The sequence below is a fragment of the Melanerpes formicivorus genome, unplaced genomic scaffold (genome assembly GCF_026170545.1).
Source record: "Melanerpes formicivorus ecotype bairdi unplaced genomic scaffold, bMelFor1.0.p_v2 SCAF_631, whole genome shotgun sequence".
Classification (NCBI taxonomy): Eukaryota; Metazoa; Chordata; class Aves; order Piciformes; family Picidae; genus Melanerpes; species Melanerpes formicivorus.
In genome coordinates, this window is record NW_027142983.1 from 24,711 (window position 1) to 93,384 (window position 68,674).

A 68,674-nucleotide genomic window follows, 5' to 3' on the forward strand; every position below is an offset into this window, starting at 1 on the left:
GCAGTGAGGCTGGGGAGACACTGGCACAGGCTGCCCAGGGAGGCTGTGGCTGTCCTCTCCCTGGAGGTGTTGAAGGCCAGGCTGGGTGAGGCCTTGAGCAGCCTGGGCTGGAGGGAGGTGTCCCTGCCCATGGCAGGGGGTTGGGGCTGGCTGATCTTGAAGGTCCCTTCCAAGCCAACCCCTTCTGTGTATCTCTGTGTGCTCCCCCAGTGGCAGGCTGTGTTGGAGCTGCAGCACGCAGGCAGCTCAGCCAGCAGGCTGATCCCACATGAAAGGTGCTGCAAGTCAAACCAGAAAATACAGTTAGCCTTGCCAGGAAGCAGAGAGGCAAGAGGCAAACCAGCCCAGCTGGCTGGGAACCGGTCAGGTAGCGCTGCTCGCCCCGGCGCGGCTGGGCTGGCAGCGAGGCGGCAGGCAGCGGCAGGGCAGCCCTGCCAAGCTCCTTCTGCAGCCCTCCCTCTGCATGCCCAAAAGTCACTCTCAGAGGCCCTGGCTACGGGCAAGAAGGAGGCTGAGGTGTGACCCCTCGGGGCCAGCCCCAGCACAACTGCCTGCAGCTCCTGCAGCCATGGAGAGCTGAGGAGCCTCCACCTGAGGGCAGCCACTGCTGGAGGTGGTGCTGCAGGCTGAGAGGAGGTGGAAGAGTGAGCCTGGCTTGGAGAGGTGAGGAGAGTATCACAGTATCACAGTATCACAGTATAACTAAGGTTGGAAGAGACCTCAAGGATCATCAAGTCCAAACTGTCACCACAGACCCCATGACCAGACCATGGCACCAAGTGCCACGTCCAATCCCCTCTTGAACACCTCCAGGGAAAACCTGTAAACCTGATGTAAACCTGAGTAAACCTGATGACTGAAGGAGCTGGGTCCAGCATTGTGTCCAGTTTGGGCACCTCAGTACCAGAGAGATGTGGAGGGGCTGGAGCCAGGGCAGAGCAGGGCAAGGAAGCTGGGAAGGGCCTGGAGAATAAATCTGATGAGGAGCAACTGAAGGAGCTGGGGATGGTTAGTGTGAAACAGAGGAGGCTGAGGGGAGACCTCCTGGCTGTCTACAGCTACCTGAAAGGAGGTTGTGGAGAGGCTGCTGCTGGTCTCTGCTCACAGGCAATTAGTGCCAGAACAAGAGGGAACAGCCTCAAGCTGCCACTGGGGAGGTTTAGACTGGACAGCAGGAAACATTTTTCCCAGCAAGAGTGGTCAGGGGTTGGAATGTGCTGCCCAGGGAGGTGGTGGAGTCCCCAAGCCTGGAGGTGTTTCAAGGTGGTTTGGATGTGGTGCTTGGGGCTGTGGTTTAGGGGTGACCCTTGCAGAACAGGGTTCTGGGTTGGACTTGGTGATCCTGAGGGGCTTTTCCAACCTGACTGTTTGGTTCTGTGATGCTGTGATTCTGTGCTGAGGAACAGCAGGAATCCTCTCCATGCTGGACAAGGACTGAGTGCCACAGACAGACCCTGTCCTGCAGGAGGGTTGGTGCAGATGGCACTCCAGGGCCTGTCCAAGCACCCCTGGCCCAGAAGACTTCTTCCCATTTTGGTGGCTGATGGCTTGGCTTTAGCTGCTTGCTGCTTCAGCAGCTCTGAGCTGCCTCCTGCAGTGGCAGCTGGAGCCACTCAGCCTGCATCAGAGACAGCTCAAAGGTCTGGAGAGCTGAGAGGTCTCCCTAGAAATGGATCTACTGCTCCCCACCCCTGCCTGTGCACAAGCTAAGGGTCATCAGGCAGAGCCAGGGGAGGCCAGGCACAGGCCAAATGCAGGTGTGGTTCAGCCTGTGGAGGTTGATGGAGCCAGGGAACTGCTTGTAAAGCTGTGACTGCAGGAGGGTTCCATGGATCCAAGGAGACACCACGGAAGGGCTTTGCCAAAGAGATCTGTTGAGATTTGCCAAAGCAGCCAACCACAGCAGGAAATCTGCATGCCACAGGAAGCTGGAGCCTGAGAAAGTAACTGGGCTCAAACTGTTCCTCCTTGGCCTAATCTCAGTCCTAATCTTGACCTGATCTTCCCTAGTCACTTATGTCCACAGTTTCTGTGGAGCTTCTCCTGAGGGCTGGGTGTCAGCCCCTGCAGCAGCCAGGGAACCTTCCTCTCCTCCCTCAAGGGGGCCCTCAGAAAGAGGAAATGGTTGTGGGGCATGGCAAAGGAGGAGAGAAGACCAAACCCAAGCCACTTAAACTGGAGACTCCAGCTTGGGGTTGAGAGACTTGAAGGTGTCCAGAGAAGGGCAACAAGGCTGGGGAGGGGTCTGGAGCACAGCCCTGTGAGGAGAGGCTGAGGGAGCTGGGGTTGCTTAGCCTGGAGAAGAGGAGGCTCAGGGGAGACCTCATTGCTCTCTGCAACTCCCTGAAGGGAGGTTGTAGCCAGGTGGGGGTTGGTCTCTTCTCCCAGGCAGCCAGCACCAGAACAAGAGGACACAGTCTCAAGCTGTGCCAGGGGAAGTTCAGGCTGGAGGTGAGGAGAAAGTTCTTCACTGAGAGAGTCATTAGCCATTGGGATGTGCTGCCCAGGGAGGTGGTGGAGTCCCCATCCCTGGAGGTGTTCAAGAGGGGATTGGATGTGGCACTTGGTGCCATGGTCTAGTCATGAGGTCTGTGGTGCCAGGTTGGACTTGATGATCTTTGAGGTCTCTTCCAACCTTGGTGATTCTGTGATGCTGTGATAATCCCTACAGTACCCAGCACCCTCAAAAGCTTTGTCTGGAGGTGTGGTGGGAGAGGGATGGAAAGAGGCTAGAGAGCCAGTGGGACAGCCCTGCTGAGATCCCTTCTGCCTCTGGAGGTGGCCAAAGAGGTAGAGGAGAGGTTCCCATCATGAGGTGGGAAGGGGCACATGAAATAAACCCCCAACACACATAGATTCCTGGCATGGTTTGGCTTGGAAGGGACCTTGAAGATCATGGTCCTCCAAGTGGCAGGTTGGACTTGATGATCTTTGAGGTCTCTTCCAACCTTGGTGACACTGTGATAGTGTGAAGTGGGGAAGGGATAAATAGGTGAGAAAAGCTGCCAAAACCTCAGCAAGAGGCTCTGGAGGAGCTGGGTCACTGCTGGTTTGGTTTGAACCAGTGTGGCCTTCAGGAGAGAAGACTCACCCCACACCTTCCCCCAGCAAAAAAGAGAACTTTTCTCTGCCTTCTCTCAACTAAACACTTGGCAAGGTGGTGTGACCAACAGATCCACCCAACCTTCACCTTCACTGAGGGGATCCAAGGGCTGGGACACCTCTCCTGTGAGGACAGGCTGGGAGAATTGTTCAGCCTGGAGAAGGCTCAGAGAGACCTCGGGGCAGCCTTGCAGTGCCTGAGGGGGCTCCAGGAGAGCTGGGGAGGGACTTTGGACAAGGGCTGGGAGGGACAGGACGAGGGGTGATGGCTTCCAACTGGAAGAAGCTGGATTTAGATTGGACATCAGGAAGAAATTCACCCTCAGGAGGGTGGTGAGATGCTGGAACAGGTTGTCTGGGTGTGGAGGGTCCAAAGCTGGAAGTGCCCAAGGCCAGGCTGGATGAGGCCTTGAGCAGCCTGGGCTGGTGGGAGGTGTTCCTGCCCGTGGCAGGGGTTGGAGCTGGATGATCTTGGAGGTCTCTCCCAACCCAAACCATTCTGTGACTCCTGTGTCCTCCTGGGGAGGTGGATGAGCAAGGACCCCAGGACAGTTTCTGGGCCAGCAAATGCAACCAGCTCTGCTCAGCCACCCCTGGTGTGCCTGGAAGGTGAAGTGTGCTTCAGAGACAGTTCCAAACCCTGGTCCCTGGGAAGGAGAAGAGCTTCCCAGGGCTCCAAACCATGGCACGGAGCACTGAGCAGCCAAGGTGGAGAAGGGGCAATGGCACAGGAGGGAGAATCATTGACAGGCACAGTGGAGCTGCCAGAGTGCTGAGAAACATCTGCTCTGTGATATCCTGCTGAAAGCTGGCCAGGAGAAGGCCAGCAATCTCACCAGAGCATGGGAGGCTCCTGGCTGGACACCCTGACCCTCAGCTGAGAGCCTGGCCCCAGCTGAAGGCCGTTTGGCCAAGCAGCGCTCAGGTGCCCACCGTGGGGTCCCAGCCCAGCAGCCAAGCACAGCCTGGAGAGCTCGTCTGGGGCTGTGGTTGCTGGAGGGTAAAGCAGGAGCAGAATGGACAGAGCTGCTGGCTGCTGGCCACCACAGCTCGGAGGAGGTTCAGACAGGAGGTGTTCCAGGCTGGGCTCACTAACCACAGGCATTCCAACACTCATCAGTTCAGAGGGAAAGCAGCCAGGAGAGGCTTTCCTGCCTCAGCTTCACCCACTTCTCATTCTCCAGAGCCCTTGGGAGAGGCGAGAGACCATCCCCTGAGCTGTGCCTCTGCAGGGACACAGGACAGCCAGCACCATGGGGTCCTCCTGGAAGACCCTGGTGGTGCTGGTCAGCAGGACACAGGATTTTCACAGCCCCAGGGGCTGTGTGAGCCCTGGGCTCATCACAAGGCTGATCTGGGAGCCCAGTCCCAGGTGTGCACTGAGGCCACATTCCAGAGATGGCTTCTGGGGACAGGAGAAGGGGCTGTGGGAAGCACCAGAAGCATCTGGTCCCAGCATAGTGGCATCAGCTGGGCTGGTTTTGAGGCTGGAAGATCTCAGCCTGCAGGCAGAACCTTGGGCAAATCCTGACCCTCCCTGGTCCAATTTGTCTCCCAGCCAAGGAATACCTCCACAACAGCCCTTTGGTTGCACACAGAGAGTCCACAAGGGCCCACAGACGGTGCCAATGGTGAGGTGTGAGGCAGAGGTCACCATCCAGTGTCTCTCCTTGCACAGCCCTCTGCTCCCAGGCAGGGGCTGCACAGCGCCAGGAGGGATCTTGCAGAAGACTCCTGGATCTGAGCATCAACACCTCCTGCTCCTCCTCTTCCTCACCTGAGACCCGCCAGCAGGTTCTCAGCAGGGATTGTCCTTCAGCAGGCCCTCCCAAGGCTGGTGCCTCAGCAGGTGAGGGGAAGCTGCTCAGACTTGCTGTTTATCCCCAGCAGCTCCCTCCAAGGCGAGGCGATGCCAGGCGATAGGAAAGCGCTGAGCGAGCAGGGGCAGGGCACGGGGCGGGCAAGGCTGTGCCCTGACTCAGCCCTGGGCTCCAGCCCACTGAGTTTCCACCCAGGGGGAGGGCAGGGATGTTCCTCTTGCTCTGGGCTAAGGGCAGGACTTGGCCACGTGGTCCTGTCCTGGAGATGAAGTGAAGTTTGGCAGCCGTGCCAGCGGGGCATCCTTCCCCAACCACTGCCATTATCCTCCAGCCTCACGGGCACGGGGCCAGCAGCAAGCCCCCAGTGCCCCCAGCAGCAAGCCCTCAGTGCCTCCAGCAGCAAGCCCCCAGTGCCTCCAGCACCAAGCCCCCAGTGCCTCCAGCAGCAAGCCATCAGTGCCCCCAGCACCAAGCCATCACTGCCTCCAACAGCAAGCCCCCAGTGCCTCCAGCAGCAAGCCATCAGTGCCTCCAGCAGCAAGCCATCAGTGCCTCCAGCAGCAAGCTCCCAGTGCCTCCAGCAGCAAGCCATCAGTGCCTCCAGCAGCAAGCCCCCAGTGCCTCCAGCACCAAGCCATCAGTGTCTCCAGCAGCAAGCCATCAGTGCCTCCAGCAGCAAGCCCCCAGTGCCTCCAGCACCAAGCCATCACTGCCTCCAGCAGCAAGCCATCAGTGCCTCCAGCAGCAAGCCCCCAGTGCCTCCAGCAGCAAGCCCCCAGTGCCTCCAGCAGCAAGCCCCCAGTGCCTCCAGCACCAAGCCATCAGTGCCTCCAGCACCAAGCCATCACTGCCTCCAACAGCAAGCCATCAGTGCCTCCAGCAGCAAGCCATCAGTGCCTCCAGCAGCAAGCCCCCAGTGCCTCGAGCAGAAAGCTCCCAGTGCCTCCAGCAGCAAGCCATCAGTGCCTCCAGCAGCAAGCCCCCAGTGCCTCCAGCAGCAAGCCCCCAGTGCCCCCAGCAGCAAGCCATCAGTGCCCCCAGCAGCAAGCCATCAGTGCCCCCAGCACCAAGCCATCAGTGCCTCCAGCACCAAGCCATCACTGCCTCCAACAGCAAGCCCCCAGTGTCTCCAGCACCAAGCCATCAGTGCCTCGAGCAGCAAGCCATCAGTGTCTCCAGCAGCAAGCCCCCAGTGTCTCCAGCACCAAGCCATCAGTGCCTCCAGCAGCAAGCCATCAGTGTCTCCAGCAGCAAGCCCCCAGTGCCTCCAGCAGCAAGCCATCAGTGCCTCCAGCAGCAAGCCCCCAGTGCCTCCAGCAGCAAGCCATCAGTGCCTCCAGCAGCAAGCCATCAGTGCCTCCAGCAGTAAGCCATCAGTGCCTCCAGCAGCAAGCCCCCAGTGCCTCCAGCAGCAAGCCATCAGTGCCTCCAGCAGCAAGCCCCCAGTGCCTCCAGCAGCAAGCCCCCAGTGCCCCCAGCAGCAAGCCATCAGTGCCTCCAGCAGCAAGCCATCAGTGTCTCCAGCAGCAAGCCCCCAGTGCCTCCAGCAGCAAGCCATCAGTGCCTCCAGCAGCAAGCCCCCAGTGCCTCCAGCAGCAAGCCATCAGTGCCTCCAGCAGCAAGCCCCCAGTGCCTCCAGCAGCAAGCCCCCAGTGCCCCCAGCAGCAAGCCCCCAGTGCCCCCAGCAGCAAGCCATCAGTGTCTCCAGCAGCAAGCCCCCAGTGCCTCCAGCAGCAAGCCATCAGTGTCTCCAGCAGCAAGCCCCCAGTGCCTCCAGCAGCAAGCTCCCAGTGCCTCCAGCAGCAAGCCCCCAGTGCCTCCAGCAGCAAGCCATCAGTGCCTCCAGCAGCAAGCCATCAGTGTCTCCAGCAGCAAGCCCCCAGTGCCTCCAGCAGCAAGCCATCAGTGCCTCCAGCAGCAAGCCCCCAGTGTCTCCAGCACCAAGCCATCAGTGCCTCCAGCAGCAAGCCATCAGTGTCTCCAGCAGCAAGCCCCCAGTGCCTCCAGCAGCAAGCCATCAGTGTCTCCAGCAGCAAGCCCCCAGTGTCTCCAGCACCAAGCCATCAGTGCCTCCAGCAGCAAGCCATCAGTGTCTCCAGCAGCAAGCCCCCAGTGCCTCCAGCAGCAAGTCATCAGTGCCTCCAGCAGCAAGCCATCAGTGCCTCCAGCAGCAAGCCCCCAGTGCCTCCAGCAGCAAGCCATCAGTGCCTGCAGCAGCAAGCCCCAGTGCCTCCAGCAGCAAGCCATCAGTGCCTCCAGCAGCAAGCCCCCAGTGCCTCCAGCAGCAAGCCCCCAGTGCCTCCAGCAGCAAGCCATCAGTGCCTCCAGCAGCAAGCCCCCAGTGCCTCCAGCAGCAAGCCATCAGTGTCTCCAGCAGCAAGCCCCCAGTGCCTCCAGCAGCAAGCTCCCAGTGCCTCCAGCAGCAAGCCATCACTGCCTCCAGCAGCAAGCCATCAGTGCCTCCAGCAGCAAGCCCCCAGTGCCTCCAGCAGCAAGCCCCCAGTGCCTCCAGCAGCAAGCTCCCAGTGCCTCCAGCAGCAAGCCATCAGTGCCTCCAGCAGCAAGCCCCCAGTGCCTCCAGCAGCAAGCCATCAGTGCCTCCAGCAGCAAGCCATCAGTGCCTCCAGCGGCAAGCCCCCAGTGCCCCCAGCACCAAGCCATCACTACCTCCAACAGCAATCCCCCAGTGCCTCCAGCAGCAAGCCATCAGTGTCTCCAGCAGCAAGCCCCCAGTGCCTCCAGCAGCAAGCTCCCAGTGCCTCCAGCAGAAAGCTCCCAGTGCCTCCAGCAGCAAGCCATCAGTGTCTCCAGCAGCAAGCCCCCAGTGCCTCCAGCAGCAAGCCCCCAGTGCCTCCAGCAGCAAGCCATCACTGCCTCCAGCAGCAAGCCATCACTGCCTCCAGCAGCAAGCCCCCAGTGCCTGCAGCAGCAAGCCCCCAGTGCCTCCAGCACCAAGCCCCCAGTGCCTCCAGCAGCAAGCCCCCAGTGCCTCCAGCACCAAGCCCCCAGTGCCTCCAGCACCAAGCCCCCAGTGCCTCCAGCAGCAAGCCATCAGTGCCTCCAGCACCAAGCCCCCAGTGCCTCCAGCAGCAAGCCCCCAGTGCCTCCAGCAGCAAGCCATCAGTGCCTCCAGCAGCAAGCCATCAGTGCCTCCAGCAGCAAGCCCCCAGTGCCTCCAGCAGCAAGCCCCCAGTGCCTCCAGCAGCAAGCCCCCAGTGCCTCCAGCAGCAAGCCATCAGTGCCTCCAGCAGCAAGCCCCCAGTGCCTCCAGCAGCAAGCCCCCAGTGCCTCCAGCAGCAAGCCCCCAGTGCCTCCAGCAGCAAGCCATCAGTGCCTCCAGCGGCAAGCCCCCAGTGCCCCCAGCACCAAGCCATCACTACCTCCAACAGCAAGCCCCCAGTGCCTCCAGCAGCAAGCCATCAGTGTCTCCAGCAGCAAGCCCCCAGTGTCTCCAGCACCAAGCCATCAGTGCCTCCAGCAGAAAGCTCCCAGTGCCTCCAGCAGCAAGCCATCAGTGTCTCCAGCAGCAAGCCCCCAGTGCCTCCAGCACCAAGCCATCAGTGTCTCCAGCAGCAAGCCCCCAGTGCCTCCAGCAGCAAGCTCCCAGTGCCTCCAGCAGCAAGCCCCCAGTGCCTGCAGCAAGAAGCCATCAGTGCCTCCAGCAGCAAGCCCCCAGTGCCTGCAGCACCAAGCCATCAGTGCCCCCAGCAGCAAGCCATCAGTGCCTGCAGCAGCAAGCCCCCAGTGCCTCCAGCAGCAAGCCCCCAGTGCCTCCAGCAGCAAGCCCCCAGTGCCTCCAGTAGCAAGCCCCCAGTGCCTCCAGCAGCAAGCCCCCAGTGCCTCCAGCAGCAAGCCATCAGTGCCTGCAGCAGCAAGCCCCAGTGCCTCCAGCAGCAAGCCCCCAGTGCCTCCAGCAGCAAGCCCCCAGTGCCTCCAGCAGCAAGCCATCACTGCCTCCAGCAGCAAGCCATCAGTGCCTCCAGCAGCAAGCCCCCAGTGCCTCCAGCAGCAAGCCATCACTGCCTCCAGCAGCAAGCCCCCAGTGCCTCCAGCAGCAAGCCCCAGTGCCTCCAGCAGCAAGCCATCACTGCCTCCAGCAGCAAGCCATCAGTGCCTCCAGCAGCAAGCCCCCAGTGCCTCCAGCAGCAAGCCCCCAGTGCCTCCAGCAGCAAGCCATCAGTGTCTCCAGCAGCAAGCCCCCAGTGCCTCCAGCACCAAGCCATCAGTGCCTCCAGCAGCAAGCCCCCAGTGCCTCCAGCAGCAAGCCCCCAGTGCCACTCCACACCAGGATGCAGCTAAGCCCCAGTGAAAAACCCACAGATGTGTGTTTGCCTTCAATGCCTTTCAGGTTTCTACCTTAGCCCTGCAGGAGACCAAGCTTCCCCAGGCAGCAGGGGCCAGGTGTGCAGGTGGTGTAAAGAGACATCCCCTGGGCAGCCTCTGGGGCTGTGCTGCTTCACACCTGCTCACCCTATGGCCCCTAGCCCCATAACTCTCACAGGCAGAAGAGCTCAGCCCCCAGCTCAGCAGCTTAAAAGCATCTGAGGGACTTCAGGGGAAGGAAAGAGCCGATGGCTGAGAGTCATCCCAGCAGGCACAAGTGCTGTCTAACTGTCCTCCTGCCAAGCAGGCACCAGAAGGTGCAGGCTGCCAATGGGGGAGAACTTGCAGCCATGGGATGAGAGGCTGGGCTGCTGGGTGTGGAGCTGGAGTAGCACAGCATCCCAGAATGCCAGCAGGATGGGGGCTGGAAGGGACCTCTGGAGATCACCCAGTCCAACCCCCCTGCTGCAGCAGGGCACCCACAGCAGCTTGCCCAGCAGCACAGTGCCCAGCTGGGCTTGGAAGCTCTCCACACCAGGAGACTCCACAACCTCTCTGGGCAGCCTGCTCCAGGCCTCCAGCACCCTCACACCAAACAACTTTCTCCTCCTGCTCAGGTGGAACCTCCTGGCTTCCAGTCTGTGCCCACTGCCCCTTGTGCTGTCCCTGGGCACCACTCAGCAGAGTCTGGCCCCAGCCTCTTGCCCCCCACAGCTCCTTTAGCTCTTGCTCAGCACTGGATACCTAACACAGGGATGTCTGGCTGCATTCCAGATCTCCCCAAGCTGCAGAGGATGTGTGGGTGAGGGACAGATGTGTGGCAGAAGCCAGGCCTTTGCACATCAGATTTAGAGCCCAGAGGAGCCTGAGCAGGAGCAGAGAGACAAAACTCTTGTGGCTGCTCAGCAGGAAGAACAAATCTCTGTTAAATACCCAGGAGCAGGCTGGAGTCAAGGGGGAGCTTGGAGAGCAGGAGCTGGAGGTGAGTAACACCACGAGGTCCCTGCTGTTAACCTAAACCCAAATGTTATAAATCCAGGGAATTTGGAGCAGAGCTTTAAGCCCCAGGGAATGCCAGGCATGCCAGGAATGCAGCCAGCAGGCACCCAACACCTGCAGCAAGAGCAGGGCTCCCAAAGTGGGCTGCATCCAACCCAGCATCCCCTGCCACTGCCCAGCACAGACAGCACCTCCAGCAGTGCAGGGGGAAGGGCTGAGAGGCAAAAGGATCATGAATCACAGTCATGGAATGGGTTGGGTTGGAAGATCATCCAGCTCCAACCCCCTGCCATGGGCAGGGACACCTCCCACCAGCACAGCTTGCTCAAGGCCTCATCCAGCCTGGTCCTGAACACCTCCAGGGAGGAGGCAGCCACAGCCTCCCTGGGCAGCCTGTGCCAGTGTCTCACCACCCTCACTGCAAAGAATTTCTTCCTCCTTTCCACTCTCAATCTCCTTTCCCCCAGCTCAAAGCCATTGTCCCTCATCCTATCACTCCCAGCCCTTGTCCAAAGTCTCTTCCCAGCTCTCCTGGAGCCCTTCAGGTCCTGGAAGGCTGCTCTGAGGTCTCCCTGGAGCCTTCTCTTCTCCAGGCTAAACAGCCCCAATTCTAAGGTCCCTTCCAACCCAAACCATTCTATGATGCTATGATGTGCCTTCAGCCTGGCCAGATTCATGCCCTTTCCTCACACACCTTGCATCCAGGGATGCTGCCAGGCACTGGGACAAGAGTCCAGGCCCCAGGGACTTGGGACAAGCAGAGGGGTTGTGGTTAGTGCATGCCAGGTTTCTTTGCAGGACTTGTGCTGGTTCCTGGGGGCTACCCCAAGGCTCATTGGCACAAGATGTGACACCAAGCCTCTCAGAACAGCAGCTCCCAGCCTGCATCATGACCACAAAGGGGCCTGGCTCAAGGACCCCTCCCTGCTTTTAGCTGTCACCACTGGTTTCATCCAGCCCATGCTCCCAGGGGAGCACCCCCTGAAGCCCCTGGGTTTGTAGCTGATCCCTTGTGACAGTTTGCTCCCTGGCTGCACAAACATCAACCCCCCCAGTGCTGGAAGCCCCATGCTGGCTCCAGGGCTGGGTGTGCAGAGAATCAGGGAATCACAGAATGGTTTTGCTTGAAAGAGAACTTCCTGAGCACCAAGTCCCAGCATCACACCAGCACTGACAAGTTAACCACCAGCCCATGGCCCCCAGCACCACATCTAACAGCTCTGAAACCCCTCCAGGGATGGAGGCTCCACCACTGCCCTGGGCAGCCTGGGCCAGGCCCTGACAACCCTCAAGGGGAAGGAATTGTTCCTCATGTCCCACCTGAACCTGCCCTGGTGCAATCTGAGGCTGTTTCCTCTTGCCCTATCCCTTGTTACCTGGGGGAAGAGCCCAAGCCCCACCTCGCTGCAACCTCCCTTCAGGGAGCTGCAGAGAGCAATGAGGTCTCCTCAGCCTCTTCTTCTCCAGGCTGAACCCCCCCAGCTCCCTCAGCTGCTCCTCAGAGGAGCTGCTCCCCAGCCCCCTCCCAGAAGGGTTAAGTCAGCAGAGCTGCAGTTAATCGGATTGGAATCCAGTTTAATTGCAGGTTGCCTGTGACCCTTGATGCCTGCTCTTACAAAGTGATGGAAAATGACAAATATTTATCCCTGCTCCAGCAGCAGCCTTCACCACCCTGTCAGCAGGCTTCCCCAGCCTGCCTTTGGGAGGGAAGAGTTTGAGCAGATACTATATAAGGGTAAAAGCTGGTTTGGGCAGCTGTCAGCTTCTGCATTCACAGCATTCCTGGGAGCAGAGCCTGGGGGAGGAGGTGTGAGACACTGAGGTGGGTCATGGGGACCCCCAGGTACTTCTGTTTCTGCTGCCCCCACTGCCAGGGACATGCCCAGGCCAGGGAGCATGGCACAGCAGGCACCTCTGGTGTGGAATGGAGACAGGGGCAGACGGTGCAGCCCAGAGCTGGGAGCTGTGCATCAGCCCCGGGCTAGGTGTGGGACAGCCTGCAGGTGTCCTGCAGCCAGGGAAGCTTTTCTTCTTGTGGCATGGAGGTGTGCAGCAGGGAGGTGTGGTGAGAGGACAAGAGGGGAGGGACTGAAGCTCGAGGAGGGCAGATTTCCACTGGAGATAAGGAAGACATTCTTTCCAGTGAGGGTGGGGAGACACTGCTACAGGTTGCCCTGTGAGGGGGGAGCTGCCCCATGGCTGGAAGCAGTGCAGGTCCGGCTGTGTGGGGCTGTGAGCAACCTGCTCTGGTTGCAGATGTCCCTGCTGGCTGCAGGGGTTGGAGTGGGTGAGCTTTGGAGGGCCCTTCCCACCCGGAGCAGCCTGGGGGTCTGTGCTTTTGGGGGGCTGTGCTTTTGGGGGGCTGGTCTGTGCTCTGGAGCTCCACCATCACCAGCACATCCCAGCTGCTGTGGTGCTGAGCCTGGGAGGTACCAGGCAGGGCAGCAGGTGGGACCTCACACTTCTGCCATTCCTCACCTCTCCTGAAGACTCAGGTGGCTGAGGGGCCATGCCCAGCAGCTCTGCAAACACTGGCACTGCTTGCTGGGACACGATGGGGACAGGCTGAGCTGCTGTGAGTGAGGTCAGCTGCTCAGGCTTGGAGACACCAGTGCCACACAGGCAGGAGCTCCTCACACAGACCTGCCATAGGGGGCTGGTGGAAGCCTCCTCTTCTGCAGCCCTTTTAGCTGTCTCCATTGGAAAACCTGGGCTGGGAACACGAAGCTGTGAAACCAGCAGGCAAAAGCTGCAGCAGGACCCACCTGGCCACAGGCAGTCTGTGGCTGCCCCAGGCTCTGCAGGGAAGGGTTGGTCCCCTTCAGGGCACAGAAATACCCAGGGGGATTTGAAGCCTCTGTCTCCTGGGATCTCTAAGGCTGGAAAAGATCTGTGAGCTCATCCAGGCCAGTTGCAAACCCAGCACCACCATGGCCATTGCACCATGGCCCAAAGTGCCATGGCCACGGGTGCCTTCAACCCCTCCAGGGACAGTGACTCTACCACCTCCCTGGGCAGCCTCTTCCAGGCCTTGAGAACCCTTTTCATGAAGAAATTGTTCCTCATGTCCAGGCTAAACCTCCCTTGGAGCAACTTGAGGCCATTTCCTCTCCTCCTACCACTTGTCACTTGGGAGCAGAGCCCAACCCCCACCTCAGTGCAGCCTCCTCTCAGGGAGCTGCAGGGAGCAGTGAGGTCTCCCCTCAGCCCCCTCTGCTCCAGACTAAAGAGGCCTTCACCAGCTGCCTTCAAGCCTGTGCACATTTGAGTGTTAGAAGCAAATAAATGGCATTCACCTCCCTGGCTCCAAGGGGTCCCTTGGTGAGGGAGAGCTCAGCAGCCCCTCTGGATCACCTGGCTACCATGAGCTGCAAGACTGGCTTTGCCTCCCAGCCCTCCTGCAGCATCCTAACTCCCACCAAGTGCTGCCTTTCTTCCCTCTGCAGTGCTTGGGGGCTGGAGGGCTGCCAGCATCCTCCTTAAACATTACCAGAAGGGGCTGGCAGGACTCCAGCCCTAACTCATTGCAAGTCCCAGGCTGGGGGGGAGGCTTTGGCCTCTTTTGGGACCCTGACAGAAAAGCTAAATTGAAATGGGAGGAGGGAGAGGAAAGAGCCCTGTGGAAAACAAAATTCCTGCAAGGCTGTGGATATTAAACCTCCCACCACCCCCACTGGCTGCAGGTCCTGGTGCTAAGCCACAGCCCCATCCCCTCAGCCTGGCTGAGAGCAGTTCCATTCCTGCATGGCCCCACTGAGCACAGGCTCGTGGAGGCATTTGCACTGGCAAAGACCTTCAAGAGCATCCAGCCCAACCCTGAGCCCAGCACTGCCACCAGACCCTGACACCACATCTGCACAGCTTTGCAACCCCCTGAAGCCCCTGGGTTTGTAGCTGATCCCTTGTGACAGTTTGCTCCCTGGCTGCACAAACATCAACCCCCCCAGTGCTGGAAGCCCCATGCTGGCTCCAGGGCTGGGTGTGCAGAGAATCAGGGAATCACAGAATGGTTTTGCTTGAAAGAGATCTTCCTGAGCACCAAGTCCCAGCATCACACCAGCACTGACAAGTTAACCACCAGCCCATGGCCCCCAGCACCACATCTAACAGCTCTGAAACCCCTCCAGGGATGGGGACTCCACCACTGCCCTGGGCAGCCTGGGTCAGGCCTTGACAACCCTTTAGGGAAAGAAATTGTTCCTTATGTCCAGCCTGAGCCTCCCCTGGTGCAACTTGAGGCTGTTTCCTCTTGTCCCATCACTTCTCACTTCCTAGAAGAGACTGACCCACACCTTGCTTTGACCTCCTTACAGGGAGCTGTAGAGAGGCAGAAGGTCTCCCCTCAGCCTCCTCTCCTCCAGGCTCAACACCCCCAGCTCCCTCAGCTGCTCCTCCCCAGCCCTGTTCTCCAGACCCTTCCCCACATCCATTTCCCTTCTCTGGCCCTGCTCCAGCCCCTCAATGCCCTTCTTGGGGTGAGGAACCCAACCTCATCAGACTTCCTAGGGCCACAGCAAGCCTGATCTGGAATGCCCCCAGGGACAGGGCCTCCACCACCTCCTTGGGCAACCTGTGCCAGTGTCTCCCCACCCCCCTCACTGTGCAGAGCTTCCTCCTGATGTCCAACCCAACTCTGCCCTGCTCCCAGTTTCAAACCATTGCCTCTCATCCTAGCCCCACAGCCCCTTCTTAAGAGGCCTTCCCCAGCTCTCCTGCAGCCCCTTCAGGTGCTGGAAGGCTGCTCTGAGGTCTCCCTGGAGCCTTCTCTTCTCCAGGCTGAACAGCCCCAACTCTCTCAGCCTGTCTCCTCCCTGCAGGTGAGGTCTCAACAGAGCAGGGGGGCAGGATCCCCTCTCTCCAGCTCTGGCAATGGGCACTGGCAGCCCAGAAGGCCAATGGCAGCACAGCTGCCATTGGCCTTCTGGGCTGCCAGTGCCCATTGCTGGCTCCTGTCCAGCTTCTCCCCCACCAGCACCCCCCAAACCCTTCTCTGCAGGGCTGCTCTCAGTGCTGGGAGCTGAGCTCCCTGGTGCTGATGTGCTGTGTGGGCTGTGCCATGGCTGAACTGCTCTCCCCCCTCTGCTCATCCTCACACACACCCTCCCCCAGGGGGAGTTCCCTGGCACCCAGCAGAGATCAATGCCTGTCCCTGCCTCCCTCCAGCCCAGGGCAGGGGTTGGCACAGGAGTGGCAAAGCTGATAGCTGGGTATTGGCTGCCTAATTAAGCTAACAGGCTGCAGCCCATCATGACATTGGATTGACTTAAACGGAATCAGATTGTGGCTGTGGGCTAACAGCTCCGGCTGGGGCTGGGGATGCCCTGCACAGAGCTCAGCCCTGGAGCTGGCATGCTGGGGGAGGTGACAGGAGGCTCAGTGACTGTGTCACACTATCACAGTCTCACAGTATCACCAAGGTTGGAAGAGACCTCAAGGATCATAGAGTCCAACCTGGCACCACAGACCTCATGACTAGACCATGGCACCAAGTGCCACATCCAATCCCCTCTGGAACACCTCCAGGGATGGGGACTCCACCACCTCCCTGGGCAGCACATCCCAATGGCTATCAACTCTCTCTGGGAAGAACTTTCTCCTCACCTCCAGCCTAAACCTCCCCTGGCACAGCTCCAGACTGTGTCCTCCTGTTCTGGTGCTGGGTGCCTGGCAGAAGAGACCAACCCCCACCTGGCTACAACCTCCCTGCAGGGAGTTGGAGACATCAATGAAGTCTCCCCTGAGCCTCCTCTTCTCCAGGCTAAACAACCCCAGCTCCCTCAGCCTCTCCTCACAGGGCTGTGCTCCAGACCCCTCCCCAGCCTCATTGCCCTTCTCTGGACACCTTCCAGCAGCTCAACATCTTTCCTAAACTGAGGAGCCCAGAACTGGACACAGGACTCAAGGTGTGGCCTAACCAGTGCTGAGCACAGGGCACAATGACCTCCCTGCTCCTGCTGGCCACACTGTTCCTGATGCAGGCCAGGATGCCATTGGCCCTCTTGGCCGCCTGGGCACACTGCTGGCTCATGTTCAGGCAGCTGTCGATCAGCACCCCCAGGTCCCTCTCTGTTTGGCAGCTCTCAGCCACTCTGACCCCAGCCTGTAGCTCTGCATGGGGTTGCTGTGGCCAAAGTGCAGCCCCTGGCACTTGGACTTGTTGAATGCCATCCTGTTGGCCTCTGCCCGTCTGTCCAGTCAGTCGAGGTCCCTCTGCAGAGCCCTTCTGCCCTCTAACTGACCAACATCTGCTCCCAGCTTGGTGTCATCTGCAAACTTGCTGATGACTGACTCTACCCCTTCATCCAGATCATCAGTGAAGATGTTAAAGAGGACAGGGCCCAGCACTGATCCCTGGGGGACACCACTGGTGCCTGGCTGCCAGCTGGCTGTGGCACCATTCACCACCACTCTCTGGGCTCAGCCTCCAGCCAGTTCCTAACCCAGCTCAGAGAGCTGCTGTCCAAGCCAGGGGCTGACAGCTTGGCCAGCAGTTTGCTGTGGGGGACAGTGTCAAGGGCCTTGCTGAAGTCCAGGCAGACCACATCCACAGCCTGCCCCACATCCACCAGGCAGTCCCCTGGGCATGGAAGGAGATCAGGTTGGAGAGGCAGGACCTGCCCTTCCAGAATCCATGCTGGCTGGACCTGAGCCCTTGGCCATCCTTCAGGTGCAGTTATTGCCCCCAGGATAATCTGCTCCATCACTTTCTCTGGCACTGAGGTCAGGCTGACCCTCCCAGGAATTATTTCTCTCCCAGCCCCTGTGCACTGGGCTCAGCTGCTGGGCTGCTAGAGAAGAAGTTTTCTCCAGCTGGCCCTTAAGCAGCAGCAGGAGGCTGGTGTCCTGGCTGCCCCCTCCCTGGAGGTGTTCAAGGCCAGGCTGGATGAGGCCTGGAGCAGCCTGGGCTGGTGGGAGGTGTCCCTGCCCATGGCAGGGGGTTGGAGCTGGCTGATCTCGAAGGTCCCTTCCAGCCCAGACCACTCTGACTCTCTGAAGCTGTGTGTAAGCCACCAGCTGTGGCACCACAGGTCTGCAGCAGCCCAGGATCCTCCCTAGACTAAAGGCAATTCAGAAGGTAGGAAAGGTGCTGGACCAAGGCTTGGTCAAGACTTGAGTGCACACAATCACAGAAACATTCAAGCCCCTCAGGGTCAGCAAGTCCAACCAGAACCCTACTCTGCAAGGGTCACCCCTAAACCACAGCCCCAAGCACCACATCCAAACCACCTTGAAACACCTCCAGGCTTGGGGACTCCACCGCCTCCCTGGGCAGCACATTCCAACCCCTGACCACTCTTGATGGGAACAAGTGTTTCCTACTGCCCCCTGCCCAGAGGTGTTCCAGGCCAGGCTGGATGAGGCCTGGAGCAGCCTGGGCTGGTGGGAGGTGTCCCTGCCCATGGCAGGGGGTTGGAGCTGGATGATCTCGAAGGTCCCTTCCAGCCCAAACCATTCCATGAGTCTGTGAGGCCTGCCCCTGCTGCTTGCAAGCCATGGAGGCTTGCAATGATCAGTTGGATCCTTTCAATGTCCTGTGGCAGAACTCTGTGTGATAACTGAGACCAGGAGGAGGCCACCCTCTCCCCTGCACACAGGGGAGCTGGACCAGCACATGCATCTGCCATGCCTGGGAGGCCAAGAGGTGAAGTATTAGCATGAATGGAAAAGGTGAGATGCAGCAGAAGACATTTCCCACTGCCACTGGGTCTGTCACAGCCTCTGCTGGTCCTGGGGGGTCAGGGTGCCTGGGACATGCTCCCCTGAGCTGTCCTGAGCCAGGGAGTGACCTGGGTGTGCCCAAGACAGGCAGCAAGTCCAGCCCAGACCATACCTCCTGTTCCACAGCATAAGCTGCATTTTGTACCCTGAGAGGAGCACTCAGCCAGCCAGAATGGGCACTGGAAGGGACCCTGGGGCTCACCCAGCCCAACCCCCTGCTCCAGCAGGGCACCCACAGCAGCTTGCCCAGCAGCACAATGTCCAGGGGGGGTTGGGAAGCTCTCAACACAAGGAGACTCCACAACCTCTCTGGGCAGCCTGCTCCAGGCCTCCAGCACCCTCACCCTCCTGTTGTGCTTAAGGAACCTTGAACATCCCTGGTGGAACTCTCCAGCCCAGCCCCCCAGTGCCAACCACAGAGGACACTGAAGCCACAAAAAGTGGCACAAACAGCTCCTGAGCTGCCAGGCTTGGCCATGTTCATGTCCTGGCACCTGGGTCCACTGATGGACAACAGGAGGGGCTCCTGCAGGCCCAGAGGGTGAGAGGTCTTGATTCAAAGGCTGGAGAAGGGCTGTGGTGCCAGGCTGCAGTGTCAGGCCCTGGAGCCAGGCTGAGGTGCCAGGCAGTGAGGGAGGTAGTGGTGCCAAGCTGTGATGCCAGACTGTGATGGAAGCAGTGGTGCCAGGCTGTGGTGCCAGGCTGTGATGCCAGACTGTGATGGAGGCAGTGGTGCCAGGCTGTGATGCCAGGCTGTAATGGAGGCAGGGGTGCCAGGCTGCAGTGGCAGGCTGCCTGTGAGCAGGCAGCAGCTCTCAGAGGCCTCCAGCTGCTTTCCAAGTAGGTGATTCCATACCAGGAGGCAGCAGCCAGCTCCCAGCTGCCTGCTGGGCCCACACCTGCCTGTCTGCACCACAAACCAGCCCCGGTTTGGGCTCTGCTGGCCCTGCTGGGAGGCTGCAACTGGCACTGGGAAAACCCCTGGGAGAGGCCAAGCTCTGCATGCTGCTGCCTGCTGCTCTCGGGGGCCTGGAGCTGGCTGGAGGGTGCAGGGCTGCAGCCTGGCCCTGCAGAAGCAACTCTGCTGAAGCAGAGATGGTGTCAGAGGGTGAGGAGAGCTGGCAGTGCCCAGAGTGCCCTATGGCCAAGCACAGGCAAGGCTCAGGGATGCTCTCCTGTGGTCTTCATAGAGTCTTAGAATTGTTTGGGTTGGCAAAGACCTCTGAGACCAGCCAGTCAAACCATCAGCCCAACACCACCAGGGCCACCAAAGCATGGCCCCAGGTGCCATGGCCACAGGGTTCTGGAACCCCTCCAGGGCTGGGGACTCCACCACCTCCCTGGGCAGCCTCTGCCAGTCCCTGACCACTCCTGCAGCAAAGACATTTCTCCTCCTCTCCAACCTAACCCTCCCCTGGCACAATTTCAGGCCATTTCCTCTCCTTCCATCACCTGAGACTAGAGAGCAGAGCCCAACCCCCACCTCCCTGCAGCCTCCTCTCAGGGAGCTGCAGAGAGCAATGAGGTCTCCCTCAGCCTCCTCTGCTCCAGGCTCAACACCCCCAGCTCCCTCAGCTGCTCCTCCCCAGCCCTCTTCTCCAGACCCTTCCCCAGCTCTGTTGCCCTTCTCTGGCCCTGCTCCAGCCCTCCAAGTCTCTCTTGCAGTGAAAGGCAGACCCAAGTTGGCTCTGTCAATGCCTTCCTCAGGTGGCCCCCAAGGGGCTCACCTTCTTGCAAGGCAGGGAGACATCCCCAAAGCTTGATTTGCTGGAGAATGGCTCCCAAGGCACCCCAGTAGCCATCAGATCTCAGCTCCTGTTGGAAAGTTTCTCCCCTGTGGTCTCTTGGATGCAATATTAAGCTCAGTTTGGGGTTGTTTGCTCCTCAGAGTGGGCCCTGGAGGTTTACTTTTGCTTCTCCTCCATGGCACATTAAGACATTTAAAGAGCCTCTGAGGGCAGGTGGAAAGCAGCTGTGTGGAGCTGGAATGAACAGGAGCAGGTTTGGCTTCCAGAATGGGTCCAAGCCTGTCCCAGAAGCAAGGCCATGGGCTGGGGACACCTGGAGCAGCTTTGCCCCAAGTGTCTCCTCAGTTCTTAGCTTTCCACCCACCCTGGCATGTCCCCCTGCCCTGCAGAGAATCACCAGATCTGCCAAGCCCTTGCTCCTTGTGCAGTGGGCACCATGAGGGCTTCCACCAAGGGAGATGGATTTGCCCTGCTGGGGCACTGAGGTCAATGGAAACCATCCTGAGAGCCCCAGCAGCATGGGCAGAGGAACAGGGAAAGGCAAGAGACACCTGGCCAGGCTGAGAGCTGGGCAGAGGGAACCTCATGAGGTTCACCAAGGGCAAGTGCAGGGTCCTGCCCCTGGGGAGGAACAACCTCCTGCAGCAGCACAGGGGAGGGGGGAGCTGCTGGGAAAAAGGAGCTGGCAGTGCTGGGGGACAGCAAGTTCCCCATGAGCCAGCAGTGTGCCCTTGGGTCCAAGAAAGCCAATGGTGTCCTGGGGTGCATGAGGAAGAGTATGGCCAGCAGGGCAAGGGAGGTTGTCCTTCCCCTCTACTCTTCCCTAGTGAGGCCATAGCTGGAGTCCTGGATCCTTCATTACAGAGAGACAGAGACCTGCTGGAGAGAGTCCTGTGGAGGCTGCAAAGCTGCTGAGGGGCCTGGAGCAGCTCTGGGAGGAGCAAAGGCTGAGAGCCCTGGGGCTGAGAGCCTGCAGAAGAGCAGCCCCAGAGGGCAGCTGAGCAATGCTCAGCAAGAGCTAAAGGAGCTGTGGGGGGCAAGAGGCTGGGGCCAGACTCTGCTGAGTGGTGCCCAGGGACAGCACAAGGGGCAGTGGGCACAGACTGGAAGCCAGGAGGTTCCACCTGAGCAGGAGGAGAAAGTTGTTTGTTGTGAGGGTGCTGGAGGCCTGGAGCAGGCTGCCCAGAGAGGTTGTGGAGTCTCCTGGTGTGGAGAGCTTCCAAGCCCAGCTGGGCACTGTGCTGCTGGGCAAGCTGCTGTGGGTGCCCTGCTTTGGCAGTGGTGCTGGACTGGCTGAGCTCCCACCCAAGCCACCATGCTGGGGCTCTGGCACACACAGGCTTTCCAGCCTGAGTGGCCAAGGTGGGTGCTGTACCAACAGTGATGCACAAGCCCTGCCAGTGGGGCATGGTGATGGTTCCTGAGAGGGCAGGCTACAAACAAACCCCACAGGCATGACATGAGGAGAGGAACCTTTCCCCCCAGGACCAGGATGCATTAGGTGCTCATCCTGCTGGCAGCCCAGCACCTAATCTTGCTGCTGTGCTGAGTCAGGGCCAGTTCTGGATGAGGCACAGACCCCCAGCAGAATGTGCCCTTTGCAAGTGGCTGCATGGGAAACTTCCACCCTTCCCTTTCCTCTTGTAAGCTGTCAGAGCCCAGCTGTGCTGAGCTGGGTGACCTGCTGAGGTCCATCCCAGCTCGAAGCTCCCCCTCATCCGAGGAAGCCTTGGAAAGCTTTCTTCTGCCTTTCTACTACATGATGGCTGAATTCCCTGGAAAACCCACCCTGCAAGCAGCTAGTGCTTCTGCAGTGTGTGCTGGTGTAACCGGGCTGAGAGTCCAGCCCGGGGAGCTAGGCAGGAGCACAGGGCAGCTCCCCAGCCTGCCGCACCGGGCTCTCCCGGGGACCGCTGCCCAGCCCAGCTGTGGGGAGCCCGGCCCGGGAGGGCAGAGCTCGCAGACAGGCTCCTGCTCCCCGGGGGAGAGGCAGGGTCAGGTTTCTGGAGGGATGTAAGCACAAACTTGTGAATGAACACTTCTCCTCCTTGAGGGAAGAGAAAGGCATGCCAAGGCTTACGCACGGGGCCGAAGGCGTGCTTGCCAAAGGCCTGCTCCACCTGCCCAGCCTCTGCTCCTGCCCAGCCTCTGACCACCTACCCAGCCTCTGACTACCTGCCCAGCCTCTGCTCCTGCCCAGCCTCTGACCACCTGCCCAGCCTCTGCTCCACCTGCCCAGCCTCTGCTCCTGCCCAGCCTCTGACCACCTGCCCAGCCTCTGACCACCTGCCCAGCCTCTGCTCCTGCCCAGCCTCTGACCACCTGCCCAGCCTCTGACCACCTGCCCAGCCTCTGCTCCTGCCCAGCCTCTGACCACCTGCCCAGCCTCTGCTCCTGCCCAGCATCTGACCACCTGCCCAGCCTCTGCTCCACCTGCCCAGCCTCTGCTCCTGCCCAGCCTCTGACCACCTGCCCAGCCCCTGCTCCACCTGCCCAGCCTCTGCTCCACCTGCCCAGCTTCTGATCCTGCCCAGCCTCTGCTCCTGCCCAGCCTCTGACCACCTGCCCAGCCTCTGCTCCTGCCCAGCCTCTGACCACCTGCCCAGCCCCTGCTCCACCTGCCCAGCCTCTGCTCCACCTGCCCAGCTTCTGATCCTGCCCAGCCTCTGCTCCTGCCCAGCCTCTGACCACCTGCCCAGCCTCTGCTCCTGCCCAGCCTCTGACCACCTGCCCAGCCTCTGCTCCACCTGCCCAGCCTCTGCTCCTGCCCAGCCTCTGACCACCTGCCCAGCCTCTGCTCCACCTGCCCAGCTTCTGATCCTGCCCAGCCTCTGCTCCTTCCCAGCCTCTGACCACCTACCCAGCCTCTGCTCCACCTGCCCAGCCTCTGCTCCTGCCCAGCCTCTGACCACCTGCCCAGCCTCTGCTCCTGCCCAGCCTCTGACCACCTGCCCAGCCTCTGCTCCTGCCCAGCCTCTGCTCCTGCCCAGCCTCTGACCACCTGCCCAGCCTCTGCTCCTGCCCAGCCTCTGCTCCTGCCCAGCCTCTGCTCCACCTGCCCAGCTTCTGATCCTGCCCAGCCTCTGCTCCTGCCCAGCCTCTGACCACCTGCCCAGCCTCTGCTCCACCTGCCCAGCCTCTGCTCCTGCCCAGCCTCTGACCACCTACCCAGCCTCTGACCACCTGCCCAGCCTCTGCTCCACCTACCCAGCCTCTGACCACCTGCCCAGCCTCTGCTCCTGCCCAGCCTCTGCTCCTGCCCAGCCTCTGCTCCACCTACCCAGCCTCTGACCACCTGCCCAGCCTCTGCTCCTGCCCAGCCTCTGCTCCCCCTACCCAGCCTCTGACCACCTGCCCAGCCTCTGCTCCACCTACCCAGCCTCTGACCACCTGCCCAGCCTCTGCTCCTGCCCAGCCTCTGCTCCTGCCCAGCCTCTGCTCCACCTACCCAGCCTCTGACCACCTGCCCAGCCTCTGCTCCTGCCCAGCCTCTGCTCCCCCTACCCAGCCTCTGACCACCTGCCCAGCCTCTGCTCCTGCCCAGCCTCTGCTCCACCTGCCCAGCCTCTGACCACCTGCCCAGCCTCTGCTCCTGCCCAGCCTCTGCTCCACTTACCCAGCCTCTGACCACCTGCCCAGCCTCTGCTCCTGCCCAGCCTCTGCTCCACCTGCCCAGCCTCTGCTCCACCTGCCCAGCCTCTGCTCCACCTGCCCAGCCTCTGCTCCTGCCCAGCCTCTGACCACCTGCCCAGCCTCTGCTCCTGCCCAGCCTCTGACCACCTGCCCAGCCTCTGCTCCACCTGCCCAGCTTCTGATCCTGCCCAGCCTCTGACCACCTGCCCAGCCTCTGCTCCTTCCCAGCCTCTGCTCCACCTGCCCAGCCTCTGACCACCTGCCCAGCCTCTGCTCCTGCCCAGCCTCTGACCACCTGCCCAGCCTCTGCTCCTTCCCAGCCTCTGCTCCTGCCCAGCCTCTGACCACCTGCCCAGCCTCTGACCACCTGCCCAGCCTCTGCTCCTGCCCAGCCTCTGACCACCTGCCCAGCCTCTGACCACCTGCCCAGCCTCTGCTCCTTCCCAGCCTCTGACCACCTGCCCAGCCTCTGCTCCTGCCCAGCCTCTGCTCCTTCCCAGCCTCTGCTCCACCTGCCCATCCTCTGCTCCTGCCCAGCCTCTGACCACCTGCCCAGCCTCTGCTCCTGCCCAGCCTCTGCTCCTTCCCAGCCTCTGCTCCACCTGCCCATCCTCTGCTCCTGCCCAGCCTCTGACCACCTGCCCAGCCTCTGCTCCTGCCCAGCCTCTGACCACCTGCCCAGCCTCTGACCACCTGCCCAGCCTCTGCTCCTTCCCAGCCTCTGACCACCTGCCCAGCCTCTGCTCCTGCACAGCCTCTGCTCCTCCCCAGCCTCTGACAACCTTCCCAGCCTCTGACAACCTCCCCAGCCCCTGCTCCTTCCCAGACTCTGACAACTTTCCTAGTCTCTGCTCCATCTTCCCAGCCTCTGCTCCACCTTCCCAGCCTCTGCTCCTTCCCAGTGTGACAGATGGAGGAAAGGGGAAGGAAGAGGCAGAGCAAGGAGCACATGAGCATGGGTCCCCTGGGCTTGCCTGCATCTCACTCCTAACATGATTCCAGAAGGATGATCTAAGATGGATCTCATCCCAGGTCCTCTGCTTCAGCCACTCATGTTTAAAGGGGCTCAAGATGTTCTGTGGAGGAACAGGTTGGAAAGTATCCAGAGAAGGGCTGTGGGAATGATCAGAGGACTGGAAGCCCTCTGCTATGTGAGGACTCCCTTTGTACAAGGAGTCCCATGGAAAAGACAGGGGTGATGGGAACAAGTTACTGCTGGGGAGATTCCCTTTGGACTCCAGAAGGAACTGTTTCCCCCTGAGCAGAGTTGGACACTGGAATCATCTCCCAGGGGAAGTGGTGGATTCCCCTGCTCTGGGCAGCTGGAAGGCTCAGCCTGCCAGGGTGCTGGGCCAGCTCAGTTCAACTCCACCATCACCTAGGAAGGTTGACCAGGTGATCCCTGGGGTCCCTTCCAACCTGGCATCCTGTGATTCTGTGCCCTCAGGTTGCTCAGAGCCACATCAAGCCTGACCTTGAATGTCTGCAGGGATGGAGGCTCCACCACCCCCCTGGGCATCCTCTTCCACCACCATCTCAGTGAAGAGCTTCTTCCTCACATCCAATCTAAATCTACCCTGCTCTAGTTTCAAAACATTGCTCCTTGCCCTGGTGCTACATGCCCCTGGAAACAGTCCCTGCCCACCCCATCTGGAGTCATCTCCCAGGGGAAGTGGTGGATTGCCCTGCTCTGGGCAGCTGGAAGGCTCAGCCAGCCAGGGTGCTGGGCCAGCTCTGGTCAGCTCCACCATCTCCTGGAAAGGTTGGGCCAGGGGAATGATTGGGGTCCCTCCCAACCTGGCAATCTGGGATCCTAAGCTATGCCTTGATTTCCAGCCCCACCTGTGAGCAGATGGCCAGGTGGTGGTTGGAGGCTTGGGCAGAGGGAGCACAAACCTTGGGCTCTGCTGCTCAGACCTTGGCTCACTTGCTGCGGAGGCAGGTAGCTATATTTGCTGATCTGACATCAGGTTCACAGCAGCCTGTCCGCCCCACTGCTGTGCCATCCCCTTTTGTGAGGGAGAAGCAGACTTTCCATTCCTGATTTAGTGAACTTTTCCAGCTCTGCTGGCCTACAACACGTGGTGGGTGAGACAATGAAGCTCCCATGTGGCGCTGAGCCCTGCCCGGCACCCCGCAGGACACCTCCTGCTTCAGAACCTTTCCTGTTGACACAGGGGATAAAATAAACAGCAGGGGCCTGGAGGACAGCAGGCTGCAAGAAATAAGAGCAGCCTCATCGTGCTGCAATTCAGTGCATCCCAGGAAGCTTTGAAACTCAAGCATCAGGCACGAGGCTTGAAAGTCTGAATCCTCTCAAGCTTCTCCCATAGAAATCTTTACTCTGAAGTCATCCTGCTGTGGAATTTGCCTTCCTTTTCTCTGCTTCTCTGTGTTTTGATACCACCTGAGAAAGCAGCCAGGAGCAGCTCTGCTTTTTCCTTGCACCTTGCCTCCTGAAGGTGTGAAACCAAGTGTCAAACCTGATGATCCTGAAGGTCTCTGCCAGCCAAAAGATTCTGTGATTGTGTAAAGCACATCACACATCAGATGTGATCTCATCCAGGGGCAGGGAAGTGATTGCTCCTCTGTGCTCAGCACTAAGGAGCCACACCTTGAATACTGGCTTCAGTTCTGGGGCTCTCACTCCAAGAAGGATGTTGAAGGGCTGGACTGGGTCCAGAGGAAGGCAACAAAGCTGGGGAAGGGGCTGGGGAGGAGCAGCTGGGGGAGGATCTAGAGCTGTTTAGTGTGGAGAAAAGCAGGCTGGGGGGAGACCTCATTGCTCTCTACAACTTCCTGACAGGAAGTTGGACCCAGGTGTGAGTTGGTCTCTTTTACCCTTGTTACAAGTGATAGGATGAGAGGAAATGGCCTCAAGCTGCCTCAGGGGAAGTTTAGGTTGGACATTAGGAAAAAGAAAAGTGTGGAAAAGGGTTCTCCAAGCCTGGCACAGGCTGCCCAGGGGAGTGGTTGAATGCCCATGCCTGGAGGTGGGCAGAAGGTGCAGCGATGTGCTGCTGAGGGCCACGGTTTAGCAGCAGCCTTGGGAGAGTTAGGGCATGGTTGGACTCAGTGCTCTGAAAGGTATTTTCCAACCAAAAAGGATGGCACAGCATGGCAAATGGGCACAATAAGGCCTCTTCCCTTTACAGGGTGAGTGGGGGCAGGGAAGGCAGCCTGGGCACTCAGAGCTGCAGCAAGCCAGGATCTGAACTGGAAAGGGAGTCCCCCCGGGTTTCACTCACACGTCCTCTTGTCACCGCTGCTCGCAGGCTGTGCCTCTGCTCAGGCAGCTGCTGTGTTTAAATCTTTCACTCTAAGCCCTGGCTCACTGCTGTTCAGCACTGGAAGTTAGGGAGGGAAAAATGTGACCCAGAAAGATGCTGAGATGTCCTGATTGCAGAGCCGTGGGGCTCCTGGGGGAGGCCAGGCCTGGGTCTGCAGGGCTTGGAGGTGTGCCCAAAACCTGCCGCAGTCAGAAAGCAGGGCAGGGAGGGAGGCTCTGCAGGAAGCAAAGGTCTCCAAGAATCAAGGAATGGAGGTGGCTTGGCACATCTGTGGGAGCTGGGGGGGACATGGGATAGAAAAGAGAGCTGCTGGGCGTTGGTTGCGTGGTTTCCCCTTGCAGCAGTCGTTCTGCCCAGCAATGCCCACAGCAGGCTGGGGGCAGAGGCACACAGCAGCCAGCATGGAAATCAGATGGAAATTAGCTGTGCAGTAGAGAGACCTCTGCATTATGGAACAGGATCATAACATCATTTTGGTTGGAAAAGACCTTGCAGATCATCCACACAATCGTTCTCTAACGCTACCATGGCTGCAGCTAAGCTGTGGCCCGCAGCACCACATCCAGGGATGGGGATCCAACCACCTCCCTGGGCAGCCTCTGCCAGGCTTTCAGAACCCTTTCAGGGAAGAAGTTTCTTCCAATGTCCAACCTAAACCTCCCCTGGTGCAACTTGAGGCCATTTCCTCTCACCTATCACTTGTTACTAGGGTGAAGAGAACAACACCTATGTGGCTCCAGCCTCCTTTCAGGAGGTGCTTTAAGGAGTGCCTTAAACTTCAGTGGTTCTGGTTTCTCTGCTCAACAGGAGCCAACAATCAGCACTTGCAGCCTAACAGAGCCTGGGCTGCAGCAAGAGAAGTGTGGTCAGCAGGGCCAGGGAGGGGATTCTGCCCCTCTGCTCCACTCTGCTGAGACCACAGCTGGAGCTCTGGGGCCAGTTCTGGAGCCTCTGTGCCAGGAAAGATCTGGAAGTGCTGGAAGGTGTCCAGAGAAGGGCCATGAGGAGGAGCAGAGGGCTGGAGCTGCTCTGCTGTGAGAACTGACTGGGGGAGTTGGGGTTGTGCAGGCTGGAGAGGAGAAGGCTCCAAGGAGACCTAATTGTGGCCTTCCAGGATCTGAAGGGGGCTCCAAGAAAGCTGGGGAGGGACTTTTGAGGGTGTCAGGGAGGGATAGGACTGGGGGGGAATGGAGCAAAACTAGAAGTGGGTAGATTCAGCTTGGATGTGAGGAAGAAGTTGTTCCCCAGGAGGGTGGTGAGAGCCTGGCACAGGTTGCCCAGGGAGGTGGTGGAAGCCTCCTGCCTGGAGGTGTTTGCAGCCAGGCTGGATGTGGCTGTGAGCAACCTGCTGCAGTGTGAGGTGTCCCTGCCCATGGTAGGGGGCTTGGAACTGGCTGAGCCTTGAGGTCCCTTCCAGCCCTGACAATTCTATGACTCTAGGTTCATTACCAATGACCTGGGCACTTCTTACCTGAATCCTCCCCATTGCCTCCAAAGTCTCAAGCAGTGCTTTAAGCTTAAGTGGTTCTAATTTCTCTGCTGGGGTTCCAGCTTTGGAAACACCCAGGGGGGCCAGGCTTTGCCTTAAGCACATGCATGCCCTACTAGCAATGGTATCATTAGCCTCCTCTTTGGAGGTAAGGAAGCAATTCTAGGCTCAGGGACCCAGCTGAGTTTCTCTTTCAAACAAAACCCCTTTATCAATAATATTCCTTTCTGCTCTTTCCAGTCTCTGGGTTGTTTTTTTTTCCCCCCAGTCCCCTGGGGCATATAGAAATATCCTCTTTCCCTCTGTGGGTCAAAGGCATGGAGTGGATTTGGGGAATTCCTTCCTAAACAGCAGCCTGGATAAAAATAATTGTGTGATAGAAATAACAGCTCAGTGCTCTAACCCTGACACTCTGCATGTGGCATCTGCAGGATCCTCAAAGGTTTTCCAGGGAAATCATTTCCTAAAAGAAACTCAACTCAACAGCTTGCCTCTAGATGAATATTCCCCCTCTGTGATGTTTCCATTTGTCTTTTAAGGCACTGAATGCCTAAAAATGAATGGAAGCTTTAGGCCTGAAGCCAGAAACTCTGTGATGTGGAGGTGCTGACCTGCTGAGGGGTGGGTGCTGAAGCATTCAAGGCCTCAGTCACCTTGAGATGTGCACAGCTGCTTCTTGTGGCTCTGCCAAACTAGCAGGATGCTCATCAAGCTGCCCTGGTGCTGCTGAGGAGCTGACATGGCACCTTGAGAGGGTGGCTTTTCTAAAGGGAGCCAAATGGTGAGGGGTCTGGAGAACAAGGAGCAGCTGAGGGCACTGGGGCTGTATAGCCTGGAGAAGAGGAGGCTGAGGGGAGACCTCATTGCTCTAAGGTCTCTTCCAACCTGGTCCATTCCATTCCATTCCATTCCATTCCATTCCATTCCATTCCATTCCATCTCTATCTCTACCTCTAGCTCTCTGCAGCTTCCTGAGAGGAGGTTGCAGTGAGGTTGGGGTTGGGCTCTTCTCCCTAATCTCAGGTGATGGAAGGAGGGGAAATGCCCTGAAATTGTGCCAGGGGAGGTTCAAGTTGAAGATGAGGGAAAATGTCTTTGCTGCAGGAGTGGTCAGGGATTGGCAGAGGCTGCCCAGGGAGGTGGTGGAGTCCCCAGCCCTGGAGGTGTTCAAGAAAGGTGTGGCCATGGCACCTGGGGCTATGGTTTGGTGGCCCTGGTGGGGTTGGGCTGCTGGCTGGACTGGATGAGCTCAGACAGCTTTGCCAACTCAAACAAATCTATGGAACTCCTCTATGAGAACACTCAGCAGGCTGCTCTCCTGCAAAGCCCTGCTGCTCCGAGGAGCTGAGCTGCACACTGGCTGATTGTCTCATGGAGGTGTGAGGGCTTAGCAAGGGAACTCTGAGGCCTGGGGGATGTGGCACGCAGGGTGCCTGTATTCAAGCCACCCAAAGCTCACGTGGTGCTGGCCTGGCTCTGCTGCCTAGGGCTGCTGCCACCCAGCTCAGCCATCCCGGCCCCGGGAGTGGCAGCCCTTGCAAAGGGAAAAACAGCTGGGGAGTAACCAGTTCAGCCTTTGGGCTTTCATCTACCTACCTGGGTGAGTCAACACCCTTCTTTTTCGGTGAAACAGGATGTACAAGGCCTCCCACTGCAATGGTAATTACGAGGCAGACTTCCATATAAATCCCAGCGCCAGGAGTTGTGCCTGAGCTGATCTGTGTGCAGAGGTGAGCAGAGCTGACCCAGGGAGCTCCAGCTCGCTGCCAGGAGCTGCTTCTGCACCGTGTGCCTTTTTGAGCACAGCAACCCACCCTGAAGGAGAGGCTGCAGTGAAATGGGGCTGGGGCTGCTCTGAAACACTTCAGTCGTGGGGGCAGTCATAGGATCATGGAATTATAGCATGGGCTGGCTTGGAAGGGACCTTCAAGATCATCCAGTTCCAAGCCCCCTGCCATGGGCAGGGACACCTCCCACCAGCCCAGGCTGCTCAAGCCCTCATCCAACCTGGCTCTTCAACACCTCCAGGGAGGAGACATCCACAGCCTCCCTGGGTAACCTGTTCCAGTGTCTCCCCACCCTCACTGCAAAGAATTTCTTCCTCATCTCCAGTCTCAATCTCCTCTCTCCCAGCTCAAAACCATTGTCCCCTGTCCTGTCACTCCCAGCCCTTGTCAAAAGTCCCTCTCCAGCTCTCCTGTAGCCCTCTTCAGGTACCAGAAGGCTGTTCTAAGGCACCCTGGAGCTTTCTTTTCTCCAGGCTGAACAGTCCCAGCTCTCAGCCTGTCCCCACAGGGGAGATTCTAGAGTGCTTTGATTATCTTGATGGCCTCTTCTGGACCCCCTCCAGCAGCTCCAGGTCCTCCTTGTGCTGAGGGCACTAGAACTGGACGCAGTGCTGCAGGTGAATTCTTAGGACATCCTGCTGGTCTCACTGCTTTTGAGGCAGTCCATGTAACATCCTGCTTCATAAGCACAAGGAAAATGGGAGACATCTGCACTCCTGTCCCCTGACGCCCCCAGCCCATCCTGGGATGCCTCACGGCAGCCTTACCCTTGAAGGAGCTTGATGCTCCTTCCTGCCACTTCTTCTCCACTCCTCACTCTGCTTGCAGCCTCGTTCAGAAGGATCTGACACAAATTCCTTCCACCAAAATAGCTCCGATTGCCGAGGCACTCGCATTTGCATTTGGTCTGGGCGGAGAAACCCATCCCACGGCTTGGGTGATGGAGCACTTGACACTGAGTGAGCTGTGGCTGTGGCAAGAGGTTGTGCCCGTCCCTTGGAGGGTGAATGAACCTTGTGTGATCCCCAAGAGGCTTTTTGTGAGCCAGGGAGTGAAACAAGGGAGAGATGGCAGGAAAATTGAAGGTCATCACGATGTTGAAGATCTCCTGCTGGGGAGGATGGAGACACTCCCTGAGGTGTTACACCCAAAATCCATCCTTCAGCGTCCACAGGAGTCCGGGAGACTCTCAGCCTTGTTGTAAATGGCTGCTTTTTCCCCATGCCGCAGCCTTCTGCCTCCCCTCCTGATCCAGAAAAGGTGCTGGCTCTGAAAAGCCTCAGGATGGTGTTTAAGGAAGGGGAAAACCACAGACATGAGCTGGAGCTGGGCCAGCCCGGGGCAGAGGAGGCTCCGCGGGGGCCGCCTCGCCGGAGAGGGCTTTGGGCTGCGGAGCCGCTCCGCCCTGACCTGAGGTCTGGGGAGGTCACGCCAGGCTGACAGTGAAGGCAGGGGGGCGATTTTTAATATCAGGGTAATTATCTAACGAGCCCCGGGAGCGGGTACCGAGGGCTGTGGCGGAGTTCCCAGCACCGCAAATGTGGGCATGGGGTCCGGGTGCTCGTCAGCTGCCCGCCACCCCGCCCAGCACCCGCAAACTGCCACCTCAGAGGGCACGGCTGAGAGGAGCGGGAGGCGAGCCCGAGCCCGAGCCCGAGCCCTAGCCCCAGCACCGGCGGGAGCGCAGTGCCCGCTCCCGGCGCTCGGGAACCGGCTTCCCCGTTATCTCTCACGCCGCTGAAGCCGGCTCGAGGGGGCCGGGCCCTGAATAGCCTTTAATCGACCCGAAGCACAGGGACGCCGGCGGAAAGGGGAGGTAGAGTGTGGGTGGGTGAGGGGAAGGCGCGCTCCCCGCCCCACCGCGCTGCAGCACCGCTCGCTGCAGCGCCGGGGCCGCGCCGCGCCCCCCGCCGGGCGTGCTGCAGCGCGGGCGGAGCCTACAGTAACAGGCGCGGAGAGTGCCCAATGACAGGGGAAAAATGGGCCGACGGGCGGGTGGAGCTGGCCAATGAGTGCCGAGAAGGCGGGGCGAGGTGGGGAGGCGGGGCTTCGGGGTAGCGTGTGGAGGTTGCTATGGCCGTGGCTGGAGAGCGGCCGCGCCGCCGACCAATGGGCGTGCGCGCGGCTGCGGAGGGACGTGGCCGCCGACCAATGGCAGTGCGGCTGCCGGAGGCGGCGGGGGCGGTGGTGGTGGCGGCGGCGGCGGGGGGCGGAGGGCTCGGTGTGGCGCTAAAGGCGCGCGGCGGGCGGGGGGCGGAGCGGCGCGGTGCTGAGGAGCTCCGGGCACGGCGGTGGCCGGGCGCTAACACAGGTGAGAAGCGGCGGGGCCCGAGCCCGGCCCCTGGCTCCCGGGGCGGGCGGGATGGGGGTTGGGGGGGACGGGACACGCCGGGTCCGCGCAGCCGGGCCCGCCCGCGCTGGGGGTGGGGCGGGGGCGGCGGCGGGCCCGGCACACAAAGACCCCCTTGTGTGGGCCGCGCCGGCCCGCCCGCCCGCGCCGCCGCATCCTCCCCGCACCCTTCCCGCATCCTTCCCGCATCCCCCCCGCCGCTCCGCCGCATCGCCGTCGCTCCCGGTTCCGTCGGTGAGGGGAAGGTGGCCATTTTCTCCCTTTCCCGCAGCCTCCTCGGCGCGGGGGGGAGGGGGCGGCGGCGGCTGGGCGGGGGGCGCCGGGGCTGGGGCCGGGCTGCGGCGGGGAGGGGACCGCTCGCGGGGCCCGGCGGACCGAGCGGTCCCGGCCGCCTCCTTTGTCCTTCGGGGGGGCGGCGGCGGCGGGGCCTGCGGCCCTGCGAGGGGGCTCCGCGGCAGCTGCCGGGCATCAGCGCTGGGCTGCCGCGGGCGGCGCGGCTCCTGCGGCTGCCCCTGCCCTTGGGAACGCCCGGGCTGCAGCGGGGGGATGCCGGCGCTCGCCCCCGCCCCGCTTTTGTGCGGAGCGGCGCGGCGTGGCTGGGGGCTCTCGGCGCTGCTCGGCTGTCGGGAGCGCTGGATTCCTGCATGAGAAATGCGCTCATTTGGGTATTGCATTTGAATGCCATTGTGAGGAGAGGAGCCCGGGGTTGCGTGAGCTGCGGCTTGCTCGGCTTCTGCCGAGGGTCTTTTGTCATGGAATTAAAAGCCCAAGTGGAAAGAGTGACCCTGAAACCCTCCCTGATTTCCCCGGCGGACACTCCGTCCTTTCATTTCAGCCTTAGATTCCGCTGGGGGACGAGGAGGGTGAATTTTCTCGTAGGAGCTTGACCTCTGCGTTTCACCCCTTCTCGGTGCGGGGGGATGGAGGTTCCCACAACCGCGGGTGGCTTGTCTGGCCGTCTGTCAGACGTGGCCGGGGAGCTTCCCGAGCCTTCACCCCGCACACGAGGGCAGCAATGGTGTTTCAGGTCTTTGTTGGGACTTCAGCCCTAGCACGGTGGAGGCAGAAAGCTTTCCGAATCGGGGCTGGAGTCTTGGAGAGTGCGTTTGTAGGCTCCTTGAGCCAAACGAAGCATTCCTTGACTAAGATCTTTGTTTTCCTGGTGGAGGAGCCCAGCGATCACTTAGAGTGTCCTCTCAACGATCCCTCTTTTCTTCACTGAATTTTCCTCTCCGAGGCTCTTCTGAAATACTTTAAAGGTTGAGTCATCGCCTGCTGATTTGAATGAAGCTGTCTGCAGTGAACGGTCTGCTCCTCAAACCTCCGAAGGGCTCCCTGGCTTGGTGCTTGCTTTGCATTAAAGTTGGACAATGGAACAAACGTCCCTGTGCGGATGGAGGCACAACTGCTGGCCTTAATGACACGCTGTGCAGGGGCTGGGTGTGTTGCAGCACTCCCATCACCGTGTGGAAGGTGTCAAAGGCAGCTTGTGAAAGCGTTGGCAGCTGCCCTTTGGGTTACCTGCTGGGGAAGGCTGCCATTAGCTAATGGCAGAAAAGAGCTGGGGTGTGAAAACCCCAAGGTATTTAATGACCTGAGTGCTAGGTGTCAGGCCTGACCTTGTTGCTCCTCAGGCAGTCGGAGATGAAACTGCCTGCTCCAGGCAGCCTGATGTGACAGCAGTGGTGAATAGTTGTGGTGGCCTCCCTCAGGGGCACTGAGGCAAAAGGAGCCTGCAGAAGCTCTCGTCAGCAGTTTTGCTTTCCCCTGCAAATTACCCATGAGGGTGTTGGAGAATTCTAACATCAGTCCCTGCTGTGCCTTGAGCCTCAAGGTACAGGTGAGATCTGGAGGCATTCTTCTGGCATGTGGTAATGTCAGCAGCCGTGCAGGAGCAGGCTGTGGAGATGTGGCTCTTGGGTTTGGCAGGAAGAAGAGGAGCAACCCTTAGCTTCATGGCTTCCAGGAGCCCCAAGTGTCTCAGGTTTTTGTCTTTAGTTGAGAAATCTACGCTCTGAAACATCTGACAGTGGGGGTGGTGAGGCACTGGAACAGCTTTCCCAGGAAGGTTGTGGATGCCCTCTCCCTGGAGGTACTCAAGGCCCTGCCTGATCTGGCCTTGAGCAGCCTGGTGTAGAGGAAGGTGTCCCTGCCCACGCTGGGGGAGTTGGAACTGGATGATCTTTAAGGTCTCTTCCAAGCCAAACCATGCTAGGTTATGATTCTTGCTGCCTTCTGGTTATGGAGTGAACTCTCCACTGAACGCTGCACCTATGTTTAGATCTCTCTTTTCCTTTCACTGTGTGGTGTAAGTTGAGTTTGTTGGCAAGCTTCTGTTAGATTCACTCTGCTTCCTTAAACAAGGACAGAAGATAGATCCTTACCTCTCCTGCCTGTGGCCACCACTTCTGTTGCAAGGTCTGTCCCTAGCTGGGGCACAGTTAGAACCAGTTTGTGCCAAGGCTCCTGTGCTGGGTCTGGGGTTGTTCTGGACAGGTCACTTCAGCTTCTCTATGGCACCTGGCTGCTGTGTGAAGAGAGGCTCTGGGTTGTACGGCAGAAATAGCTGATGCTTCTGCAGCTCCCTGAAAGGCTGGAGTGAGGCGGGGGTTGGTCTCCCCTCCCTGGTAACAAGTGACAGGAAACGGCCTCAAGTTGCCCCAGGGGAGGTTTAGGTTGGAGATTAGAAGGAACTTCTTCCCTGAAAGGGTTCTGAAAGGTTGCAGCGGGCAGCCCGCGGAGGTGGTTGAATCCCCATCCCTGGGGGTGTTTGAGAAGGGCAGAGATGTGGTGCCGAGGGCCACGCTTTAGCAGCAGCCTTGGGGGAGCTAGAGAATGGTTGGACTGGGTGATCCTGAAGGTCATTTCCAACCCAAATGGTTCTATGGTTCCTCATCAAGAGCAGGCAGAGCTGGTGGTGGTGGATCCCTGGAGCGATGTGCCACAGCTCCGCTCCTTTCACCTTTGCTAAGCACGCGGGATCTGACACGCTCTTCTCTTTGTCCTCTCCCCTCTTCAGGGTAACTGATAGTGGACACCTTCACTTCTGCAATGGCACAGAGATCTGGACAGGAGGATCCAGAGAGGTACCTGTTTGTGGACAGGGCTGTCATCTACAACCCTGCCACCCAGGCTGACTGGACTGCCAAGAAGCTGGTGTGGATCCCTTCGGAGCGCCATGGGTTTGAGGCGGCCAGCATCAAGGAGGAGAAAGGGGACGAAGTGTTGGTGGAACTGGCAGAGAACGGGAAGAAAGCACTAGTCAACAAAGATGACATTCAGAAGATGAATCCTCCCAAGTTCTCCAAGGTGGAAGACATGGCAGAGTTAACCTGTTTGAATGAAGCCTCTGTGCTGCACAACTTAAAGGATCGCTATTACTCCGGGCTCATCTATGTAAGTACTAATTAGGGGATTCAGCAGGGCTGCTAACTCAGCTCAACTTCTCTGATTCCCATTCCTTTCCTGCCTGCAGTGCAGCAAGCAGGTCTGGGCTCTGAGTTGCCTAGCCTAAATACTTTGTGTCCCTGGCCTTTGGATCAGGCCAGGGGCTTTTTTTCCACCCCCCGCCTCTCCTTGCTGTGGGGAGGTGGAGAACTCTGTTGTCATAAACCAAACAATCCAGAATTCTGCTCTGGAAATAATTCTGCAAGCACCTTTCAAAAATAGCCTCTGAAATGGCAGCTCTGCCTGCTTAGCTCATGCTGCTCCTTACAGCACTTGCCTCAGACGTGCTTGACTGATAGAGAGAATGGTATCAAATGGCTTGGTGGAGCTGAGGAGAGGTTCCCAGCCCCAGCTTTGCTGAATTACTGCTCTTTAATTGCTGCTGTGAATAAGCAGAGATCTTGTTTTGACTTGCTGTGTGCTGTGGATGATAAGGAGAGGCTGTGCTGTGAAGAGCTGAGGTTGGGGAGAGCCAGGAATGCAAAATGTCTCTTTGGGATCTAATATCACTGTAGTGGGCCAGGAAAGAATGTGTCCAAGTGCCTAAAATAAACCAATAAGATAAAGCTTGCTTTTTTCCCCTGTTGGTCTTGAAGCACTGATTGGAACATCTGGCTCATCCTCATCTTGCTGTGGAGTTGGGCAGCACAAGGCCTTGATGCTGTGTGACCCCTGCCTTCCCTCAGCCATGCTCCATGGCTGGCTGTGCCCTGCAGTGGAGAGCAGCTCCTTGTCTCTTGGCAGGCTTCTCACATAGTGACTTGTTGAGTCAGAGCATCATTCAGAGCTGCAAGGAGGCTTTCTTTCTTAACAGAAACTGGAACATCTGCTTAAATGCTGGGCTCATTTTAATAAGCACTTGCTCTGAAAGCTTAAATCCCTTGCACTGAGTTCTGCTGGCTACTTGGCTCACTCTCCCCTCACTGAGCTGCTCACTGGGCACCTTTGTAGCTTAGCCCTTTGGGCTTCCTGAAGATTCTGTGCAAGAGCAAAATGTTTTGTGTGTTGGTGAGTCCTTCCCCATTTCCTCTAGGCTTTTGGGGTTTGTCCTTCCAAGACCTTCAGAGCAGAGCACTGCTGTAAAAATACCTCTGGAATGCTTCCTGCAAGCTTACCAATAAATTAATTGGCTCATTAGCACGGAGTGGGTTGGAAATCAAAAGTAAACAAGCTGATAGGTCAGGAGCCTTCAGGGCATGCAGCAATCAATGCTGGTTATGGAAGTCATTACAACTATTATAAGCCCACTGCATGGTGAAGGCTGAAAGCTGAAGGCCTTAAATGTCAGAGCAAGCTTCAGCCCAAGGGCTGAGTGCAGCAAGGCCAGGCACAGATGCTTGTGGGGATGGTGTGGGGAGCCTGTCACTGCTGTGCACGCAGCTGAGGCAGCACTGGGCTCCTTGGCTGGGTGACAAGTTGCACTCTGCTTCTGCAGCTGCCTGCTTGTCTGCATGGCCTGTGAGTGAGGGATGTCCTGGAGGTGACTTCACCTTTTTTCCCTTCCCTGATGCTTCCCAAAAAGGTGCTTTCTGCTTTCATTCTTAGGCTGTTGAGGCAGACTCCACAACTTCTACCTGGACCTCAGCAAGGCCTTTGACACTGTCCCCCATAGCAACCTCCTGCCCAGGCTGTCAGCCCATGGCTTGGACAGCAGCACTCTGAGCTGGGTTAGGAACTGGCTGGAGGCTGAGCCCAGAGAGTGGTGGTGAATGGTGCCACAGCCAGCTGGCAGCCAGGCACCAGTGGTGTGCCCCAGGGATCAGTGCTGGGCCCTGTGCTCTTTAACATATTCATTGATGATCTGGGTGAGGGCATTGAGTCCATCAGCAGTAAATTTGCTGATGACACCAAGCTGGGGGCAGGAGTTGATCTGCTGGAGGGTAGAGAGGCTCTGCAGAGGGACCTCAACAGGCTGGGCAGATGGGCAGAGTCCAAGGGCAGGAGACTGAACACATCCAAGTGCCAGGTTCTGCACATTGGCCACAACAACCCCAGGCAGTGCTACAGGCTGGGGTCAGAGTGGCTGAGAGCAGCCAGGCAGAGAGGGACCTGGGGGTGCTGGTTGATGGTAGGCTGAACATGAGCCTGTAGTGTGCCCAGGCAGCCAAGAAGGCCAATGGCATCCTGGCCTGCATCAGGAACAGTGTGGCCAGCAGGAGCAGGGAGGTCATTGTGCCCCTGTACACTGCACTGGTTAGGCCACACCTTGAGTCCTGTGTCCAGTTCTGGGCTCCTCAGGTTAGGAAAGATGTTGAGCTGCTGGAAGGTGTCCAGAGAAGGGCAAGAAAGCTGGGGAGGGGTCTGGAGCACAGCCCTGTGAGGAGAGGCTGAGGGAGCTGGGGTTGCTTAGCCTGGAGAAGAGGAGGCTCAGGGGAGACCTTCTTGCTCTCTCCAACTCCCTGCAGGGAGGTTGTAGCCAGGTGGGGGTTGGTCTCTTCTCCCAGGCAGCCAGCACCAGAACAAGAGGACACAGTCTCAGGCTGCACCAGGGGAGGTTCAGGTTGGAGGTTAGGAAGAAGTTCTACACAGAGAGAGAGATTGCCCATTGGAATGGGCTGCCCAGGGAGGTGGTGGAGTCACCATCACTGGAGGTGTTCAGGAGGAGACTTGCTGGGGTGCTTGGTGCCATGGGTTAGCTGTTTGGGTGGGTTGGATTGGTTGATGGGTTGGATGTGATGATCTTGAAGGTCTCTTCCAACCTGGTTTGGTTTATTCTAAATAAAGGTTTTATTATTCTAACTGAACTTGGTGCCTTGGCAGTGAGCTGCTGCTGTCCCAGGAGGATTTACTGCCTCGGTGTGTTCCACTGACCTCCCCTGCCGCCCCTGGGCTGAGAGAAGTTGGTTGGGATCGAGAAGCTGATGGATTTGTTTGCCTTAACTGGAGGGCTGCAGCAGGAGCTTTGCTGGAGGATGCTACTGTTACCGAGAGGAATGTTTCTGTGCAGCTGGAATAACAACTTCTTGTTTGAAGTCACAAGCCAGCTTGTTGTTTTTAAGGGAGGGGGAGAGCAGTTGCTACTAGGAGAATGGAGCCTGAATGCTGGTGAGGATCAGGAGGGTGTGGAGAGAAACCTCACCAGGAATTTGAGCTGGAAGGCTTTTTGTTAGTGTAGTCCTGGGTGGGATCTTTGTCAGGGGTCCCTAAACCTCTTGGATGTGGCCCTGCTGCTGCTTCCTGAGCAGGTGGTGTTTGCTTGGTGCCAGGGAAGGAAGCAGAGTGAAATGGGTGGCTGATGTGAACAATGATGCCTTGGCCATGAGAAGAGGCAGATCAAGGTATTAAACTTGGGTATGAAGGTGCTAAAGGCAACCAGACTTCATTTCCAGGTGGTGCTTCCGTAATGACCCCACTGAAACCTTTTGCTATTGGTCTGAAGTGAAGGAGGAGATGGGGAAGGAAGGGAAGCCAAAGCAGAGTCACCATGGGCTCTGTCCAGTGTTGCCTTACTAGGAAGTGGCAGAGGAAGGACTCATCCAAAACAGCAGCATTTCCTTGCAGTCCCTAGAAAGGAAGCAAACAAGCTGGGGGCTTGGGCTGGTGGGTCCAGTCATGGGGCTATAATCTGCCTCTCCCAGCTGACACTGCTGGGGGAACAGGGAGTGCTGACTAAAGCTGCCTGGTGCCAGTTGGCATATCCTGGGCAGGAGTTTCTTGTAACATCTATGTAGGGCTGGTGAGGAGTTTCTGGAACTTGCAGCATTTGTCCTGGCTGCCAAGTGGCATGGGCTTGAGCTCAGAGCTGTGTGATGACTGTAGGGGATGAACACAGAGAGAGAATGTGGAAGACCAGTGGCTTGTGCAAGCCTGATGCCTGTGCTTGCTCTCCTGTCCTTCTGCTCTGCTCATGACTGAGGATGGAAGGTGGCAAGTCCTGCACCAGAGCTGCTGAGGAGGGTGGCAGGGGTGCAAGCCATGGTGAGCCCAGGCTTGCTTTGGAGATGAAATCACTGCCTGCTCAGCTGCTGCCATCCCCTGTTCCACTTCTTGCCACAAGGTTTGTTCTGAGGGGACTTGGGGAACCTGTTAAAAGCCATTCCCAGAGAAGCTGTGCTGTCTGTCTGCAAGCTCTTTGCAAGAGCTCACTCCTGAGGATGAGTGCAATCTCTCATTGTGCCCTCTGGCACTTGGCCTTTTCTCCTTAGCCCCTCACTGCTGAGCCTGAGTCTCCAGAGTCCTCAGGCTGGGCTCTGCTCATACTTGAGCTTGTCTTTCGCCAGGTGTGAGTGTTGGCTGCACCTTCACAGAGCCATCCACAGTAGCTTTGGGGTGTTTCCCCCCCTAGCATGTCTACTTCTGGTAGTTCTCACCCTTCCTTGTGTTTCATCACTGAATTTGCCCAAGTTTTGTGCTTTTCTGGGGATATCAGCATCTCTCCTGGCAGGGATGTGGTGTTTCAGTCACTGCTGTCCTGAGCTGTGTCTTGCTGCAGTGGCTGTTTCTCCTGGGTTTTGGCTACCTCAAATGCTCATCAGGGGTTGATTCCTCAGCTCCCTATGGTCCATGGAGCTCTAGGGGTGCTGTGCCTGCTCAGCTCCCTGTGGCCCATGAGGCTCTGGGGGTGCTGTGCCTGCTCAGCTCCCTGTGGCCCATGGAGCTCAGGGGGGGCTGTGCCTGCTCAGCTCCCTGTGGCCCATGGAGCTCTGGGGGGGCTGTGCCTGCTCAGCTCCCTGTGGCCCATGGAGCTCTGGGGGTGCTGTGCCTGCTCAGCTCCCTGTGGCCCATGGAGCTCTGGGGGGGCTGTGCCTGCTCAGCTCCCTGTGGCCCATGAGGCTCTGGGGGCTGTGCCTGCTCAGCTCCCTGTGGCCCATGGAGCTCTGGGGGTGCTGTGCCTGCTCAGCTCCCTGTGGCCCATGAGGCTCTGGGGGTGCTGTGCCTGCTCAGCTCCCTGTGGCCCATGGAGCTCAGGGGGGGCTGTGCCTGCTCAGCTCCCTGTGGCCCATGGAGCTCTGGGGGTGCTGTGCCTGCTCAGCTCCCTGTGGCCCATGGAGCTCAGGGGGGGCTGTGCCTGCTCAGCTCCCTGTGGCCCATGGAGCTCAGGGGGTGCTGTGCCTGCTCAGCTCCCTGTGGCCCATGAGGCTCTGGGGGTGCTGTGCCTGCTCAGCTCCCTGTGGCCCATGGAGCTCTGGGGGTGCTGTGCCTGCTCAGCTCCCTGTGGCCCATGGAGCTCAGGGGGGGCTGTGCCTGCTCAGCTCCCTGTGGCCCATGGAGCTCTGGGGGTGCTGTGCCTGCTCAGCTCCCTGTGGCCCATGGAGCTCTGGGGGTGCTGTGCCTGCTCAGCTCCCTGTGGCCCATGGAGCTCTGGGGGGGCTGTGCCTGCTCAGCTCCCTGTGGCCCATGAGGCTCTGGGGGTGCTGTGCCTGCTCAGCTCCCTGTGGCCCATGGAGCTCTGGGGGGGCTGTGCCTGCTCAGCTCCCTGTGGCCCATGAGGCTCTGGGGGTGCTGTGCCTGCTCAGCTCCCTATGGCCCATGGAGCTCAGGGGGTGCTGTGCCTGCTCAGCTCCCTGTGGCCCATGAGGCTCTGGGGGGGCTGTGCCTGCTCAGCTCCCTGTGGCCCATGAGGCTCTGGGGGTGCTGTGCCTGCTCAGCTCCCTGTGGCCCATGGAGCTCAGGGGGGGCTGTGCCTGCTCAGCTCCCTGTGGCCCATGAGGCTCTGGGGGCTGTGCCTGCTCAGCTCCCTGTGGCCCATGAGGCTCTGGGGGTGCTGTGCCTGCTCAGCTCCCTGTGGCCCATGGAGCTCAGGGGGTGCTGTGCCTGCTCAGCTCCCTGTGGCCCATGAGGCTCTGGGGGGGCTGTGCCTGCTCAGCTCCCTGTGGCCCATGAGGCTCTGGGGGTGCTGTGCCTGCTCAGCTCCCTGTGGCCCATGGAGCTCAGGGGGGGCTGTGCCTGCTCAGCTCCCTGTGGCCCATGAGGCTCTGGGGGCTGTGCCTGCTCAGCTCCCTGTGGCCCATGGAGCTCAGGGGGGGCTGTGCCTGCTCAGCTCCCTGTGGCCCATGAGGCTCTGGGGGCTGTGCCTGCTCAGCTCCCTGTGGCCCATGGAGCTCAGGGGGTGCTGTGCCTGCTCAGCTCCCTGTGGCCCATGAGGCTCTGGGGGCTGTGCCTGCTCAGCTCCCTGTGGCCCATGGAGCTCTGGGGGCTGTGCCAGCCCAGCTTGGAGGTGGCCAGCTGCCACATTGGCTTCAGTGTGCCTGTAGTGATGTCCTCCTTGCCTGGAGGTGGCTCATTGGGAGGGTACCCTGGAGGAATTCCCAAAGACTTAGGAAGTCCTGTGAAGATTTGGCATAAAGAATGGTTGTCAGAGTCCCTGACTGGTTTGGGCTGGAAAGGCCCTTCCAAGCTCACCCAGTCCAACCTTCATGCAGCCAGCAGGGACACCTGCAACCAGAGCAGGTTGCTCACAGCCCCAACCAACCTGGCCTGCAATGGCTCCAGCCATGGGGCAGCCTGGGCCAGGGTCTCACCACCCTCAGTGTGAAACATTCCTCCCTTCTCTCCAGTCTGAATCTTCCTCACTGAGTTTCAAGCCATCCCTCCTTGTCCTGTGGCAACAGGCACTGCTCAAAAGTCAGTCCCCAGCTTTCTTAGAGGCCCCTTCAAGTCCTGAAGGGCCACCAGGAGGTCTGCCTGGAGCCTTCTCCTCCCCAGCCTTATAGAGCTATTCAGTTCTCAGGACCACTGTGACTGTGTTGCTTTGGCAGGCTGTGATGGGCAAGATCACTGCACAGTGAGCTCTGTGAGCTTCAGAGACCCTTGGGAGCCGTGGTCAAATATGGTATCTGAATGTAGGAGATCACTGCTTTGAGTTTTCAGCCTGCTCTGCTGGAGCTGTGGAGGGCCAGGAGCAGTTCTGTTCATGCCTCAGAAGTTTCTAGGGTCAGTTTGCTGCTGTGGGGAGTGTGTGAAGCCCTGCTGGAAGAAGTGACTTTGGTTACCTGAGCTGCTGGAGGGGGTCCTGGGAAGAGGAGACACCTGAAGTGACTCTGGCTTTGGTGGGAGGGCACAGGAGTGGCAGGGGAGATGAAAGCTCCCTGGAAGGAGGCTGCAGTGAGGTGGGGGTTGAGCTCTTCTCCCTAGTGTCAGGTGATAGGAGAGGAATGGTATTGACAGAGCCAACTTGGGTCTGCCTTTGTCTGCAAGAGAGACTTGGAGAGCTGGAGCAGGGCCAGAGAAGGGCAAGAAAGCTGGGAAGGGTCTGGAGAACAGGAATGGGGAGGAGCAGCTGAGGGAGCTGGGGGTGCTTAGTCTTGAGAAGAGGAGGCTGAGGGAGACCTCATTGCTCTCTGCAGCTTTCCACCTGCCCTCAGAGGCTCTTTAAATGTCTTAATGTGCCATAGAGGAGAAGCAAAAGCAAACCTTCAGGGCCCACTCTGCAGAGCAAACAACCCCAAACTGAGCTGAATGTTGCATCCAACAGACCACAGGGGAGAAACTTTCCAGCAGGAGCTGAGATCTGATGGCTACTGGGGTGCCTTGGGAGCCATTCTCCAGACAAACCAAGCTTTGGGGATGTCTCCCTGCCTTGCAAGAAGGTGAGCCCCTTGGGGGCCACCTGAGGAAGGCATTGACAGAGCCAACTTGGGTCTGCCTTTCAGTGCAAGAGAGACTTGGAGGGCTGGAGCAGGGCCAGAGAAGGGCAACAGAGCTGGGGAAGGGTCTGGAGAGGAGGGCTGGGGAGGAGCAGCTGAGGGAGCTGGGGGTGTTGAGCCTGGAGCAGAGGAGGCTGAGGGAGACCTCATTGCTCTCTGCAGCTCCCTGAGAGGAGGCTGCAGGGAGGTGAGGGTTGGGCTCTGCTCTCTAGTCTCAGGTGATGGAAGGAGTGGAAATGGCCTGAAATTGTGCCAGGGGAGGCTGAGGTTGGAGAGGAGGAGAAGTGTCTTTGCTGCAGGAGTGGTCAGGGACTGGCAGAGGCTGCCCAGGGAGGTGGTGGAGTCTCCATCCATGGAGGTCTTCATGGCACTTGGGGCCAGGGTTTGGTGGCCATGGTGGTGTTGGGCTGATGGTTTGACTGGATGATCTCAGAGGGCTTCCCACCTGGAACAACTCTGTGATCTGGAAATCAAATGCTAGGGGCAGAGCTGCTGCACTGAGAGCATGGAGGGAAGAGACACTGGGGTGCTTTGGAGAGCCACAGATGAGCTCTGACATAGCTTGCTGTTGGTCTCAGGTAGTTTCAGATGGAGCTGGTGAATGTGGTTTGGTTTCCTGGGGTTCCTGGTGCAGGATGAGGAATTTCCTCCATCCTGATCTCTGTGCTGCAGCTGCAGCAGGGTGTTGGCTCCAGGAAGCTGCTCTGTGGGCATGGGTGAGCTCCTGGTTGAACTGATCCTTTGCTACCTGATGTGGCTCAGGGCTGATCTGAAGGGAAGAGCTGTCAGGTGTTGAAGTTGGGCTTTTTTTGCCACTTTGCTTTCCCTGTGGTTGGAAGTGAGAGTGGCTGGCTGCTGTGAGAGCTTTTTCCTCTCACTTCAGAGCAGGGTGATTCTCTTTGAGCTCTGGCTGTGGTTTTGATGTGCTGTACCACTTCTGGAAGTGCACAACCAGAGTGGGCAGGAGTGCTCCTGATGACTGATCATGGAATCACAGCATGGGTTGGGTTGGAAGGGACCTTAAAGGTAGAAGAGAATAGAATTAACCAGGTTGGAAAAGACCTTTGAGATCATTGAGTCCAACCTCTCACCCAGCACCATCTGATCAACTAAACCATGGCACCAAGCAGCCCATCCAGGCTCTTCCTAAACACCTCCAGGAATGGGGACTCCACCACCTCCCTGGGCAGAACATCCCCAGGGCTGATCTCTCTTGCTGAGAAGAACTTTCTCCTCACCTCCAGCCTAAACCTGCCCTGGCACAGCTTGAGACTGTGTCCTCTTGTTCTGGTGCTGGCTGCCTGGGAGAAGAGACCAACCCCCACCTGGCTACAACCTCCCTTCAGGGAGTTGGAGAGAGCAAGAAGGTCTCCCCTGAGCCTCCTCTTCTCCAGGCTAAGCAACCCCAGCTCCCTCAGCCTCTCCTCACAGGGCTGTGCTCCAGACCCCTCCCCAGCTTTCTTGCCCTTCTCTGGACACCTTCCAGCAGCTCAACATCTTTCCTAACCTGAGGAGCCCAGAACTGGACACAGGACTCAAGGTGTGGCCTAAGCAGTGCTGAGCACAGGGCAGAATGACCTCCCTGCTCCTGCTGGCCACACTGTTCCTGATGCAGGCCAGGATGCCATTGGCCTTCTTGGCTGCCTGGGCACACTGCAGGCTCATGTTCAGCCTACCATCAACCAGCACCCCCAGGTCCCTCTCTGCCTGGCAGCTCTCAGCCACTCTGACCCCAGCCTGTAGCACTGCATGGGGTTGCTGTGGCCAATGTGCAGCCCCTGGCACTTGGCTGTGTTCAATCTCCTGCCCTTGGCCTCTGCCCATCTGTCCAGCCTGTTGAGGTCCCTCTGCAGAGCCTCTCTACCCTCCAGCAGATCAACTCCTGCCCCCAGCTTGGTGCCATCTGCAAACTTACTGCTGACACATGTGTCCCTTTCACACAGAATCAGCCAGGTTGGAAGAGACCTCCAAGCTCATCCAGTGCAACCTATCACCCAGCACCATCTGATCAACTAAACCATGGCACCAAGTGCCTCATCCAGGCTCTTCCTAAACACCTCCAGGGATGGGGACTCCACCACCTCCCTGGGCAGCACATCCCAATGGCCAATCTCTCTTGCTGGGAAGAGCTTCTTTCTAAGATCAAGCCTGGACTTCCCCCAGCTTGAGACTGTGTTGTTCTGGTGCTGGTTGCCTGAGAGCAGGGACAAAAAATCATCTAGTTCCAACCCCCCTGCAGCAAGCAGGGACATGCACCACTAGAGCAGGCTGCTCAAGGCCCCATCCAGCCTGGCCTTGGACACTTCCAGGCTTGCAGCCACCACAACTTCCCTCCAGGGCTCCCAGGGAAGAATTTCTTCCTAATGCCTGATGTAAATCCAGCTGCCTCTGGTTTGAAGCCATTAGCCCTTGTCCTGTCACCACAGGACTTGGTAGGAAGTCCCTCCCCAGCTCTCCTGTAGTCCTCTTCAAACACTGGAAGCTGCTCTGTGGTCTCCCTGGAGCCTTCTGCAGGCTGACCATCTCCCAGAGCTGCTCCAGCCCTCGTGCTTTCTGGGGAGCCTTCCTTGTCTTTTGAGTCTAAGCCTGCTGAGAGCATTTCAGTTACTCCAGGGGCAGCCAGCTGCACAGATCAGGAGTGCAAACCCCTGACTTCTGCTGAGCTGGTTCCTGACATGACAGCCCCTGGTTGGCACTGGACTGCACAAGCTAGTGACTGCTAGTAGTCCTGAGGCCCAGGTGATGCTTTTCCCAGCTGCTTCAGCCTTGCTCTGCTGTCAGAAGCTCATGTGATGGCAAGCAGCCCTCTGCCATTTCCCTTCCAAAGCCTATTTCATATGTTCCTATGTTCTGCAAACCCTACTGATGAGTCCAAACCCATAACCTCCTGCTCCTCTTGTTGACAGAAGTGTTTGTTGAAGCTAATTGGGCTTCTAAGTGCACAGCAGGCACTGCTGCTCTGCATCTGGTAGAGGTGTCCCACACCTTCCTGGTTTGCCACCAAAAGTTCTACCAGAGCTGCTGCTGGCTCTGGTCTAATGGTCTGAAGGGGAGGTGCAGGCTGCTGCCAGAGAAGTTCCCAGCTCAATGGCAGCCTCTCTGCTCAGTGGGGCTGGAAATCTCCTACTTAGGAAGGGTAAACTGAGAGAAGAGATCTCCTGGCCAAGAGTCTGTCTTGGGTGGGTAGAGGCTCCCATTCCTGTCCCCAGTGCATGAGGATGAGCTGAAGGAATTTTCTCTCAAACACAGGGAAAAGTGAGATGTTAGCAGTCCAGTGGGCTTGGCAGAGTCAGGCATTGAGTTGTTCAGGCTGGAAAAGGCCTTTGAGATTGAGTCCAAGCACTGGCCTGGGGATGCCATGTCCCCTGCTGCACCCTGTCCCTCAGCACCATGGCATTGAAACCCCTCCAGGAGTGGGGACTCCACCTGGGCAGCCAGGGCCAGGCCTTGACAACCCTTTGGGGGAAGAAATTGTTCCTCCTGTCCAACCTCAACCTGTCCCAGTGCAACTTGAGGCTGTTTCTTCTTGACAGCAGAGCCCAACCCCCACCTGTCCACAGCCTCCTCTCAGGGAGCTGCAGAGAGCAATGAGGTTTCCCTCAGCCTCCTCTTCTCCAGGCTCAACCCCTGCCAGCTCCCTCAGCTGCTCCTCCCCAGACCCTTCCCCAGCTCTGTTGCCCTTCTCTGGGCACACTCCAGCCCCTCAGTGTCCTTGCTAGAGTGAGGGGCCCAACCCTGAGCCCAGGACTGGGGCTGTGGCCTCACCAGTGCTGAGCAGAAGGGGCAAATGTCCTCTCCACTAATAGCTTGTGTTAGACTATGAAATATTAAAGACATTAGCATCTATGTAAAAAATGTTGCTGTTCCCACATCTCTTCTGGCCTCAGCCCTCCTGGAGGATGTCCACTGCCCACACTTGGCTGTGTGCAGCTTGCTGACACCCCATAAATCATTGCAGTTGCCATTAACTGCTTCCTGACCTCATTCAGTCAGAAGCATTCACATGAGCAGTGGCTCAAATGCTTGACTTCCCTTAACCCCCCTCAGTATCCAGAGGCTGCTCTTGCCTTGCTGTGACTGTGTGTGGGGTGTTCCCCTGGTGGTCAGCCCATGGCCTGTGCTTGGGTGCTCAGCTGCAGAGCCTGAGCTCCAGATGAGGCCACAAAGGTGATCAGAGGGCTGGAGAGCCTCTCCTGGAAAGACAGGCTGTGAGAGCTGGGGCTGCTCAGCCTGGGAAGAGAAGGCTCCAGGGAGACCTTAGAGCAACATTTTGGGCTCTGAAGGGGACCCCCCAGGCAGGCTGGGGAGGGATTGTTCAGAAGGGCTGTGGGGATAGGATGAGGAGCAGTGGTTTGAAACTGGAGCAGGGGTGGTTTAGGTTGGACATCAGGAGGAAGCTCTGCACAGTGAGGGTGGGGAGAGACTGGAACAGGTTGCCCAGGGAGGTGGTTGAGGCCTCATCCCTGGAGACATTCAGGATCAGCCTTGCTGTGCCCTGGGCAGCCTGCTGTGGCTGGAGGTGTCCCTGCTGCCTGCAGGGGGTTGGACAAGATGAGCTTGGAGGATCCCTTCCAACCCAATGCAAGCTGAAGCTGGGAAATCAGTTTTCCTGGCTGAGTTCTTGCTGAGACCTGGCCTCTGGTGCCTGCCTCTGGTGCCCCTATGGTACCTCTGGTACTGTGCTTCTTGCTGGGTTATGAATTGCAGCCTGCAGAGGTAGCAAAGGCACAGAGGGAGCATCCTCTGCACCTCAGGCTCTGCACCCAGTGTCCCACCTGCAGCTCATCCTTCACCTGCTGCCCAGACAAGCAGCCAGCACCAGCCCTGGGCTCCACCTTTGTCCCTGATGGAAGCACAGATGATGCCCTTTGAGGCCCCTTCCAACCCAGGGCAGTCTGTGAGCTGTGTGCAGGCCACAGGTGAAGGCAGGTTAGAGCTGAGTGATGCCTTGAGGAAGGGCAGGATGGTGAAGCACTCCTGAGGAAAGGGTTTTAGATTCAACTTCAAAGTCCTTCAGCCTCTCATGAACTATGCATTGGCTCCCCACCCACTCCTCCACTTGGGTTTTGAGCAGAGGCTTTGTGCAGAGGGTTGGAAAGTGTTTCTGGGAGGCTGAGAGCTGCTGGAGCCCTGCTGCTAATTGCTGCTCCCCAGCGATGTGCCTGCTGGCTTGCCTTCCCCCGGGGCAGGGCAAGCATGCAGGTGCTGCTGTGCAGCAGGCAGCTTTGGCAGCTGCAGGTCTTGCCTCTGGAGCTGCTCTGCATTCTCTCTGTGCTCTGATGGACTTGCCATTCTCTTGGGGCAGGAGAGGGAAGGAATGAGAAGCATGCTGCAGGCCCCAGTTCAGAGGCTGCTGTGGGTGGAAGGCCTCACAGAACTGCCCTTGGAGGAGCTGGCTCTAAGCTGTTGCTTCTCCTAAGCTGCTGCCTCCTGTGGGGCCAGAGCACAGCCTAGAACAATCTCTGTTATGTAAGCTTCTGTGCTCTGGTTGCTTTAGTTTTGCTGCTGGTCCAGCTGGGAGCGTTTCCCATCATCAGTGTCAAAGGCTGGGATTAAAAGACCCTCTGAGAAAGGGAGCTGGTGCTTAACTTCCCCTCCAGCACCACCCAGCCCCTGCAGCTCTTCTCTGCTACCCAGCAGGAGACCTGCTGGGGTCAGAGTGTAAGGGCTGCCTGGCACAAGGACTTGCTCTAAATGAGCCCTGGGGCTTTTGGGGGGCTCAGAGATGTGACCAGGTCAGGAGAGTTCCATGGGGGGCTTCACCAGTGCCCTCAAGCACTTTGTCACAGCTGCCCTGCAGCCACTTGGGAGCCTTGTGGGAGGATATTCCTCCTGTGCTGGCCCTGGGGCAGCCTCAGCTCGTGTTGTATGTCCTAGCAGCTGGTGTGGCTGGAGCAGTCATGCTGTCTGTGACACCAAGTCTGTCTATCTGTCTGAGCTGGCTGAGCAGGAGCAGGCCCTGGGCTGCTGATCTCAAACACAAACCTGAAGCTGTAAAGATCAGGATGCAGAGCTGGTGAATGTCCTCTCTTCAGTGCTAGCTGTAGAGAATTCCCACAGACCAGCAGCCTGAAGCTTGTGATCTCACAGTTTGTGTGTGGGGTGCTCCTTCCCTTTCTCCTCCTGCTCAGCCTTTGCTCTGCAGCTGCCTGGAGGGGCAGCCAGTGGCTCTTGTCCCCAGCTCCTCCTGGAGCTGAGCTTCCCACTGCCCCCCAGCAGGTTCATTGCCCTTGCTGGCACCCCTGACTCCAGACTCCTGGGTACCAACCAGCAGCTTGGGCTAAATTCAGACTTCATTCTGGCCTCTGTCAAGAATGGTAGGGCAGTGACCATGCCCCTGCACTGGCTGAGGCCACACCTCTTCTCCTGCCTTCACTTTTGGGCTCCTCACTCCAAGAAGGACATGGAGGGGCTGGAGTGTGTCCAGGGGACAGCAACACAGCTGGGGAAGGGTCTGGAGGAGCTAGTGAGGAGCAGCTGAGGGAGCTGGGGTGGCAAAAAGGAGGCTGAGGGGAGACCTCATTCTCATTGCTCTGTAACTCCCTGAGAGGAGGCTGCAGGGAGCTGGGGGTTGGGCTCCTCTCCCTAGCCTCAGGTGAGGGAAGGAGAGGAAATGGCCTGAAATTGTGCCAGGGGAGGCTGAGGTTGGAGAGGAGGAGAAATGTCTTTGCTGCAGGAGTGGTCAGGGACTGGCAGAGGCTGCCCAGGGAGGTGGTGGAGTCCCCAGCCCTGGAGGTGTTCAGGAATCCTGTGGCCATGGCACCTGGGGCCAGGGTTTGGTGGCCAGGGTGGGGCTGGGTGGATGGTTGGACTCAGAGGCTTTTCCAACTCTGACAATTCTGTGATCCCAGCCTTGCCTTTCCTGGCTGGGGAGCTTGAGCTCAGGGGGTGTTGCAGGGACCACTGTGCTGGGGAGCTTGAGCTCAGGGGGTGCTGCAGGGCTGGGCCCCTGTACTGGGGAGCTTGAGCTCAGGGGGTGTTGGAGGGGGCACTGTGCTGGGGAGCTTGAGCTCAGGGGGTGCTGGAGGGACCCCTGTGCTGGGGAGCTTGAGCTCAGGGGGTGCTGGAGGGGCCCCTGTGCTGGGGAGCTTGAGCTCAGGGGGTGCTGCAGGGCTGGGCAGCTATGTGGTCCCTTTGCCCCTTCCCTGTGGGCAGCTGGGTGGTAGCTGGGCATTAGCTGCTAGGCAAAGCAGAGATGTGTTGCCCCTCTGAGCCTGAGGAGCTGCCTGCCCTGCTTGGAGCTGTGTATTGAAGGCAGCTGCCTCATTCTAGGGGAGAAGGGCAGGGCAGGAGACACCAGTGCCCAGCTCAGAGGACCTCACTCTTGGAGCTGCAATAGTTTTTAGGTTGGCAAAGACCTCTAAAGCCATGGAGTGCAGCCCCAGGAGGGAAAATAAAGTGCTGCAATGGTTACAGAATCCCAGAAGGTGGAAGGGGCCTCTGGAGATCATCTGGTCCAACCCTCTAGGAGTGCATGGGGTGCTGCTGCAAAGGGGCTTTGGTTTGGGGGCTAGAAAGGGCTGGTTTGTAGTTCAGGTGCTACCAGGAGATGTGGAGATGCCTCCTTCAGCTGGGTGGTTTCTGTAGTGGGAGTCAATGGGGGTGTGAAGAGCTGAACCTAAGTGGTGAGCTTTGGCTGCTCAGGTGATGCAGACTGCTACCCATTGCAGAGCTTCCCCTGCACCTTGTGCTTTGCAGTGATGCTGTAAAGAGGCTGTTTGAGCTTGTGGCAGGAGGCAGCTGCCTCAGAGTCACAGCAGCACCTTCCTTGAGGTGAGAGCTGTGCTGCTGAGCTGGTAGTCCAAGGAATCATCAAAGCTTTGGCAGTAATGCCAGCAGCTGTGTGTGCACAGCCAGGGTGTGAGCTGCCTTTGGGGGAGGCCAGCCCAGGAAGTCCTTTCCTCCCCTGGAGCCCACCCTCCCAATGGAGAGCCCCAGTTCCCTTTCACCTGGAAGCACAGCCCTCCCCTGACCCCCACCTTGCCACTGCTGCAGTTCAGGGGAGCTATCAGCCAGGCTCCTGAGCTCTGCAGGCTGGGACAGCTCACCCAAATGCAAGCAGCTGTGTGGGGGGCTACTGGATAAAGGCTGGGAGCATCTGGAAGCACTCACAGTGCACAACTGACCTCCTGAAGGAAAGCTTGTGTAGCAAACCTCTGTCAGAGCTCTGCTTCATTGGCTGTCCCTGGAGCCTTGCCTGCAGAGCAAGCCCTCAGGCACCTCCTGGGGGGGCAGGCTGAGAGAGCTGGGGCTGCTCAGCCTGGAGGAAAGAAGGGAGACCTGAGCAGCCTTGGAGTGTCTGAAGGGGCTGCAGGAGAGCTGAGGAAGGACTCTTTGGGCAAGGGCTGGGAGTGCCAGGATGAGGAACAATGGCTTTGAGCTGGGAGAGGGCAGATTGAGGCTGGAGGTGAGGAAGACATTCTTTGCAGTGAGGCTGGGGAGAGCACAGGCTGCCCAGGGAGGCTGTGGCTGTTTCCTCCCTGGAGGTGTTCAGGACCAGGCTGGATGAGGCCTGGAGCAGCCTGGGCTGGTGGGAGGGGTCCCTGTCCATGGCAGGGGGCTGGAGCTGGCTGAGCTTGAAGGTCCCTCCCAACCCAACCCATTCTATGCTGCTGGATGAGAGTCTAGAACCATCTTAGAGGAAAGAGGTCTGCTGGCTGAGGCTATGGTCCTGCCCTGACCCTGGCCAGAGGCTGTGCTGGGACAGGCTGGGAAGTGGACTCTGCTGTGTGAGGTCTCTTGCTCAGGAGCAGCTCTCAGCTGCAGTCAGCAGGGAACAGTCTCTGCTTCCTGAGCTGTGACCCTGGTGCAGCAGCACAGCAGAGCTGCTCCTCAGGCACTTGGAGCCAGGCATCACAGGAAGGGCTGGGGGCATTTGTGGCTCTCCTCATGGCAGATCATGGATGGATATCAGGCCTCTGGTGGCTCCTGCCACTTCCCTGTCCCACAGAGTGACTGTGGAGGGCTGTGGGTGACCTTGGTGGGGCACAACAGGGAAGGTGACCAGCTGGCAGTGTGGGGCCAGGATTGAGCAGTGGGTTGGCTCCTTGGGCAGCTGTGCCATGCTGTGGGAACAACTCTCCTGCCTTTCCCCTCCTCTGTGGTGTCACCAGGGGCCATGAAGGACTTTGGGTAGAGAACTAATTTTTCTTGCCAAACAACTCTTCTTGAAATTCCTCTTTAGGGTCTGGAGAGGAGCAGCTGAGGGGGCATGGGTTGCTCAGTCTGGGGAAGTGAAGGCTCCAGGGAAACCTGGCTCTCTACAGCTCCCTGAAAGGAGGTGGGAGAGAGGTGAATGTTGGCCTCTTCTCCCAAGGAAGAAGTGCTAGGATGAGAGAACAGAATTCTCTCTAGGTTCCAGGTCGGAAAAGACCTTTGAGATCATCAAGTCCAACCTACCACCCAGCACCATCTGATCAACTCCACCATGGCACCAAGGGCCTCAGCCAGGCTCCTCTTGAACCCCTCCAGGGATGGGGACTCCACCACCTCCCTGGGCAGCACATCCCAATGGGCAATCACTCTCTCTGGGAAGAATTTCTTCCTCACCTCCAGCCTAAACCTCCCCTGGCACAGCTTGAGACTGTGTCCTCTTGTTCTGGTGCTGCTTGCCTGGGAGAAGAGACCAACCCCCACCTGGCTCCAACCTCCCTGCAGGGAGTTGTAGACAGCAATGATGTCTCCCCTGAGCCTCCTCTTCTCCAGGCTAAGCAACCCCAGCTCCCTCAGCCTCTCCTCACAGGGCTGTGCTCAAGGCCTCTCCCCAGCTCTGTTGCCCTTCTCTGGACACCTTCCAGCAGCTCAACCTCTTTTTCATTGTGGAAATGGCCTGAAGTTGCATCAGGAGAGGCTTAGGTTGGAGCTGAGGACAAAGCCTTTGAAAAGGGATCTCAAAGCCTGGCCCAGGCTGCCCAAGGAGGTGGTTGGCTCCCTAGCCCTGGGGCTGTTCCAAAGAGGCAGGTGTTAGTGCTGAGGGCCATGGCTTAGCAGCAGCCTTTGTGGAGCTGGAGGTTAGTTGGGCAGGATGATCTGAAAGGCTTTCTGCAGCCAAGGCAGTTCCATACTCTGTGATTCACTGGCATCCACCTCAGGAACCTGCTGCAAGGGCTTGGTGCTGGCAGGAGGGGCAGGGAGCTGGGGAGGAGCTGCCCCCTTGCCACCAGCCCTGTGCTCAGGCTGAGTTAATGACTGAGGAGTTCTCTAGGCTTGGGCCAGCTGACCTGATAGCATCTGGCTCCTTTCTCTGCAGAGAGAAAGAGCTGCTTGGCTGGCTCAGGCACTGCAGGGCTTATCAGCCAGCAGGTCTGGCCCCAGTGCAGGGCTGGCTTGCCTGTAAGGACACCAAGATGCCCTGATGGCAGGGCAGCTGGCATGAGCTCAGCTTCTTCCTTTGTCACTGGTGCTCCTGACTCACACATCACCCTCTGCCTGTCTTGCCAGGATCCCTTGTGGCTGCAGAAAAAGAGCAGGGCACCTTTTCCTCCCAGGAAACTTGGCATGTGTTAGAAAGAAAAGGCAGCTCAGAGATCTCAGCTGCCCTCTTCCTGCAGATGTGTGCAGGCAGGATAGAATAGAATAGAATTAACCAGGTTGGAAAAGACCTCAGAGATCATCAAGTCCAACCTATCACCCAGCACCATCTGATCCCCCAGGGATCAGTGCTCATCCTCTTTACCATCTTCATTGATGATCTGGATGAGGGCATTGGGTCCATCATCAGCAAGTTTGCAGATGACCCCAAGCTGGGAGCAGATGTTGGTCAGTGAGAGGGCAGAAGGGCTCTGCAGAGGGACCTCGACCGACTGGGCAGATGGGCAGAGGCCAACAGGATGGCATTCAACAAGTCCAAGTGCCAGGTGCTGCACTTTGGCCACAACAACCCCAGGCAGAGCTACAGGCTGGGGTCAGAGTGGCTGAGAGCAGCCAAACAGAGAGGGACCTGGGGGTGCTGGTTGACAGCTGCCTAAACATGAGCCAGCAGTGTGCCCAGGTGGCCAAGAAGGCCAATGGCATCCTGGCTTGCATTAGGAATAGTGTGGCCAGCAGGAGCAGGGAGGTCATAGTGCCCCTGTACTCTGCTTTGGTTAGGCCACACCTTGAGTCCTGTGTCCAGTTCTGGGCTCCTCAGTTTAAGAAGGACATTGAGACACTGGAAGGTGTCCAGAGAAGGGCAAGAAAGCTGGGGAGGGGTCTGGAGCACAGCCCTGTGAGGAGAGGCTGAGGGGGCTGGGGTTGCTTAGCCTGGAGAAGAGGAGGCTCAGGGGTGACCTCATTGCTGTCTACAACTCCCTGAAGGGAGGTTGTAGCCAGGTGGGGGTTGGTCTCTTCTCCCAGGCAACCAGCACCAGAACAAGAGGACACAGTCTCAAGCTGTGCCAGGGGAAGTTCAGGCTGGAGGTGAAGAGAAAGATCTTCCCAGAGAGAGTTGATAGCCATTGAGATGTGCTGCCCAGGGAGGTGGTGGAGTCCCCATCCCTGGAGGTGTTCAAGAGGGCATTGGATGTGGCACTTGGAGCCATGGTCTAGTCATGAGGTCTGTGGTGACAGGTTGGACTCGATGATCCAATCCCCTCTTGAGCACCTCCAGGGATGGGGACTCCACCACCTCCCTGGGCAGCACATCTCAATGACGAACGACTCTCTCAGTGAAGAACTTTCTCCTCACCTCGAGTCTAAACCTCCCCTGGCACAGCTTCAGACTGTGTCCTCTTATTCTGGTGCTGGGTGCCTGGCAGAAGAGACCAACCCCCACCTGGCTACAACCTCCCTTCAGGGAGTTGGAGAGAGCAAGAAGGTCTTCCCTAAGCCTCCTCTTCTCCAGGCTAAGCAACCCCAGCTCCCTCAGCCTCTCCTCACAGGGCTGTGCTCCAGACCCCTCCCCAGCCTTGTTGCCCTTCTCTGGACACCTTCCAGCAGCTCAACATCTTTCCTAAGCTGAGGAGCCCAGAACTGGACACAGGACTCAAGGTGTGGCCTAACCAGTGCTGAGCACAGGGCACAATGACTTCCCTGCTCCTGCTGGCCACACTGTTCCTGATGCAGGCCAGGATGCCATTGACCCTCTTGGCTGCCTGGGCACACTGCTGGCTCCTGTTCAGGCAGCTGTCAACCAGCACCCCCAGGTCCCTCTCTGTTTGGCAGCTCTCAGCCACTCTGACCCCAGCCTGTAGCTCTGCCTGGGGTTGTTGTGGCCAAAGTGTAGAACCTGGCACTTGGACTTGTTGAATGCCATCCTGTTGGCCTCTGCCCATCTGTCCAGTCTGTTGAGGTCCCTCTGCAGAGCCCTTCTGCCCTCTAACTGACCAACATCTGCTCCCAGCTTGGGGTCATCTGCAAACTTGCTGATGACTGACTCAATGCCCTCATCCAGATCATCAATGAAGATGTTAAAGAGCACAGGGCCCAGCACTGATCCCTGGGGCACACCACTGGTGCCTGGCTGCCAGCTGGCTGTGGCACCATTCACCACCACTCTCTGGGCTCAGCCTCCAGCCAGTTCCTAACCCAGCTCAGAGTGCTGCTGTCCAAGCCAGGGGCTGACAGCTTGGCCAGGAGTTTGCTGTGGGGGATGGTGTCAAAGGCCTTGCTGCAGTCCAGGCAGACCACATCCACAGCCTGCCCCACATCCACCAGGCAGTCACCTGGGCATGGAAGGAGATCAGGTTGGAGAGGCAGGATCTGCCCTTCCTGAAGCCATGCTGGCTATCAGCTCTCAGGGCATGCAGCAGTGCTGGAGTGGGACTGTGAAGGAAATAGTCTCCCTGGGAGGAGACTGCTTTGGGGTTGAGGAAGGCTGCTGAGCAGGAAAGACCTCCAAGTAGGGAAATAATAGCAGGAAAGCAGGAATGGTGTTGGCTGGCAGCAGGCTTTGGCCTCTTCCCTAATTAGTCAGGAGGCTAATTGAGGTTATCAGCTCCTTCAGGAAGGAGAAAAGCACTTTGCACAGTTTATAACCTCAGAAGATGCCCCTAAATCCTGTCACCTGGTGCATGGGAGGGAGATGTGTTTGTGGGCAAGAGAACAGACATCCCAGTGCATGTTTGATCCCATTTGTTGTCTGGAAGCTCCCTTGCATGTGGGGAAAGCCTTCAGAGAGAGCTAGAACCCAGCAGACTGAATGGGGCAGGCATGCACTTGGAGCTGCGCAGCAGGGAGAGCCTCAGTTGTGTTCTAAGATAAAGATTCCCAGAATCCCAGCATGGTGGGGTTGGAAGGAAGCTCTGGAGATCACCCAGCCCAACCCCCTGCCCCAGCAGGGCCCCCCCAGCAGCCTGCCCAGGAGGGGTTGGAAGCCCTCCAGAGAAGGAGACTCCACAACCTCTCTGGGCAGCCTGCTCCAGGCCTCCAGCAGCCTCACAGCAAAAGTTTCTCCTTCTGTTCAGATGGAACCTCCTGGGTTCCTCTTTGTGCCCACTGCCCCTTGGGCAGCCCTGAGCAGAGTCTGGCCCCAGCCTCTTGCCCCCCAGCCTTCAGCCCTTGTTGGGCACTGCTCAGCTCCCCTCTGGGGCTGCTCTATTGCTGAACCTTGATGGCTGCACCCAAAGAGTGGCTGTCCATGGCTCCATGTCCCAGTGCAGGCCAAGGACAAGCAGAGTCCCTCAGGGATCAGTCCTGGGGCCAGGCTTGTTCAACATCTTTGTGGGTGCCATGGACAGTGGCACTGAGTGCACCCTCAGCAAGTTTGCTGATGACACCAAGCTGTGTGGTGCAGCAGACAGCTGGAGGGAAGGGATCCATCCAGAGGGACCTGGACAGGCTGGAGAGGTGGGCACAAGCCAACCTCAGGAGGTTCAACAGGACCAAGGGCAGGGTCCTGCAGCTGGGTCAGGGCAATCCCAGGCACAAATCCAGGCTGGGCAGTGCCTGGCTGGAAAGCAGCCCTGAGGAGAGAGACTTGGGGGTGCTGGGGGAGGAGAAGCTCAACAGGAGCTCTCAGTGTGCACTTGCAGCCCAGAAAGCCAATCAGATCCTGGGCTGCAGCAGGAGAAGTGTGGCCAGCAGGGCAAGGGAGGTGATCCTCCCCCTCTGCTCAGCTCTGGGGAGACCCCACCTGGAGTACTGCCTCCAGTTCTGGAGCCCCTATGGCAAGAGGGATCTGGAGGGGCTGGAAGGTGCCCAGAGAAGGGCCAGGAGGATGAGCAGAGGGCTGGAGCACCTCTCCTGTGAGGACAGACTGAAGGAGTTGGGGCTGTTCAGTCTGCAGAAGAGAAGGCTCTGAGGTGACCTCATTGTGGCCTTCCAGTATCTGAAGGGGGCTACAGGAAGGCTGGGGAGGTACTGCTCAGGATCTCAGGTAGTGATAGGACTAGGGGGGAATGGAATGAAGCTGGAGGTGGGGAGATTCAGGCTGGAGGTGAGGAGGAAGTTCTTCCCCATGAGAGTGGTGAAGCCCTGGAATGGGTTGTCCAGGGAGGTGATTGAGGCCCCAGCCCTGGAGGTGTTTAAGGCCAGGCTGGATGAGGCTCTGGGCAGCCTGATCTAGTGTGGGGTGTCCCTGCCCATGGCAGGGGGGTTGGAGCTAGCTGATCCTTGTGGTCCCTTCCAACCCTGACTGATGCTGTGATACTATGAACCCATTCAAAGCCTTCTCTGCTCCCTGTGTCTCTGCCAGTGCTGTTTGCTTACAGAAGCCTTTCCTTTGCTCTTTCTCTCCCTCTTGCAGACCTACTCTGGGCTGTTCTGTGTGGTCATCAACCCTTACAAGAACCTGCCCATCTACTCGGAGAACATCATCGAGATGTACCGCGGGAAGAAGCGCCACGAGATGCCGCCTCACATCTACGCCATCTCCGAGTCGGCCTACAGGTGCATGCTGCAAGGTGAGGCTGCCTGCCTGATGCTCCACAGGCACAAAACCCCTCCTGGGGGTGCCCCTGAAACTCAGCAGCTCCCTCACAGCTTCACAGCCTTGTTCTGCTTGGAAAAGACTTCTTAAGATCACAGGGATTGGAAGGGACCCAAAGAGATCATGGAGCCCAAGCCCCCTGCCAGAGCAGGGTCATGCAATCCAGCACAGGTCACACAGGAGCACATCCAGACAGGGCTGGAAAGGCTCCAGAGAAGGAGACTCCACAACCTCTCTGGGCAGCCTGCTCCAGGGCTCTGGGACCCTCACAGTAAAGAAGTTCCCCCTTGAGATGAGGTGGAACCTCCTGTGCTGCAGCTTACATCCATTGTCCCTTGGCCTATCCCAGGGTGCAGCTGAGCAGAGCCTGGCCCCTGCCTCCTGACCCCCAGCCCTCAGCTATTGATAGACATTGATCAGATCCCTCTCAGTCTTCTCTCCAGACTGAACAGCCCCAGGACCCTCAGCCTCTCCTCACCAGGCAGTGCTCCCTCATCATCCTCAGAGCCCTCCTCTGGACCCTCCCCAGCAGAACCCTGTCCCTCCCACACTGGAGAGTCCAAACCTGGATGCAGATCCCTGAGTCCATCCAGCAACCCAACAGCACCATGGCCATTACACCCCATCCCTGAGTGCCATGGGTCATTTACCTGTACAGAAGGTTTTAACATGGTCAGAATCTTCCCTGCAGCTGAGCTAGGGGCAAGCTGCCTTCGTGGTTGTTCTTTTTCATTTAGAAATTGACACTTTGAGAGTAGAAAGAACTTGGGAGGGGCCAGGGGGAGACCAGAAAGCTGATCACAGGGCTGGAGCATCTCCCCTATGGGGACAAGCTGAGAGAGTTGGGGCTGTTCAGCCTGGAGAAGAGAAGGCTCCAGGGAGACCTCAGAGCAGCCTTCCAGTACCTGAAGGGGCTGCAGGAGAGCTGGGGAGGGACTTGGGACAAGGGCTGGGAGTGCCAGGGTGAGGGACAATGGCTTTGAGCTGGGAGAGGGGAGACTGAGACTGGAGATGAGGAAGAAATTCTTTGCAGTGAGGATAGTGAGGCACTGGAACAAACAGGCTGCCCAGGGAGGCTGTGGCTGTCCCCTCCCTGGAGGTGTTCAAGGCCAGGTTGGATGAGGCCTGGAGCCACCTGGGCTGGTGGGAGGTGTCCCTGCCCATGGCAGGGGGCTGGGGCTGGCTGATCCCTTCCAACCCAAACTGTTCTGTGACTGTATGAATTGATGAATTGTGAGACTGATATCCTTTGACATGTTTGTTAGACTCCCTGGGGCACAGAAGGAAGCCAGCACGGATACCAGCACTGATACTGGGCCAGCTGCATGGTGGTTTAGTGGCTTTCTCCTCTGCTTTCTCTTCGTTGTCCTAATGCTGTGGTGGAGCAGGGAGCACACAGAACCCAGGGCTGACAGGCAGGGGGGAATTCAGAGACTCATAGAATGGGTTGGGCTGGAAGGGACCTTCAAGGTCATCCAGTTCCAAGCCCCTGCCATGGGCAGGGACACCTCCCACCAGCCCAGGTTGCTCAAGGCCTCATCCAGCCTGGCCTTGAACACCTCCAGGGAGGGTCATCCACAACCTCCCTGAGCAGCCTGTGCCAGTGCCTCCCCACTGCTGCTCCTGATGACCAGATGTAGCTGATGTCAGGACCTTTCAGGGTACTGGCTTTGCAGTGAGAATGAAGGAGTGTGATCCAGAGGGAAAGCTGATGTCTGTTCCTGCCTTGTCTCTCTGATTCTGTCAGTGCTGGTGTTCTGGCAGCTGACAAATCATCTGAGGTGACAAGGGAACAATAGCATGTTGGAGTTCAGAGAGAGGGCAGGGAAGTGCTTACCCTTGAAGACTGATTGATTTATTCCCCAGGCTGCTGTTAGTCATGCCAGTAGTAGATCAGACAGTAAGTTTAGGGTGGGCATGAACTTTGGATTTTGCCTTTAAGGCTCTGCTGGACAGCTGTGAATACTGAGTCTGGCATTCTATGCACCTGGGGATCAGAACCAGAGAGTGGGTTGGCTTGGAGAGGGACCTTTAAAGCTCATCTAGTTCACCACCCTGCTGTGGGCAAAACCCCCCTGCTAGACCAGGTTGCTCAATAGAATAACCCAGGTTGGAAGAGACCTTCAAGATCATCAAGTCTAACCTAGCATCCAACACCACCTAATCAGCTAACCCATGGCACCAAGCACCCCATCCAGTCTCCTCCTGAACACCTCCAGGGATGGCGACTCCACCACCTCCCTGGGCAGCACATCCCAATGGCCAATCTCTCTCTCTATGAAGAATTTCTTCCTAACCTCCAGCCTAAACCTCCCCTGGCACAGCTTCAGACTGTGTCCTCTTGTTCTGGTGCTGGGTGCCTGGGAGAAGAGACCAACCCCCACCTGGCTACAACCTCCCTGCAGGGAGTTGGAGAGAGCAAGAAGGTCTCCCCTGAGCCTCCTCTTCTCCAGGCTAAGCAACCCCAGCTCCCTCAGCCTCTCCTCACAGGGCTGTGCTCCAGACCCCTCCCCAGCTTTGTTGTCCTTCTCTGGACACCTTCAAGTCTCTCAATGTCCTTCTTAAACTGAGGAGCCCAGAACTGGACACAGGACTCAAGGTGTGGCCTAACCAGTGCAGTGTACAGGGCACAATGACTTCCCTGCTCCTGCTGGCCACACTGTTCCTGATGCAGGCCAGGATGCCATTGGCCTTCTTGGCTGCCTGGGCACACTGCAGGCTCATGTTCAGCTGCTGTCCACCAGCACCCCCAGGTCCCTCTCTGCCTGGCTGCTCTCAGCCACTCTGACCCCAGCCTGTAGCACTGCCTGGGGTTGCTGTGGCCAATGTGCAGCACCTGGCACTTGGCTGTGTTCAATCTCCTGCCCTTGGCCTCTGCCCATCTGTCCAGCCTCAAGGCCCCATCCAGCCTGGCCTTGAACACTTCTAGCACTGGAGCCTCCACAACTTCCCTGGGCAACCTGTTCCAGTGCCTCCCTATGCTCCTGGGGAAGAATTTCTTCTTGCTGTCTAACCTACATCCAGGCTCTTCCAGTTTGAAGCCTCACCCCTTGTCCTGTCCCTCCAGGCCTTTTGCACAGGGACCCTCCCCAGCTCTCCTGTAGCCCCTTCAGCTACTGGAAAGCTGCTCTAAAGTCTCCCTGGAGTCTTCCAACTCCCAGCCTGTCCCCAGAGGGGAGGTTCTCCAGCCCTCTGACCATCTTTGTAGCCCCCGGCCCTGCTGGAAGGGTTGCATGTTGTGGGGCTGGAGGCTGCAGAGCTGCCTGGCAGCTGAAGGGGTGCAGTTCCCTCCTGCCAGTGTGAGGAGCACAGCTCCTCCTCTCCAGCTCTGGCTCATTCTTAGGGGGCTGCTTGGCTGCTGGGAGTGTGAGGCCAAGGCAGGTCTGAAGCAGTGCCTGGTGTTAGCTGTGGGGCTGGGCTGGGTGCAGCAGAAGCAGCTCAGGAGCAGCTTGGCCTGCTCACACAAGCTGAGCCCCTGGCTGTGGGTCCAGCTTGTCCTTTCAGACACACATTTCACCAGCTGGCTTTGTCCTGTCTCTGCAGCCCTGCAAGCCTTTGCTTCTGCAGCTGGGCCTCTCCTTCAGGCCTGCTTAATAATAAACCACAGGGTGCTGAGTGCCCTTTCCCCCCGTGCCACCACTCTTGAGGGGGGTGGTGCAGGGACAGGCTGTGTAAGAGCAGTGCCCTGGGGACACCAAGAGCCACCAGCATGGTTCAGGGCTCCATGGAGAAGGACCTTGGACAATTAATTATCCATGGGATGGCTAGGGCAAAGGGTCTCCTGGGGTGCATGGAGAAGAGTGTCCAGCAGGGTGAGGGAGGTTCTCCTTTGCTCCACCCTGGTGAGACCAGAGCTGGAGCATTGTGTCCTGTTCTGGGCTCCCCCCTTCAAGAGGGACAGGGAGCTGCTGGAGAGTGTCCCACAGGGGCTGTGAGGGTGATGGAGGGACTGGAACATGTCTGGGGAAAGGCTGGGACAGCTGGGGCTGTTGAGCCTGGCAAAGAGAAGACTGAGAGGGGATCTGAAGAATGTTTATAAACACCTGAAGGGTGGGGGGCAGGAAGGGGCCAGACCCTTTTCAGTGGTGTCCTGTGATAGACCAAGGGACAATGGGCACCAGCTGGAACCCAGGAGGCTCCACCCCAGGTGCTTCAGCTGCTCCTCCCCACAGCTGTCCTCCAGACCCTTCCCCAGCTTTGTTGCCCCTCTCTGCACCCACTCCAGCCCCTCAGTGTCCCTCTTGTACTGAACCCAGGATCTGAGGTGAGACCTCCCCAGTGCTGAGTGGAAGGGCACAGTCCCTGCCCCACTCCTGCTGGCCACACCACTGCTGCCCCAGGCCAGGCTGCTGCTGGCTTTGTCTGAAGAGCTTTGGAGAAGCTCTTGAGAGCAATGTCCTCTGTTTCAGTGAGTCAATGTCAGTGGTTCCCACCCTGCAGGTGCTGTGTGTGTGCTCACACACCATGTTAGGACTGAGCCACCTCTCTGGAGAGCTCCCTGTGCACACTGGGCTATTTTTGGAAGATGAAATGATGGAGAGAATGTTCACTTGGGGCTGAAGTGTGGGTACAGGTTTTGTTCTGTCCATACTGAGACACAGACTCATGGGTTGGGTTGGAAGGGACCTCAAAGCTCACCCAGCTCCACCCCCCTGCCATGGGCAGGGACACCTCCCACCAGCCCAGGCTGCTCCAGGCCTCATCCAGCCTGGCCTTCAACACCTCAGGCTGGAGGTGAGGAGGAAGTTCTTCCCCAGGAGAGTGGTGAAGCCCTGGAATGGGTTGTCCAGGGAGGTGGTTGAGGCCCCAGCCCTGAAGGTGTTTAAGCCCAGGCTGGATGAGGCTCTGGGCAGCCTGATCTAGTGTGGGGTGTCCCTGCCCATGGCAGGGGGGTTGGAGCTAGATGATCCTTGTGGTCCCTTCCAACCCTGACTGATACTATGATACCTCCAGGGAGGGGACAGCCACAGCCTCCCTGGGCAGCCTGTGCCAGGCTCTCCCCACCCTCACTGGAAAGAATTTCTTCCTAATCTCCAATCTAAATCTCCCTTCCTCAGGCTTCAGTCCCTGGCCCCTTGTCCCTTCACCACAAGTCTGGGAGGTTGATGTTTTCTGTCCCTTCTGTTTGTGTCCTTCTGTCCTTGCTTTTTGCTTTGGATAATGTGAGCCCTTTGCATCTGAAGCCATAGACTGGAGTAAGAGTAGCTGACAGCTGTGCAAGAGGATCAACTTCTGAGGGCATAACTCCTCCAAGGTTCATTAAAGCTGTTTGGAGTGCCCTTCACCCACCTGCAGCAGCTCCCTCTGCTCAGCAAGCGACTGCAGGCAGCCAGGGAGCTTTCCACTGGTGCTCTGCCTCCACAGCTCCAAGGGTAAGGCACAGCTCTGGAGCAGGCAGCAGCAGTTCTGTGCTTGGCATAAATTTTACTGAGCAAACTGTGCCTGCCAGGCTGGGTTGGAGCAGAGGAAGAGCAAACAGGGCTGCTCAGGATGTGCCCCTGTGCTCAGCACTGGTTAGGCCACACCTTGAGTCCTGTGTCCAGTTCTGGGCTCCTCAGTTTAAGAAGGACATTGAGAGACTTGAAGGTGTCCAGAGAAGGGCAAGAAAGCTGGGGAGGGGTCTGGAGCACAGCCCTGTGAGGAGAGGCTGAGGGAGCTGGGGTTGCTTAGCCTGGAGAAGAGGAGGCTCAGGGGAGACCTTCTTGCTCTCTCCAACTCCCTGCAGGGAGGTTGTAGCCAGGTGGGGGTTGGTCTCTTCTGCCAGGCAGCCAGCACCAGAACAAGAGGACACAGTCTCAAGCTGTGCCAGGGGAGGTTTAGACTCGAGGTGAGGAGGAAGTTCTTCACAGAGAAAGTTGTTAGCCATTGGGATGTGCTGCCCAGGGAGGTGGTGGAGTTGCCATCCCTGGAGGTGTTCAAGAGGGGATTGGATGTGGCACTTAGTGCCATGGTCTAGTCATGAGGTCTGTGGTGCCAGGTTGGACTGGATGATCCTTGAGGTCTCTTCCAACCTTGGTGATTCTGTGAAGCTGTGCTGAGGCTGTGATGGGCTCCTGAACCTGCTTCCAGGCACTGCTGCCTTTAGGAGAGGGGTGGTTTCATAGTTTCATAGTTTCATTCAGGGTTGGAAGGGACCACAAGGATCATCTAGTTCCACCCCCCCTGCCATGGGCAGGGACACCCCACACTAGATCAGCCTGGCCTCATCCAGCCTGCTCTTAAACACCCCCAGGGTCGGGGCCTCAACCACCTCCCTGGATCTGATTGGCTTTGCGGGCTGCAAGTGCACACTGAGAGCTCCTGTTGAGCTTCTCCTCCCCCAGCACCCCCAAGTCTCTCTCCTCAGGGCTACTTTCCAGCCAGTCCCTGCCCAGCCTGGATTTGTGCCTGGGATTGCCTCCACCCAGCTGCAGGACCCTGCCCTTGCTCTTGTTGAACCTCCTGAGGTTGGCTTGTGCCCACCTCTCCAGCCTGTCCAGGTCCCTCTGGATGGATCCCTTCCCTCCAGCTGTCTGCTGCACCACACAGCTTGGTGTCATCAGCAAACCTGCTGAGGGTGCACTCAGTGCCACTGTCCATGGCACCCACAAAGATGTTGAACAAGCCTGGTCCCAGGACTGATCCCTGAGGGACTCTGCTTGTCCCTGGCCTCCACTGGGACATGGACCCATGGACAGCCACTCTCTGGGTGCAGCCATCAAGCCAGTTCCTTATCCATCTGGTGGTCACCCATCACACCCATGTGTCACCAGCCTGGAGACCAGGATGTGGTGCGGGACAGTGTCGAAGGCTTTGCTCAGCTCCAGGTAAATGGTGAGCAGGCTGCTTCTGGAGATAGCCATACAATCATTTTGGTGGCACAAGACCTTCAGGGCCATCAAGTCCAACTGCTCTCTAACTCTACCATGGTGCTAAGCCATGTCCTGCAGCAGCACAGCTCTTGAACACCTCCAGGGCTGAGGATTCAATCCCCTCCTTGAGGAGCTTGCCTGAGGTATTAGAGAAGGGCAATGAAGCTGATGAGGGCTCTGGAGAACAGGTCTGGTGAGGAGCAGCTTGAGGGGCCTGTGGGTGTTCAAAGTGGAGAGAATGAGGCTGAGGAGAGACCTCATTGCTCCCTGAGAGGACGGGGCAGTGAGGTGGGGGTTGGTGTCTCCTCCCTAGTCTCAGGTGATGGAACAAGAGCAAAGGGCCTGACAGGGTGCCAGGGGAGTTTAGGTTGGAGGAGTGGTCAGGGACTGGCAGAGGCTGCCCAGGGAGGTGGTGGAGTCCCCAGCCCTGGAGGTGTTCAAGAGGGGATTGGATGTGGCACTTGGAGCCATGGTTTAGTTGTCAGGAGGTGTTGGGTATTAGGTCATTTTCCACCCTGGGTGATTCTGTGTGTCTTTCCCAAAGGATTGGCAGAGGCTGCCCAGGGAGGTGGTGGAGTCCCCAGCCCTGGAGGGGTTCAAGAACCCTGTGGCCATGGTACCTGGGGAGATGGTTTGCTGGCCATGGTGCTGTTGGGCTGGTTGGTTGGGCTGGATGATCCCAGAGGGGTTTCCAAGTCAAGCAGTACTGGGGTTCTGTCAGCCTCCCTGCTGTCTGCAGTGGTGCTTGTGTGCGGTCTCCTGGGCTTGGCAGAGCCTGCTGAAGCACTGCTCAGGCCATGTCCAGAGGGGGTAAGTGGAGGAGACAGCTGGCACTGACACTGCTCAGTGCTGCTTGCAGAGTCTGCAGGGGGACCTAAGGCAGAGACAGCAGTGCTTCAGGGAAGCCCATTCCAGTCCTCATGGAAATGGAGTCTGCAGTCACTCCAGCTAAGCTTTCTGATCCCTAGGACACTGAAGCAGCAGCAGGAGGTCAGTGGGATAGCCAAGTGGCAGCACAAGGTGAGCTGCTGCTGTGCTGGGGCTTGTGTGGGGAGCCAGCACTGCTCTGCTAGCCAAGGAGTTAGTGCACAGAGGTCCTTCATCTTCTCAAGGTCCTGCTGGGCCTTCAGTCTTAATGGAACAGCAAATGCAGAGCCAGCTTTGAGCTGGGGGCAGTGGCTCTGGCACCCAGAAGCAGCTGCTCCTCACAGTGCCTCCCACTCTGCAGCAGCAGCAGCCCTGAGCCAGGGGGCTCTGGTGAGGAGCTACCACCCAGAGGTAGGATTCTGAAGCTTGTTTGTGGTTCTTGGTCCCTGTTTCCCCAAGTGCTGCTCTGGCAGGGAGGGAAGCAGGGGAAGGAATGGGCTGCTGCTGCTGCAGCACACTCATACATGCTGCTTTGACAAGGCAGGGCTCCTGGTCCCTGTGCTTAGTATCACAGTATCAGTCAGGGTTGGAAGGGGCCACAAGGATCATCCAGTTCCAACCCCCCTGCCATGGGCAGAGACACCCCACACTAGATCAGCCTGGCCACAGCCTCATCCAGCCTGGGCTTAAACATCTCCAGGGACAGAGCCCCAACCACCTCCCTGGACAACCCATTCCAGGGCTTCACCACTCTCATGGTGAAGAACTTCCTCCTCACCTCCAGCCTGAATCTCCCCACCTCCAGCTTCATTCCATTCCAGCACCTCCACATCCCTCCTGTAATAGGGGCTCCAGAACTGGAGGCAGTACTCCAGGTGGGGTCTCCCCAGAGCTGAGCAGAGGGGGAGGATCACCTCCCTTGCCCTGCTGGCCACACTTCTCCTGATGCAGCCCAGGATCTGATTGGCTTTCTGGGCTGCAAGTGCACACTGAGAGCTCCTGTTGAGCTTCTCCTCCCCCAGCACCCCCAAGGCTCTCTCCTCAGGGCTGCTTTCCAGCCAGTCTCTGCCCAGCCTGGATTTGTGCCTGGGATTGCCTCGACCCAGATGCAGGACCCTGCCCTTGCTCTTGTTGAACCTCCTGAGGTTGGCTTGTGCCCACCTCTCCAGCCTGTCCAGGTCCCTCTGGATGGTCTCCCTTCCCTCCAGCTGTCTGCTGCACCACACAGCTTGGTGTCATCAGCAAACTTGCTGAGGGTGCACTCAGTGCCACTGTCCATGGCACCCACAAAGATGTACTCCCCTCTGCTCAGGTGCTGATGTGAATGGAGCTCTTCATGGTGCTTTCTGGTAGTGAAGAGGTGGGGTGGAAGCTTTGTCAGCTGCCACTCAGCCAGCTGTTCCTCTCTTCCTGTCTCCTAAAGGTATCTCCTCTTGGGAGGATGTTCACAGCTCAGGTCTCCTTGTGCCTGTAGGTGGGAAGGGGAATAGGCTGCAAATGGGTTTGCAGGTTGAGGAGAGCAGACTGAGTCTGGAGGTTGGAAAGACATTCTGTAGGGTGAGGGTGGGGAGACACTGGCACGGGCTACCCAGGGAGGCTGTGGCTGTCCCCTCCATGGAGGTGTTCAGGGCCAGGCTGACTGAGGCCTTGAGCAGCCTGGGCTGGTGGGAGCTGTCCCTGCCCGTGGAACTGGCTGAGCTTGAAGGTCCCATCCAAGCCAAACCATTCTGTGAAGCTGTGAAAGCCATTCCAGGGGCAAGAGCTGGAAAGCAGAGTGTTGAAGCAGCTCAGTCTGCACTTTCAGGAGGGAGAGGTTTCCCCAGAGGGGTGTATTGGCTGGGTGTAGGTTGCCAGGGGAGGTGCAGAGCTGCCTGGAATGCAGAGGGTGGCAGGGGAGGAGGTCAGCGCTGGACCAGCTGTGACGCTCCAGGGCTTTGGTGCCAGTTCTGCAGGGAGAAGCCAGGCTCCCTGGGTGCTGGATCCAAGTGGGGCCTTTCTGCAGGGCTCAGAGCAAGGCTGAGGTGTGAGCAGAGCCTTATTAAAGAGAGGGCAGGCTTTGGGTGTGTTTCTGGCTGTGACAGTCAGCATTTCTCCTCAGGAAAAGCCTCATTACCCAGTGCCTTGACCTCAGGAGATAATAGCATGCAGCTCAGCTTGGCAGACTGCAGCTCCCCTCTCTCCTTGTAATTATTCTTTCAAAGCAGTGTGGTAGCAGGGTAAGTGTTACTGCATGGTGGTTTAGTGGCTTTCTCCTCTGCTTTCTCTTCATTGTCCTAATGCTGTGGTGGAGCAGGGAGCACACAGAACCCAGGGCTGACAGGCAGGGGGGAATTCAGAGACTCACAGAATGGGTTGGGCTGGAAGGGACCTTCAAGCTCACCCAGTTCCAACCCCCTGCCAAGGGCAGGGACACCTCCCACCAGCCCAGGCCTCATCCAGCCTGGCCTTCAACACCTCCAGGGAGGGGACAGCCACAGCCTCCCTGGGCAGCCTGTGCCAGTGTCTCACCACCCTCACTAGAAAGACTTTCTTCCTACTCTGTCTCCCCTCTCCCAGCTCAAAGCCATTGCCTCTCATCCTGTCCCTCCCAGCCCTTGTCCCAAGTCCCTCCCCAGCTCTCCTGCAGCCCCTTCAGATACTGGAAGGCTGCTCTGAGGTCTCCCTGGAGCCTTTTCTTCTCCAGGCTGAACAGCCCCAGCTCTCAGCCTGTCCCCATGAGGGAGGTTCTCCAGCCCTCTGATCATCTTTGTGGCCTCCTCTCTCCAGCAGCTCCAGGTGTTTCTTATGTTGGGGCTGCCAGAGCTGGAGGCAGTGCTGC

The 68,674-nt window shown here is 58.4% G+C and overlaps 1 protein-coding gene across 1 annotated transcript; it reads left to right on the forward strand.

Moving 5' to 3' along the window:
• Positions 1 to 32,150: 32,150 nt before the first annotated feature.
• Positions 32,151 to 58,112, forward strand: LOC137460488 (myosin-10-like; the record flags this gene model as incomplete). Its single annotated transcript, XM_068170821.1, has 3 exons — positions 32,151 to 32,221; positions 35,280 to 35,656; positions 57,956 to 58,112. Coding segments are annotated over exons 2-3 (502 nt in total), but the record flags the coding sequence as incomplete, so codon positions are not given.
• Positions 58,113 to 68,674: the final 10,562 nt, after the last annotated feature.